Here is a 71,413-nt window from a genome sequence, read left to right as displayed (position 1 = left end):
GGCTCCATATGGCTGCTTTCCACTTCCAGTTCATCCCTACGATGCGACAGGAACCGTCAGTGAAAAGAGTGTAGCGTGCTTCCTCTGCTGTTAGATGGTTGTTATGGTGAAGCTCCTTCAGCACATGTCACTGGTTCTTGTTCTCCATCTGTGAGACCAAAATTTTCACCTTCAGGCCAATTTGCAATTAATTCCAGAATCCCAGGGCGATTCAGTTTACCTATACAAGCATGCTGTGTGATAAGAGCAATCCACTTGCTCCATGTGGCACTGGTGGCATGGAGCCACCAGTGGAAGGAACCTTGTCTTTGAACATCCACCCCAGCACCGGTAGTCAGGGTGCCAAGAGGAGTTGTGCTTCTGTACCAATCACCTCTGAGGCGGCTTGGACTCTTTCATAGGTAGCCAAGATTTCTTTCTCTGTTGGAGTATAGTTGGCTTCACACCCTCTGTAGCTTCGACTCCAAAATCCCAGTGGTCGGCCTCGAGTCTCCTCAGGCACCTTCTGCCAAAGGCTCCAGGACAAGCCATGGTTCCTGGCTGCAGAGTACAGCACATTCTTCACCTCTGGTCCTGTCCTGACTGGGCCAAGGGCTACTGCATGAGCAATCTCCTGCTTGATCTGTGCAAAGGCTTGTTGCTGCTCAGGGCCCCAGTGGAAAGTGTTCTTCTTACGGGTGACCAGGTAGAGAGGGCTCACGATCTGACTGTGTTGGGGAATGTGCATCCTCCAAAAACCTATGGCGCCTAGGAAAGCTTGTGTTTCTTTCTTGCTGGATGGTGGAGACATTGCTGTTATCTTGTTGATGACATCGGTGGGAATCTGACACCGTCTGTCTTGCCACTTCACTCCCAGAAACTGGATCTCTTGAGCAGGTCCCTTGACTTTGCTCTTCTTGATGGCGAAGCCAGCTTTTAGGAGAATCTGAATGATTTTCTCCCCTTTCTCGAACACTTCTGCTGCTGTCTTCCCCCACACAAGGATGTCATCAATATATTGTAGATGTTCTGGAGCCTCACCCTTTTCCAGTGCAGCCTGGATCAGTCCATGGCAGATGGTGGCGCTGTGCTTCCACCCCTGGGGCAGTCGGTTCCAGGTGTACTGCATGCCCCTCCAGGTGAAAGCAAACTGAGGCTTCATTCTGCTGCCAGAGGAAAGGAGACAAACGTGTTAGCAATGTCATCAGTGGAGTACCACTTTGCTGCCTTGGACTCCAGCTCATACTGGAGTTCCAGCATGTCCGGCACAGCAGTGCTCAGCAGTGGAGTCACTTCATTCAAGGCACAATAGTCCACAGTCAATCTCCATTCTTTGTCAGATTTGTGCAGAGGCCAGATGGGACTGTTGAAGGGTGAGTGAGTCTTGCTGACCACTCCTTGGCTCTCCAGTTCATGGATCATTTTGTAGATGGGGATCACGGCATCTGGATTCATCCAACACTGCCGGCGGTGCACTGTTGAGGTGGCAATTGGCCGGCATTGCTCTTCCACCTTCAAGAGTCCTACTGTAGATGGGTTTTCTGATAGTCCAGGCAAAATATTTAACTGTTTAATGTTTTCTGCCTCCACAGCAGCTATGCCAAAAGCCCATCTGAGCCCCTTTGGGTTTTTGTAATAGCTGTTCTGGAGGAAGCCTATGCCCAGAATACACGGGGCCTCTGGGCCAGTCACAATAGGATGTTTCTGCCACTCTTTCTCAGTCAGGCTCATCTCAGCTCCCAACAGGGTCAATTGCTGTGATCCCCCCGTCACCCCAGCAATGGAAACAGGTTCAGCCTCCACATGTCCTGATGGTATTAGGGTACACTGCACACCAGTATCAACTAAGGTGTCGTACTTTTGTGGTTCCAATGTGCCAGGACATTGAATCCACACTCTGCAGAAAACTGGCTTTCCGGTGCCTCTTCCTGGCTAGAGGCAGGGCCCCTTCAACCCTTTTTATTATTTCTTTCCTAGGCATACGTGGTAGAGGTACCTTCAAGGGGATCTGACAGATCATACTCAGCAGCTCGGTCATGGGAGGCTGAGGCTACCTTCACTTTACTGGAGTTCCCTTGATTAGTGTTTCCCTCCTTGAGCTGACACACCCGTGCTGCCAGGACAGAAGTGGGTTTTCCATCCCACCTTCCCATGTCTTCCGCATGGTCATGCAAAAAAAACCACAGGTCAGCCCATGGGGTGTACCCCCCCCTCTCTCTGTAGCTGGGGAACATCGGGCTCTGATTCTGGGGCCTGTGACTCGCACTGGTGCAGTGTGGGGACTGTTCCTCCTCACCTCCTCCTCATCATCTCCGTCATCTCCTCTCTGAGTTCTTGGACCATGGCTGAGACATGAGCCTGCATCGGGCCATTGATCACACTCTCATAAATTCTAAGTTTGTTGGCAATAGATCCACTGTCTCTCAGTTGGTATCAGCATTAATCGTTGCAATAAAGGTGGTGTATTGAGATGGCCCCAGATTTGCCAGACTCCACAGCATTTGCCCTGTGCACCTGACCTTGTCGGGGTCATTATCATGCTGTCCATCCCTCCCCAAAGAGTACCTCCAATACTGCCACTTCTCTCAGCTGTTGGATCCCTTCCTCAAAAGCCTTCCAGCACATTCTATGGTGCTGGTCCTGCATTCTCTACCGGTAAAGAAACCTCTCTCTGACACTTATTAAAAGCCGCTCCCAGAGGGAAAGGGACCCTGGCTCCCTTAAAAAACCTGAATGATACCTAAGTCCTGAGTCAAGGACCCCAGATTCCTTGCCTCACCACCATCAAGCTGGATGCCTGTACCCATAAGATCCCAGACACGAAGTAGCCAGGTTGTATAAGCCTCACGTCCCCATCGTACAATGTCTTTGTGCAGATTTCAGAGACTTTCATTCATCAGGACTTGGTGATAATTGGAATCTCTGACTCCCCTATGGGTTGTAAGGGCACTTCCCTATCTGGGTGCTCTGCTTTAGTCTTAGATCTCCTTGTTTCTACAGGGGCAACTGCTGCTGGCTGTGATTGCCTTTGCAATTCAGCTGGAACCTGGACAGTTGTAACATCTGTGGGTTCCGCTGCTGCACTATTAGACTCTCCCTCTTCGAGGCAGGGGGAGGGTTTCTCACCAGCTAGGGAAGTGTATTCCTTCAGTATCTGGCCGGCCCATTTCATGTATCTCCTTCACCAGACCCTCTACCGAATCTGGGTAGTTCGTATCTGAGGTGGGCTGTGGGGCAGGGTCAGGCTCTGGGGCAGCAGCATCCCTAGGCTCTGGTGGCGTGTTAGGTTTTGGGGTAGGTGTCAGGGTGGTTATCCGGGTTAGTCTCCCCTTCTCTCTAAATGCTAAATACAACAGGCCTATCAGCAACACCAGCCACTGTATGATATCATTAATATTTAGAGTGGATGTTAACCCTTCAAAAACTGGTGGGGTGGACCCAAAGAGATGGTTAAAGGGTTGGGAGAAGATTTTGCCCAGTGTCATTTCCTTACAGCAGGTGCCATTATTAAAGTAACCCTAAAAACATACAGTTAGTGTGTGATAGCTGTGAATCCATGTGCCTGCTTTCCAGAGGAAGTTAAAAATCTATGAATTCCTCACCTTATTCATCCATAAAACAAGCTGGATAACAGACAGAGTAGCCTTGGTTATAGGACCCATGTTTAGATAAGGGCCTACAAATGGGAGAAATGAAGTCGTGATCATGTGCCACCAAAAGCAGGGCAAGCTGGACCACATGGTGTCACTTAATGAGGTTTTTATAGCAGCAGACACACAAAAAATTAGATTACTCAAGAACTGTTATTCCCTTTTTGTTTCTGTGCCCTCAAGCTGCACTTTGGGTGCCAAAATCTTTCTTGGTTTGGAAAGACTGGAGTCTGCTAAGGAAGGCAGGAGCCTCCCCTGAAAACGGAGAATGTAAACCCTCCCCACCCCTCCAAATTGCTATAAATTTTAAATTAAGGGGCTCTCAAGCAAAAATATGGGAGCAGGAAATAACAGTTCTTTAATAGGGGAAGGAAAAAAATAAAATGATAAAATAAACAATGCAGTGCACTAGAACAACACTGACAGAGTCAGAACCCAATCTGGCACTCTGTGGGTCAGGGTGTTGGTAGCAGTCCTATTGGAAATGTGGCTGCAGCCCTCCTGAAGTGTCAGGTGTAGTTCTGTTGGAGCAAGGGGGATCTTTATAGAAGGATGTATTCCTCCTCTGAAGATCCAGTGGAAGAAGAGGCAACTGCTGTTCTTCTGGGAAATCCTGTGGAGAAAGCTGTGCTGGTGTCTCAGAACCTCTGGATTTATCTGGATAGCAATGCTTGGCTCCTCCCTCTTGGTGGAGCATCTCACAATGAGATGCTGTAGTTCTTATCAGTCATGCAGTGACATTCAATAGTCTGTTATCAGCAGATGTCCCCTCCAGAGGGAGGTGTGAATGTGGTCACTCATAGAGACAGACAGGGAAAACTGCCCACTTGACAAAAGACAAAGGCCATACAGATGGTAATAGAATACATACTGTCTTGCAATCTGGAACAACCCCAGAGCCATCAACCTGTCCCTCCTGGTTATGTGAAGAGGCCTCCAAATCCCATCTGGGAAAATATTTGGTTCCTCCCCAAAGTCTGTAAAAATGGATAAAGTGATCAAAGGCATTTTCTCCCAAAACTTGCAGGGACAGAACAAAGGTCAATATCTCTAAATTGAATGAGGGTGGATTTACATTTGTTAGAAAGAGGAAATATTTTACAGTTCGGAGAGTGGCACAAAATGACAACTGTTTTTCCAGAGAAGTTGATTCCCCATCCCAGGAATTGTCCATGAGCAGGAGTTTTCTGCAACCTGACCCAGTGAAACCCTCTCATCCCCAGGGACAGAATTCCTGTTGTGTGGGTTCTCTGATGTGCTGGGTGCCCTCACAACACTTCTGGCCAGAATGTCTGCTGAGGGCAGCCAGGCTGCTGCAGGGGCAGTGACCTCACAGCCATCACAATGGCAGACCTTTCCCCTGGGCCTGGCTCTGCCCTTTCCTCTGCCCCTGCCTTGGCTCTGCTGCCATGAAGAGTTTTGTCATTAATATCTTGTCCCCAAGGTGCTGGGGCCAGTGGCTTCCCAGTCAGGCTCCTGGAGCAGAAGTGGCTTTTCAGAGCCCAGCCAGGAATGAGCCCTGGGGCAGCAGCTCTGCAGTGGTGGCCACCAGGTCGGGCTGCCAAGGGAGGCTTCTGGCCATGGTCTGCAAGCAGCTGCTGCTGCCAAGGTGCCTTTGGTGCCTCAGGCTCTCCCTGGCCCAGCTCCCAGCATGGCACTCTGCCCTTGTGCCCAAGCCCTTCCCTGTGCTGGGGCTGGCCTGGGGCTTTTCCTGCAGTGGGACCTGTCCTGCTCATGGCCCAGGAAAGGCAGTTCCTGCTGGAGCAGGAGGCTCTGCCTGCAATGGGCTCCAACAACTCCAGACAGGCCCTGTTGCCTTCAAAATTGCTTCCTAGAGCAGAATATTCTAATGGTTAGAGCTCCAATGCTGTGGACTCTGATCAGGATTTTTCTGTCTAATCATGATCAGATCAATTATAGCTGTATTTCTAGAAATCTGTCTGTTCTTCCATCATTAATCCTGTGGGACAAGTTGCATTAAAGTCGAATTCCACCTGTCCAATCTTTTGCACCTTTGTCAAAGTCTTTAGCTGGGATTGGATCCAGCCACTCCCAGTCTCCTCTCTAAAATGGAATTTTAGGAGTCTAGAGGTCCTGCAGGGCTTTTGGGGTTCTGTGGTGGCTGCTGTCTGTCATTTCTCCACCTCATGTCTCAGCAGGAATTTCTCAAATAAAGAAATAAAGCTTTTGCCTGAAGCTCCCACTGTGCCCATGACAGGAACCCCTGTGAGTGTCTGGGACATCCTGGCCCTTTGCCAGCCTGGGGACTCCTGGGATGTCACTGTGGAGCACCCGTGAGTGCCTGTGACAGATCGGCGCCTTTTCAGCCCAAGGTCCCCTGGGATGTCACCATGGAATGGCTGTGACTGCCTCTGACCACAGGGCTCATTACCATCCCCAGAAAGCCCTGGGAGGTCTCCATGGAGCCCCTGTCTCTGCGTGTGACATTCCAGCTCTGGAACAGCCTGGAGACTCTTGGAAAGTCTCCATGTGTTGCTGTAGGACGCGAAAGAACAGAAGGGAACACCACTGTTCTCAAGGTTAAAGAAAAAGGAAGTTTATTTTCTGACTCCAACATTTATAGTTTTCCAAGAGTGACAGTGGATTGCAGGGTGACAGTGCCACCTCTCCAATAACACTGGAAAAACCAAGATTCCATCAACTCTCTCATCCTCCATAAAGGAATGCAAAACAATGAGTTATTTACAACAAGTGTGTGAGAAAGTTCGCTATAAGAATGTCAACATCTTAGAAAATCTTAAAAAATCAGTGCGACTCCCATGGAACCCCTCTGAGTGCCTGTGGCAACTCAGTTCCTTAGCAGGCAAAAAACACCAGAACCCATTGCTCTGGAAAGTTTCCATGGCAACCATCACTAGGGCCCTGTTGCTATGGTCAGTTTTCATTGCAACCATCACCAGCCCCCTGTTGCTATGGTCAGTTTCCATGGTAACAATCCCCAGCCCCCTGTTGCTATCATCAGTCCCTTGGCAGCTCCATGGAGACCCCATGCCTGGGGTGGTTGCCATAGACACCAGCTCAGGCCTGCAGTCAGAACCCGTTGCCATGGCAACCATTGGCAGCCCCATCCCCGGGCTCATGGGATCCCAGAACCACAGAATTGGCTGAGCTGGGAGGGACCCATCAGGATCCTCCAGTCCAACTGCTGGCCCTGCACAGGACACCCCAACAATGCCAGCCTGGGCCTGGCAGCGCTGTCCAAACGCTGCTGCAGCTCAGAGAGCCCTGGAGCTGGGACCCTTCCCTGGGGAGCCTGGGCAGGGCCCCAGCAGCCTCTGGGCAAAAACCTTTTCCTGACATCCAACCTGAGCCTGCCCCGACTCAGCTGCAGCCGTTCCCTCCTCTGCTGTCCCTGGGTACCAGAGGGAAGAGGTTCCCACAGGCCCAGCCAGGGACCCGCTCCCAAGGCTGTTGCCATGGCCACCAGGGCTGGGACCAGCTGGGATGCTTGGTTCCATGGGCCGGGCTTCAGGAATGGGATTCACCAATTTCCTGCTCCTGCTAAAACTGTGCTGCCCTCACTGCCCTCCCACGTCCCATGGAAAGCACAAAATGCAAAGATTCCAGCCTGGGATAAGAGCAATTTATTTGGAACAGCAATGAGATAAGGAACGAATGGAACAGAAACAATATTGATAACAGAAGGGAAAAATAAGTTATCTACAGGGAAAACTACAACTCACTGGGTCTCCCCGGCCACAATCTCCACTTCCTGGAAAGGACACCCTTCTCCTTAGGGAGTGAGGGAGAGAGTCCCTTTCCTGCCCCTGGCAATGATCAGAAGTGGGAGTGAATGGATTGACACATCCATGGCCAGACCCTCATGTACCTCAACCCCACATGACGTCATCGGCAGGAAAAGGGACAGGTGTCTTCCCAGCATGGATCATGGGGAACATGGATCCCCAGGACTCTTCCCAATGTGGGACCTCCAAAGGGGATGAAGCTGGAGTGGTGCCTGAAGCTGTTCCTGCAGCTTCGGCATTTTCAGTGCTTCCCTTACTGGTTCCTCTATTGGTGTCTGGTCAAGTGACAGCTACTGCTGAAGCTCTTCCCACACTGGGGACACTTGTAGGGCTTCTCCCCAGTGTGGATGCGCCAGTGTCTGATGAGGGTGAAGTTGTACTTGAATCCCTTCCCACAGTCAAGGCAGCAGAAGTGTGAATCCGCTCATGTAGGAGGAGATGTGAGCTGATCTGAAACTTCTTCTGACACTCGAGACACTTGTAGGGCCTCTCCCCACATTGGTGGATGGCGAGGGCGGATCTGCAGCTGAAGCCCTTCCCACATTCCCCACACTCGTAGGGCCATTCCCCAGTGTGCATCATCTGGTAGCTGATCAGGGTGCTGCTCTGCCTGAAGGCCTTCCCACACTCCAAGCACTTGTAGGGTTTTTCCCCATCATGAAGCTGCCGATGAGCCACCAGTTCCGAGCTCTGGCTGAAGGTCTTTCCACCTTCCTGGCTCAGGGTGGGCCTTTCCTCCTCAGAGCACCCTGGGCTGGGTTTGCAGCCCCTCCTCTGTGGAATCTCTGGGGATTTTCCTCCCTGTTGGATTTCTGCACTGTGGAGTCACTCAAAATGGCCTCTTCCATGAGGTTCTGCTGTGGGGATTTGTCCTCCCTGGTCCCAATCCTCAGCTTCTTGTCTAGGGGAGGAAGGACAAGGAGAAGATGGGATTTGCCTCCACGCCAGAGGGAAGGGGAAGGAGATCCCCCGAGTGCATCCCCGGCAGGACGGCGTTGGCACCAGGGTTGTCCTGCAGCGGGGGGGCCATGCTGGGCTGGGAGATGGAGCAGGAGAGAGGGTAAAGGGGCACTGACTTCTTTCTCACCTGCCTGGGGTTCCTGGGGCATCTTCCTTTTCCTTGCAGCCACCTCCTCCATCTGGCAAAGGTTTGGGGATGGGAAATCCTATTTTCGGAGGAAAACAACAGATGAGCACATTGTTTTTGTACTGGTTTGAAGGCAAACCTGGGGAGGGTCTAAGCCAGAATTACAATTTAATAAGAAAATGAAGATCAAGGCAATGATACAGAAATAATGCCTTAAACTGACAGAGTCAGGATATAACCTGCTGGTCAGGATGGTGGCAGCAGTCGCATTAAATGGTGGCTGCAGTCTTGTTGGAGTGGTGAACGTGATTCTGTCAAAGCTGAGATCCTGTAGAAGGGTCTGGTCTTTCTCTGAAGGTCCAGTGGTGGTTATGGAGCTCTTGTCCTCTGGCAATCCAGTACGCAAGCTGCTCCTGGTATTGCAAGGCTCAGCTTATATCCAGGTAGGAATGCTTAGATCCTCCCCCTGAGCGGAGCTTCCCACAATGGGATGATGGAATTTTATCAGTCCTGCAGTGACACTCAATGGCCCATTCACAGAAGATACCTCCCCTGGAGGGCATTATCAGGGGTGAGTGGTGGAAGAGATAAAGAACCCTGCCCAACCTGTTTATAGCAGTTGATGAAGATGGGGATTGAAAACATGCATTTGGTTACATCTTGGATTGCAACCTGAAACAGTGGGGTAATCCCTGCTCAGGGGGTGAACACCACCCCCCTTACCCAAACTGGCTCAGGTGTAAAACCCCCACCCTGGGAATGCCACGCATACAGGAGACAATGTCACACTTGCCCTGCTCAGGGGAGGTCTCTGTCCCTTGTCACTCCATTGCTCTCTCCTCTTTTCTCTTTCTTTCCACCTCTCTCTCTACTTCACATTTACTGTTTAATACAATCCATTTTGGATTTGGTATCATTAGCAGCTTATTGGGGCTGGGGCATCTCTCTAACAATTTTCTTAACCATATTGCAATATTATTTTGTCACAGTGAGTTCAGGGCACGTTTGTCTGACTCCAAGTGCCTTTGACAACAGCATGGTTCCCTCCCCTGAGGACGTTTTGGTTCTTCCAGGAAGAACTCTTGGAACTTGGATGCAGTCTTTCTTCTTCCTGGGGAACTTATGGTAGAGCTGATGAGGAAAATGGCTGTTGTGGGTGGCCACTGAAAAAAAAAAAAATTGTTGTTCTTCCTTGAAAAGTTGGTTAAAATCACTGGAGGAAAGGAAACAAATGATATCTGATTGTCTGATCAAGTCCATTTACTCCAAGGTGAGGAACACAAGGCTGCTAAAAGTCCTACAAGAAGCCCAGCTCAAGTAGCTGAATTCCCAAATAACTCCAGCCAGGGGTCTCCTGGAGGATTTTTTGGAGAGTGTTCGGAGCCGGCAGATCCCGGACTTGAGCCCCAGATATCTCCAGGCTCCCTAAGAGGAGCTTTTTCGGGGGGAGAGGAGCTGCGATCGCCCCTCAGGAGGGTCCCGGGGGTCCACGTGGGGTTGGCCCGGTACCGACGGGGCGGGACATTGGTTTTGGGGATCCCCGTGAGAGCCGGGGCTGTGGAATGGGGAACCCCCGGGGCGGGGAGAGGGGAAGGGGAGATACCAGAGCTGGGGGACCCCCGGCATTCCGGAGATGAGGCGGGGACGGGACCCCCTGACCCTGACAGGGGTGTCCTGGGGTGACTTCATGATGCTCGTACCCCATTGTTCTGTTTAGCCCAGAAATGAGTTCTACACCTTTAAGGCTGGTTCTGAGAGAAAAGGGGAGGAGGAAGAAGCTGCAGTTTGTTTTCAGAAACTGCACTCACTCTGCCACATTCCGGCTCCTGGACTGTTGTGATGTCTTAGTATTGCAGCGACTTGTGAGGGTTCCTTAGGGGGAGTGAGATGGACGAGAATCTTGCTTCATGATCAGAAGGCTGGATTTATTGATTTATGATATATAATACATTATGACCATACTAAAAGGAATAGAGAGAAAAGTTGCAGAAGCTTGCTAAGCTAAGAATGGATAGGAATCTAAAAACAAGAGAGTTCTCTGTGACTCTGTTCCAGAGAGCTTGGCCCTGTGATTGGCCCTCAATTGTACACATGGAACATGAGCCAATTACAGGTGCATCTATTGCATTCCACATCAGCTGATAATTATTGTTTACATTCTCTTTCTGGGGCCTCAGCTTCCCAGAAGATGAAAAAATCCCAAACAAAGGATTTCTATGGAAAAATGTCTGTAACATCTCACCTTTCCAAATTGTATAAATTAAAAAGAAAAATGCTGATGTGAAATGAACAGGAAATTTCTTCACCTGTGTAACATACAATACTAACATATCACTAAAACTGTCTTACAATCTAAGAAAATGCAAAAATCAACCCAAAGAAAATTCAAGTCCAAGCAGCTGAGTTTCAGGAAACATTCCATGGGCTGAAAACATTCCTCTTGGACATATCTGAAAATCCTTTTTTGTTCTGAAACAGGCTTGCTGCAGAAAAAGTCCATCAATAGTTATCAAAAACCATTGACAGTCATAAAACAATTTCAAACAATTTCAACAATTTTTGGAATGTCCTTTTCTGGCTCTTCAATGCTTCAATGCTTCAGAGCTGCTGCCAGCTATCTCAATATTTTTTTATTATTTTTGGTTTTTTTTTTTTTAATCAAAAAGGGCAGCAGCAGCAGAGCAGTGCCAGAGAAGGAAAGGCCCTGGGGGCCCTGGTCCATGACGGACTAGGAACCCCAAAATTGGCTCACAAAAGGACGAACCAGGACCGGTAGGAGAAATCACAACCCCCAAAGACATCAGGAGGCCAGGTGATGGCCCTGGCCCGGGAACTTCTTGAGCCCAACGACCCAGGCTAAACCCATGAGGCAGGCTCTGCATTCCCACAGGCCTGCACCCTGCTGCCAGTACAATGGCAGCACGGGTGGTGACACGCCTCCTTTCCCCAAAACCACTGAGGCATGCCAGCAGCAGGAAAATAGAAGCCTTCCCCAGAAATCCTTTCTTGGGTCTAGGAATCCTTGTTTCCCACAGCAAACAAGCCATCAGCTCCTTCAGCTGTGCCCTCTCCCTCTGCAATGCAAATGCATCAGGTGTATCTCCCGTCGGCCCCATGGCATCATCCCCAGTGGGCTGGGGACAAAAGGCAGAGCTTTCGGGACCCACCTGCCCCCTGCCGCTAGGGCGCAAGAGAGGAGGCAGGGATGGCAACCTCCACGGGGCAATCCCTGAAAAACCACTCCCCAACCTGCCGAGAATGCTGATCTTGAAAGCAGGGAGATGCGCTGCTCCTGCCCCCAGCTGTCGGGCTGCCCCGGCTCCACGGAAGGAGCGGCTGACGCCTTCTTCCCCTATCCCAGCTCGTCCCACAGGGGCTGCAGGGGCAGCCCCAGGACAACCTGAAACACTCGGGGCGGGGAAATCATGCTGAGTGTAGGAGCGGCCACGGGCTGCTCCAAGGGTCCCACGGGTTCGGCACCATGTTCAGCACCATCCAGAACAGGGACCGTCTCCGCTTGAGGCGGCAGGAAGGCCGGTGGAAGCGGCGGGGGGGCTGAGGGGGCTGGAGAGAATCCCTCCTCCACTGAGCCGGAAGCTGCAGACGTGTCTTCGTTGCCTAGCAACCGTGGCTCAGCATGCAGCAAAGCTGCAGGAAATGACGGGGACGCGAGGGAACATGGCGCTGCCATTCCACCTGGTTCTGAAAGCGGCTACAGGCAAGGCGCGGGGTCGACGCCGTCTTCTGCCACTGACTCTGGGCTCATCCGCGAAGATGCAGTCACAGGCGGAACGCACACGGACAGCGGCGAAACAGTCGGGAGGGGTGGCGCCGAGTCACTGCTGTCGCCGAAGGCGTCTCCTAACAACATGGGCGCAGGCACAGGAAGCGCTGTTTCTGCATTCTCAGACGCAGGCAGGGAAGACAGTGAAGCCACGGGCAGGACCGCCTGGAGAGGAGGAGACGGGAACACCCGGAGTGGCGGCTGCGCCAGTGGGGCGGGTCTTGGAGGCGGCTGCGGTGCTGGCAGGGGCAGAGGCAGTGCAGGTCTTGGAGGCGGCCGTGGGGGCCCGGCAAGCGGGGGAGTCTCGGGTACCGGTACCACCCCCATCGCTATGTGGGGCGGGGTCCGGGAGGCCGACTGGGAAGGGGCCTGCTGGACTTCCAGTGCTGGCTTGAGCTGCACTGCCCCCTTCCATCCCCCCGGCGGGGGAGAAGGGGGAGAGAAGGACTGCTCCGGAGAAAGAGTAAAAAAAACTTCTTCGCGCGGTGAAGTTTCACCCCCCCCCCCAGCCGGGAAGCAGGGGTGGCTGGAAAGCAGCAACCCATCCCCCTCCAAAGGCTCTCCTCCCACTGGGGACGGGGGGAACGGGGCAAGCCCATTGCAGTTAGAAATCCATGGAAAAACAGCTGCTCTCCACTTCAAAACTGGAAAGAGCTTTCTAAATGCTGGGTAGACGGGAGGGAAGTCACACCCCTGACCCCAAACGAATCAGAAAATGGAGTCTATGCATTCACACATGAAAACATCCAAGGCGTATAGCACATCAGTAAAGAACCCAAAAAGCTTTGCCCATTGAAAGAACTCATAGAGATCTGTTTTTGACAGGAAAAGTGTGTCCTCTTCATCCCATTTTTGCCAGAGTTTCTCCTCTAAAGGAGAGAAATTAACCTCTTTCTCCAAGGGGTGTGTCCCCCATATGAACAGCCACAAACCTCTCAGGGCTGGTTCATCAGGAAGGGAAAAGCCAGCAGTACCTTTTGAAAGACTCCAACATGCTCTGGCCTGCTCCACAGTTCTGCTGCTCTTTCCGAACATCTCCCGGAGGATTTTCAGGTTCACTTTGTGGTCAGCCTTGGCTGTGAACTCTGTCCAAATCAGGACCTTCAGTTCTTCAGCTCCTGGCTTGAAACCACTCTGTGGTCACTTCTAAAGAAACCATCAAATGCTACACATATAGGATTTTACCCAGTGCAGCAGCAATTTGCTCCTCTGATCTTATCAAATTAATTTTTGCTCTGACACGAGGGGTCACCAGATATTGCAGCGACTTGTGAGGGTTCCTTAGGGGGAGAGAGATGGATGAGAATCTTGCTTCATGATCAGAAGGCTGGATTTATTGATTTATGATATATAATACATTATGACCATACTAAAAGGAATAGAGAGAAAAGTTGCAGAAGCTTGCTAAGCTAAGAATGGATAGGAATCTAAAAACAAGAGAGTTCTCTGTGACTCTGTTCCAGAGAGCTTGGCCCTGTGATTGGCCCTTAATTGTACACATGGAACATGAGCCAATTACAGGTGTACCTATTGCATTCCACATCAGCTGATAATTATTGTTTACATTCTCTTTCTGCGGCCTCAGCTTCCCAGAAGATGAAAAAATCCCGAACAAAGGATTTCTATGGAAAAATGTCTGTGACACCTTAAGGAGCTGGAACAGAGGCCAGACGGAGTTAAGAGGAGTAAAGTGGATTTTTACTGAAGTGCCTTCAAAGGCCACACCCTGGCAGTACCGAAGCCACAGATGTGGCTCTGCCTGGATGGCTCCAAGATGGGAGCAAAAGAGGGCTTGGTCACGAGATCCCACATTTTTATAAGTTTTAATCCATTTGCATATGGGAGTAAACTGCCCAATTAATAGCTTCAAATTTTGAAGTTTAAGTCTCCTTGCTTGCTTGGCTGCTCTCCTCTTTTCACGTTGTTTGTACTTTGGGCCTGAAGTTTGAAGAAATTGTCCTTGAGTCTCCAGCTAGAACAGAATTGTTTTGTCTTCACCACCCTGAGAACAGATCCCAGTAACACTTAATATAAAGCTAAAAGCTGTACAACAAAGCAAAATAGAAAAACTTAAAACCTAAGGTATCAGTTGTCTGCTGACAGACAGCAGGACAGAGCTCTCCTTTGGTTTTAGTTAGTTTTTAGCTCTCTGAGGCAAAGAAGTTCCCTAGACTGTGATTTTTCTTTTTCTTTGGAGCTGTTTAAACCTGCTCTGGAGTGAACACCCAGAGAGCACCGGCACCTCCCACCTGTGGCCCACCTGGCATTTCCAGTGCTGGAGGGACTGTTAATAGACTGATAATAGACTAAAAATAGACTGATAAGACACTGATAAGACACTGATAAGACACTGATAAGACACTGAGTGTGAGGAGCTACAACCCACAGAGGGACTTTCCAAGTTTGTCATCTATTTTGGAGCAGCAGGAGGTTTTATTGCTAATATTGTTCAAATTTTGTGCTGGTGAATGCTTTGCCTGTTAAATAAACTTTTTTTCCACTTTTCTCCAAGGAAATATTTTCCCAAACTGGCTAACTGGCTGAGGGTGGGGCTGCTGAATCTGCATTCTAGAGGAAACTCCTTTTGGAGGGTTTATCCCAAATTTGCCCTAAACCAGGACAGGGTGGTGGAAAGGAGACGGAACCCCAAGTGGCTGGATTGAGGGGAGGCTGGAGAGGGGGACCTTGGGACCTCAGAACCTCCCAGAATCCAAAAGCAGGACCCTGGAGAAGGGGGATCCCCAGGACCCATGGGATCCCCAGCAGCCCTGAGATGGGGGACCAACCATAACCCAGGAGGGATGAGACTGGAAATGGAAAACTCCTGGAGGCTTTTTAAATTTAACTCTTGATTTTTGGACATCAGATGACTTCTAGAAGTGGACGTGGGTGGGAGGAATCCCCAACCCAAAGGATTCACGCCTTGTTTTTCCCCATGTTGCCCAATTGATAAATGACACAAAACTCAGATAAGTTTTGTGGGTGCTTTATTAAGGGCCCAGGGAGCTTGGGGGACTCACGTCCCTAAAACCCGAGCCCCCCAAATTCACGTATGGGTGCTTCCCTCTTATACATGCAATTCACAACAAAGTCTCCAAGAAACAGTTCCCCGTTCCCCTTGCCTGGTCACAGACCCCTTGTGATACATTCCTTGGTTCACAAACAAGATCATTAATCTTCTGCTTATCTTATTCTAAGAGCATTGTATGCTGCCTCCAGAGGGGTTAGCATTCTTACTTTCCTGCACTAGTTTAATTATTTATAAAATCCCTAAGACTACCTGCTAGGTTACACACAAAACCCAACACAATTTCAACGGCTACAAAACTACTTTTAACAAACCAGTTCACACACAACTCACTATAATTAAATATTTTGCTAAATTTCATTTCTTTTCCAGCACCCAAACCAGGATTTTCCCCAAACCTTCCCACCGTGACATCCCCCCTGTCCTGCTCTGGGTGAGCTCAGTCCCAAACCTGACTCTGATCCTGGTCTCAGTCTCACTCCATGTTTAGACACACTCACAGTTCTGTATTTAATCACATCCCAGTCCCAGACTTGTCTGTCCCCAGACGAAATCCCAACCCCAGCCCTAAAGTTAATCCCATGTCCAGCCTTAACCCCAATCCCAGCTCTAATCCAAATCTCAGCCCCAACACAAACCCCAGACCCAATTCCAGCCCCTTCCTAAATCCTCAGCCCCAAACCAAATCCCATGCTCTTCTGGGGGTTTGGGGGTATCTCTGTCCCTCTGACCCCAATGATGTTTGGGTGGGGTCACACCAGGGCTGAGAGGGACAGAGACCCCCCCCAGCCTCCCCAGGTGTGAGAAGGCCGGAGAGCCCCCCCAGCCCCGAGCACCCTCAGCGGTGAGAGGGACGCAGAGCCCCTGGTCCCCAGCCCTGCATAGGCATTCCCTGAGGCCAGAGGGATGGAGACCCCCCGACCATCCCCCAGGGCGGGGGGACAGAGACCCCCTGAGCACCCCCTGGCACAGGGGTGAGAGGGAGGGAGACCCCCCAGGCATTGCCTGGGGTGAGAATGATGGAGACCCCCTGGGAAATGGCCTGGGGTCACAGGGGCAGGGACAGCCCCTGGGGAATGGGCTAGGGTTACAGGGACAGAGACAACTCTCCCAAGCCCCTCCCAAGCATCCCCAGGGCGAGAGGCACAGAGACCCCTTGAGCATCCCCTCAATACTGGCCAAAATAACCTTGGTAGAAATCAGACTTTGCATAAAATACTTTGATGAATATTTGATTTCCCACAAGTCACATGTGATGAAAACACAAACAAATGCCAAATATTAATTACCCAATAACAGAAGCAATTCTGTGGCAATTCCAAGTTTCATCGGTTTCTGCACAGCTCCAGCTCAGCTGCTGGCAGATTCCAATCAAATAAACAGAAAATTTGGCCCAATACAGATTATTAAAAGGAAGGGGAAGCTCTCTGTAGCTTTCAAAAAGCTAAAGGGACAAAGAGAATAATGAATCTCACATTTGGCAAAGAACCCAAGCCTGGGAATTCAAGAGTTTTTAAGGAATATGGCTACTTGACCTGGGCTTCCTGTAAGACTTTTAGCAACCTTTTCTTCCTCACCATGGGGTGAATGAACCTTGTCAGTCTTGCTGGTAACATTTGCTCCCTTTCCTCCAGTGATTTGAACAAACTTTTCAAGGAAGGACAACAAAATATTTTCTTTACATTCCAGGCCCACAAAAGCCATTTTCCTCATCACTTCTCCCGTAAGTTGCTCAGAGGAAGCTGCGTTCAAGTTTCCAAGAGTTCCTCCAGAGAGAACCCCAACCTCCTCAGAGGAGGGAACGATGTTGTTGTCAAAGGCACTTGGGGTCAGACAAACGTGCCCTGAACTCACTGTGACAAAATAATGTCACAATCTGGTAAAGAAAATTGTTGGAGAGATGCCTCTGCCCCAGTTAAAGTGCTAACGATACCAAATCCAAGGTGAATTTTATTGAACTGTAAATGTGAGGTAGAGAAAGAGTTGGAAAGAAAGAGAAAAGGAAGGACAGCAAGGGAGTAACAAAGGACAGAGACCTCCCCTGGAGCAGGGCAAGTGTGACATTGTCTCCTGTATGCGTGGCATTCCCAGGGTGGGGGTTTTACACCTGAGCCAGTTTGGGTAAGGGGGATGGTGTTCACCCCCTGAGCAGGGATTACCCCACTGTTTCAGGTTGCAGTCCAAGATGTAACCAAATGCATGTTTTCAATCCCCACCTTCATCAACTCTTATAAACAGGTGAGGCAGTGTTCTTTATCTCTTCCACCACTCACCCCTGATAATGCCCTCCAAGGGAGATATCTTCTGTGAATGGGCCATTGAGTGTCACTACAGGACTGATAAAATTCCATCATCCCATTGCGGGAAGCTCCGCCCAGGGGGAGGATCCAAGCATTCCTACCTGGATATAAGCTGAGCCTTGCAACACCAGGAGCAGCTTGCGTACTGGATTGCCAGAGGACAAGAGCTCCATAACCACCACTGGACCTTCAGAGAAAGACCAGACCCTTCTACAGGATCTCAGCTCTGGCAGAATCACATTGATCACTCCAATAGGACTGCAGGCACCATTTAATGCGACTGCTGCCACCACCCTGACCAACAGGGTGTAAGGTTATATCCTGACCCTGTCAATTTAAGGCAGTGTTTCTGTATCATTGCCTTGATCTTCATTTTCTTATTAAATCATAATTCTGGCTTAGACTCTCCCCCAGGTTTGCCTTCATACCAGTACAAAAGACAATGTGCTCACCCTTTGTTTTCCTCTCAAAACAGAATTTCCAATTTCAAATACTGGGCCGGATGGAGGAAGAGACTGTGAGGAAGACAAAAATGCCCCGGTACACCCAGGCAGGTGAGAAAGAAGTCAGTGCCCCTTTCCCCCTCTCTCCTGCTCCATCTCCCAGCCCAGCATGGCCCCCCCGCTGCAGGACAACCCTGGTGCCAACGCCATCCTGCCGGGGATGCACTCGGGGGATCTCCTTCCCCTTCCCTCTGGCGTGGAGGCAAATCCCATCCTCTCCTTGTCCTTCCTCCCCCAGACAAGAAGCTGAGGATTGGGACCAGGGAGGACAAATCCCCACAGCAGAACCTCATGGAAGAGGCCATTTTGAGTGACTCCACAGGGTAGCATTCCAACAGGGAGGAAAATCCCCAGAGATTCCACAGGAAGCGGGGCTCCGAAGCCAGCCAAGGGTGCTCTGAAGAAGAAATACCCACCCTAAACCAGGAAAGTGGACAGAGCTTCAGCCAGAGCTCAGAGCTGGTGGCCCCTGAGCAACTTCATGATGGGGAGAAGCCCCACAATTGCCTGGAGTGTGGGAAGGGCTTCAGGAAGAGCTCTCACCTTTTCTGCCACCAGAGGATCCACACCTGGGAATGGCCCTATGAGTGTGGGGAATGTGGGAAGGGCTTCAGCTACAGATCCCCCCTCGTCATCCACCAACGCATCCACACTGGGGAGAGGCCCTACGAGTGTCCCAAGTACCAGAAGAGGTTTCAGAGCAGCTCCAGTCTTCTCTGCCACCAGCGGATTCACACCGATGAGAGGCCCTTCCACTGTTCCTGACTGTGGGAAGGGCTTCAACTGCAGCTCCCAACTCATCAGGCACCAGCGCATCCACACTGGCGAAAGGCCGTACGAGTGCTCTGAGTGTGGGAAGAGCTTTGCCCGGAGCTCTCACTTGACCAGACATCAACGGAGGCACCGCTAAGGAAAGCCCTGCCAATGCCCTAAGTGCAGGAGGAGCTTGTTGCACTGCTCCAACTTCATCCCCCATTGGAGAAGCCACATTGGAAAGATCCCTGGTGATCCATGTTCCCTGTAATCCATGGTGGGAAGACACCTGCTGCTTTTCCTGACCCTGCCACTGACGTGATTTGGGATTGAAGAACATGAGGGTCTGGCCATGGCCCTGTAATTACATTCACTCCCACCTCCGGTCATTGCCAGGGGCAGGAAAGGGACTCTCTCCCTCTCTCTCTCTCCTTGAGGAGAAGGGTGTCCATTCCAGGCAGGAGGAAATACATTGCTGGAAAGAGCCAGGCAGTTTTGTTGTAGTTTTCCCTGTAGATAGTTTTTCTTATCCCTTCTGTTATCAATATTTTTGTGCACCTGTTTGTTTCTTATCTCGTTGTAGTTCCCAATAAACTGTTCTTATCCCAGCCTGAATCTTTGCATTTCCTGCTTTCCATGGGAGGTGGGAGAGCAGCAAGGGCAGCGCGATTTTAGTGAGAGCAGGAAATTGGGGAATCCCATTCCTGAAGCCCGGCCCATGGAAACCGAGCATCCCAGCTGGTGGCAGCCCTGGTGGCCATGGCAACAGCCTTCCGAGCGGGTCCCTGGCTGGGCCTGTGGGAACCTCTTCCCTCTGGTGCCCAGGGACAGGAGGGGAGGGAACGGCTGCAGCTGAGTCGGGGCAGGCTCAGGTTGGATGTCAGGAAAAGGTTTTTGCCCAGAGGCTGCTGGGGCCCTGCCCAGGCTCCCCAGGGAAGGGTCCCAGCTCCAGGGCTCTTGGAGCTCCAGCAGCGTTTGGACAGCGCTGCCAGGCCCAGGCTGGCATTGTTGGGGTGTCCTGTGCAGGGCCAGCAGTTGGACTGGAGGATCCTGATGGGTCCCTCCCAGCTCAGCCAATTCTGTGGTTCTGGGATCCCATGAGCCTGGGGATGGGACTGCCAATGGTTGCCATGGCAACAGGCTCTGGATGCAGGCCTGAGCTGGTGTCTATGGCAACCACCCCAGGCATGGGGTCTCCATGTAGCTGCCAAGGGACTGAGCATAGCAACAGGGGACTGGTGATGGTTACCATGGAAACTGACCATAGCAACTGGGGCCTGGTGATGGTTGCCATGGAAACTGACCATAGCAACAGGGTCCTGGTTATAGTTACAAAGGAAACTGACCATAGCAACACAAGGCTGGTGATGGTTGCCTACTAAGGATCAGATTAGTCGAAGGCCCTCAAAGAAGTTCCATGGGGACTTTCCAAGAGTCTCCAGGCTGTTCCAGAGCTGGAATGTCACACGCAGAGACAGGGGCTCCATGGAGACCTCCCAGGGCTTTCTGGGGATGGTAATGAGCCCTGTGGTCAGAGGCAGTCACAGCCATTCCATGGTGACATCCCAGGGCACCTTGTGCTGCAAAGGCACCGATTTGTCACAGGCACTCATGGGGGCTCCACGGTGACATCCCAGGAGTCCCCAGGCTGGCAAAGAGCCGGGATGTCCCAGACACTCACAGAGGTTCCTGTCATGGGCACAGTGGGAGCTTCAGGCAAAAGCTTTATTTCTTTATTGGAAAAACTCCTGCTAAATCATGAGGTGGAGAAATGACACTGAACAGTCACCATGAATCCTCAAACCCCTGCAGGGCCTGTAGACTTCTAAAATTCCTTCAGAGAGAGGAGACTGGTAGTAGCTGGATCCAATCCCAGCCCCAGACTTCGTCAAAGGTGTAAAGGATTGGAGAGGTGGAATTGAACCTTTAACCCAATTTGTCCCACAGAATTAATGATGGGATACCGGATAGATTTATATAAATATTCCTCTAATTGATTCTAATCATGATTAGAAGAAAGAACTTAACCACATTCATTTACTCCACAGTTCAGGAGCTATAACAATTATTATAATATAGTGCTCTAGGAAGCAGTTTTGAAGTCAACAGGGCCTGTCTGGAGTTGTTGGAGCCCATGGCAGGCAGCAGGATCTACCTTTCCTGGGCCATGAGCAGGGCAGGTCCCACTGCAGGAGAAGCCCCAGGCCAGCCCCGGCACAGGGAAGGGCTCGGGCACAAGGGCAGAGTGCCGTGCTGGGAGCTGTGCCAGGGAGAGCCTGAGGCACCAAAGGCACCTTGGCAGCAGCAGCTGCTTGCAGGCCATGGCCAGAAGCCTCCCTTGGCAGCCCGGCCTGGTGGCCACCACTGCAGAGCTGCTGCCCCAGGGCTCATTCCTGGCTGGGCTCTGAAAAGCCACTTCTGCTCCAGGAGCCTGACTGGGAAGCCATTGGCCCCAGCACCTTGGGGACAAGATATTAATGACAAAATTCTTCATGGCAGCAGAGCCAGGCCCAGGGGACAGGGCTGCCATTGTGATGGCTGTGAGGTCACAGCCCCTGCAACAGCCTGGCTCCTCTCAGCAGACATTCTGGCCAGAAGCGTTGTGAGGGCACCCAGCACATCAGAGAACCCACACAACAGGAATTCTGTCCTTGGGGAGGACAGGGTTTCACTGGGTCAGGCTGCGCAATGCTCCTGATCTTGGACAATTCCTGTGATGGGGAATCCACTTCTCTGGAAAAAGAGCTGTGGTTTTGTGCCCCTCTCATAGCTGTAAAATATTTCCTACTTCTAACAAATGTAAATCCACCCTTGTTTAGTTTAGAGATATTGACCCTTGTACTGTCAAGGCAACATTTGGGAGAAAATACCTTTGACCACTATTTTTCCATTTTCAGAGACCTTGGAGAAAACACAAAAGTCTCCCAAGATGGGGTTTGGAGGCCTCATCACAAAACCAGCAGGTAGAGGCTAATGGCTCTGGGGTCAGTGGTGTGGAGACTGGGGAGAGAACAGGAGTAACCATGGAGGGATGACAGGGTGGTTTTAGAGTGGCTGGAACTTTTCTTCATCGTAGGAATGAGCCTGAAGAAGACACAATAGCACCAAGTGCAGCTGGGGAGGTCCAGACTGGACACCAGGAGAAAGGAGTTTCCCTGGCAGGGCAGGGCTGTGGTGCAGCACGTCCCCAGCAGGAGCCTGGGTCAGCCCAAGGCTTTGTGTGGGCAGGTAGAGGCAGGCAGGAGGCAGAGCTGTCAGCAAAGGAAGGGCCCAGCCAGGTGGGGCAGCCGGGGGATGCCGACAGCCTGCAGGGACAGAGACACAGGTTTGCTCAGGATCAGAGACACCTTTCCCTTGCTTGTCCCCATCTGCCATCACTGCCACCAGTGTTCTGCTCTACCTGGAATTTGGGGACATTTTCTCAGTCCTGTCCCTCAGAAAGATCTATTTAAAGTATGAGAAACTTCAGTGTTTCACCCTCTTTTTGAGTCCCTGCGAAGTTCTTTGAGCACACTCGGAGGGACTGAGTCTGATGCAAAGAGCACCAAAGCCCCAGAGGGTCAATAAAGTCCCTGTGCTGTGTCTGTGCTGCTGAGCTGGGCCGGGCTCCTGGCCCAGAGGCAGTTCCTGGCAAGGGCAGCGCTGCAGAGAGACAGCTCTGGCCAGGAGCAGCACCTGTGCACAGCCCAGCAGGGCTGGGGCACTGCCAGGGCCCCTCAGGGACGCCAGCAGGGCACAGACAGAGCTCACAGGGGCTCAGCACTGGCAAGGGCTGTGGCATGTCCCCGAGGGGGCTGTGACACAGCAGCACCTCTGGGGCTGTGTCATGGAGGCACAGAGCAGCTGTGATGTCAGCAAGGGGCTGTGTGACAGCACAGAGTGGGCTGTGTGAGGCCACAGGTTGGATGGTGACATCACAGAGTTTATTGAGTGACGTCACTGAGCAGCTACAGCAACATAGAGGGGACTGTGTGACATCACAGAACAAACTGTGACAATGCAGTGTGACTCTTTGACATCACAGCACCTTCTGTGACATCCCAGAGCGACTGTGTAACAGCACAGGGGACTGTGGGAACTCACAGGGGCTGTGTGACATCACAGAGGTGTTGTGACATCACAAGATGCTGTGTGACATCACAGGGGCTGTGTGATATCACAGGGGCAGTGTGACATCACGGGGCCTGTGTGAGGTCACTGGGGAGGTCACTCTGCCCTGGCCCCGCTCACAGTTCCCCCCAGAGCAGTCCAACCCAACCCTGTTCGTGCACAGCTGGGTCCCCTGTCCCCCCGGGTCCCCCCGGCCCCCAGCCCCGCAGCCTCCCCCAGAGGATGTTCCACGAGATCGACCCCAGAGTCTGACACGGGGCCGGGGGGCCGGGGCCCTGGGGGTAGCACAGGGGGACAGGGACCCCCCGGCAGCGTCCCCATGTCCCCCAGGGACAGAGCCTGGGCCAGGGCTCCTTCACCCTGTTACCTGTTGATGGAAGGAGACCAGGACATCAATTTGATCATCACAGGCCCAATTTTATTGATCAGTACGGCGGGTTAAATACAGTTAATAATGAACTTCATACATATTGCAAAAGTTGAGCTCAGGATTGGTCAGCTTACATATCAGCACCTACGCCTACTTCTACATTCCTATGGTTCTACTTTTGATACTTTCTACATATTCTTAGGATATATTCAGGAATAATCTCTACTCCCTATCCTCATGTTGCAGCAAGGTCACTGCTGACCTTTCCTTTCAGCTTGCTGACTGCTGACTAACTTCCTTCAGCTTAACCAGCGGCATTATGTCAGTATGGCCTTTCTCAGCTAACCAATTATGAATAAATCTCTCCACATTTCCCCCGTTTTCTTCTTGAGCAAGGAGATTAGTTTGCCAGGTTTTTGCTATTGTACAGCTGACCATGTTTTGGATACAGTTAAAGATACAAGGCAAAATAAGCAAAAACAGTAAAATTACACCCAGAAGTCCTATAGCATAGATCACAAGGTTCCTCAGCCACGGTCCAAGTCCTAAGCCTTTAAGCCATTCGTCAATTCCTAAACCGTCTTCTTCCTTAAGTTTGTGAAGTCCCTGTTGCAGTTCTTTCACCTTAGTGTGAATGGACACCGAATGATCAGACAGATTCATGCAACACATTCCCTCAAACTCTTCACATCCATGCCCTTGTGCCAAGAGCAAAAAATCTACAGCAGCTCTATTTTGCAAAACAGCATGGTTAACACTTTGCACATCTGCAGTTAACATGTCTAGAATTTGTGACGTCTTGTTCAGCTCATCCCTTGCCCATCATCCTAATTGTTTTGCTAAATTCATGGCTTTATTGGCAGATCCTCCTGGCAAGATAGTTGAAACCACCACCTGTTTGAATGTGCCCAACACCGTGGATCTCCTATCTTGCTGCAGTCTAAGTCATGTATGCTACGTTTTCTCCTGTTTGAATTTTGACTCAGCTGCATTAGCAAGGACACATTAGGATAAAACAGTGACAATTTTCCCAAAAAACAGGGTCCACCCTGTGGTTTAGCTGGTATACCATTCCATGCCGTCTCCACAAATCAAGAATATTCCTGTGGGTAATTTCATTGGTGCTGTGATATTTGTGCCATTACATTGATGTAATGCTGTGGAGAGAATTCACTCACATTCAGGGATGAATCTAGGGTAGCCCATGTTTCTTTAGGTTTGTTTAAATTCTGAGCATCTGAAAGTTTGAAGCTAAACCATCCGCCAGCTGTAGTGTTAGATATACTGGCATTTGTACTTCCAAAAAGATCCAATTCTTCAGGAGGAGAATGCAAAGAGGTGTTAAGTGATTGGATTAGTAAGCATTGACGATAGCCATCACTCTGACCTGCAGTATACCCTTGTTGCACCAGCAATGTGATGTTTGACATGTTAGACATACATAAGGTTTGATTGTTTATCAAACTGCAAAATTCTTCAGGAGACCACAACGGAAGTCCCACCAGGCATGTTTGAAATGGGTTAGTGACTCCTCCAAGACTAAGACAAAGTGATGATTGGTTAGTTTCATTAGCAAGAGTCACCCATAAATTTTCCCTTGGTTGACTAAAGTGTGTTATTCCTACCGCTTCACTTGCTACAGCATTGAGCAGTATAACAAGAACAAACCTCATTTTTCTTTCTGCTTGCTTTGCTTCTCCTTTCCTTCCTTCTGCTTGCTTTCTTTTTCTTTTCTTCGCTGTCTTTTCCCTGGTTTGCTAGATTGTCTCTTGTAGGGCTGAGTCAATTCTTGAATATACTGATCTAATTCTAAATCAGCATCCTTGCTCACAAGTATAGCACGAGGTAAGTTTGAAGGCAAATCAGCTTTACAGCGAGCTGCTATGATGCGTGAGACTTTATTAATTTCAAATATTCTAAGGTTTTCCTGCAACTTCCACCTAAGATATGCTATAATCACTTGTTCTGCACTCTCAAAAAGCTGTAATCCTGTCCGTCCTGGCAGGCCAGTACTTTGTTCAAGAGCTCTAACCCAGATAAAATTTCAAATCCACTTTCCAAAACAAGGTGCACACCATAAATATCCTAGTGACCTCTGTGAATACCAATAAACCTGATTATAATCTGCACAATGCAAAGCTACCCATGCATAGCATTTATCTTTATCCTTTTTGCAAACATAACAAGGAAGCGAATGTAAGTAAGGACCAGTATAAAAGTCTGGTTCTTCAATCCAAAGCAACCAATTCAATGGTGGTGATTGCAAAGCCTCTTCGGCCTTTTTACTATATGAGGCTAACAGCTCAAGGTCTTTCTTTAACACAAGGCGTATCTTATTTCATAATCGTAGTTCTTGTTCATTATCCTCCTCAACAACTATATCCTCCTGAGGGTCCCACAACTGTAAAATTGTTCTAATCATAGAAAATTAATTAGCAATCACTGATATCCTTATTCAAATGAGACCGTTCCCTTTTTGCCTTCCTTTTCTTATCTGTCTTCAATCTTGCTGCTCCTGATTTCACTGGTCCTGCCACTTGCAAACTCAATTTTTGCAACTTGTCAATGCAGCAATCTAATGCTCTATCAGGATCCCCATTGAAGGGTCCTACAACTGAATGCTGTGTTAAAGGCACTAATTTCCTACACCTTATAGAAACTATACGTGATTTACTTTGAACATTAATTCTATTCACAATACATTGTACTTCCCATCGATAATAAGCAAGAATTTTCTGTTCAGGAGACTCATAAAGATTTAAAGCTATATATGCGTTTTGCCCTGTTTGTCTCCTTAATTCATCTTGCCAGCTTTTTCCCCACGTATGCTCGTGTTCACAAGTATGACACCACAAATCCCACAATAATGATTGTTCTATCCAAAAAGTCCTATCACAACCCCCACAACGTAGGGCTATCCAGGCAGCACAATGTGGATTGTGACAGTCAAGGCAATATTATTTCGCTGGATTTGTTAAGCGAAAAGTTGATAATGAGTCAATAAAACAAATCAACTCCTGGGCTGTCCGGTAGTGACGTGTCAGTGCTCTGTCCACCGCTTCCGAGTACCCCTTCAATTGTAACAGTAGTGGTTGTAGGACTAGAAGCAGTTTCTTCCCCAGTCGCTCCTTGTCCTCCTCTGTAAGGCGATCCACCAGAGGCTGCATCAAAAACAGGTTTAGTCCACTTAGCAGGCACCCACAAAGGCCCTGTAGGTGAGGAAACACAAAGATACCCCCAACCCCAATATAATACTTTTGCAGGTTTTTCCCATAATCCTGAACTTGGGTTCTTATACTTAACCCAGACCTCTGTTTCCTTAGTATTTTCCTGACCTGACCTTGGATGATGTTTCATTGCAGGAGGGGTATCATCTTCCCCAAGAATGCATAAATGGTTAATCACATACAAAACCTTAGCCAAACATGCTTGTGGATCTGCCAAATCTTGATGTTTTTCAATATACTGCTTAAGGGTACCGTTTGCTCTTTCCACTATTGCTTGTCCAGTAGGAGAGTGTGGAATACCTGTCACGTGCTTAACAGACCACTGATTCAAAAATTTCCGAACTCTAGCACTTACATAAGCTGGACCATTATCGGTTTTGATACACTTTGGAACTCCCATAACAGCGAAACAACTTAACAGGTGTCTGATAACATGTATAGCTTTTTCTCCTGTCTAAGCCGTAGCCCATATGTAATGACTATATGTATCTATGGTGACGTGCACATGCTTGACTTTACCAAATCTATGTGTGTAACATCCATTTGCCATTTCTCATTTATTTCTAAACCTCGAGGATTAACCCTGATGCCTAGACCTATTCCACCATTATGATAACTACATGTTGGACATGCTCTGACAATGGCCTTGGCTTCTGACAAACTCAGCTCAAAGTGTTTTGCTAAACCTCTTGCATTTTGATGATATCTACTATGTGCTTCTCTGACCAATGTGTGCTTGTCAATAGGACAAGAATTATCAATGGGTAGGGTAACCAATTTGTCTGCACGTTCATTCCCTTCTCCTAAACCTTCAGACCACTTATGACTCCTAATATGAATCACAGAATATGCTACATTTCTTTCTCGTAAAACCTTCCTTAACTGTATCAGTAACTCATACAATCGTTTATTATTCACTTCCTTAATTGCTGCTTCCTCTATTCGTTTGACTACTCCTGCAACATACATAGAGTCTGTGACCACATTTAAAGGCTCCTGTAAGTTGGACACCGCCCATACTACTGCTAACAATTCCAAAGTTTGTAAGCTATCTGCAGGGTCTGCTGTGAGGAGTTGATGCTTCCATTGTCCTTTTTCTTGCCAGGTAACAGCAGCACGCCTTGATTTCTTTCCTGCATCTGTAAAAGCTGTAATAGCTCCTTCTATGGGGCGTTCTTCTCTCAAAGGTCGAGTGATCCAGTTCCATTCTGTCATCCATTGCAAAACTCTAGGCACTAATTTACTAGTCTCTACTTTAGCAGGTGACATCAATAATGCTTCTTGTAAATTCTTTGAATTTATCAAGTACCAGTCCAAGGTTTCTTTTTCCATAGGAAATCTAATAGTAGCAGGTTCTCTACCATCCACTTCAAGAATTCTGAGACGCCCCTTTTTGATTAATGCAGCCAATTGTTCAATTTTTGAAGATATTGTTTTCTTATGCTGTAGTGGTGGTGACAACCATTCCAACACCCGTATCTCCCCCGTTTTCTTTTGCAACTGAGAGAGAGCACCAAGCAAGTGGCAAGGGCTATTCCAGATAGTAAGGTCAATGGGGTGGTCGAGTTGTCGACGAGACACATACCCTTGCTGTACACAGTTACTAATTTGCTGCAAGGCAAGATGATGCTCCTTTGTCAGGTGTACAGGAGTAGTAGGGTCCACACCTTTTAACAAAGGCCGTAGGGCTTCTAATAAATGATTTGGTATTCCCACAATAGGCTTCAGCCACTGTAAGTCTCCCAGCAACTTCTGTGCATCATGTAGAGTTTTAATGTCCAATTGTAATTCCAATTTTTGTGGTATTACTATTTGATCCGTCAGAGTCCTTCCCAAATATTTCCAGGGCCTTGTAGTCTGAATTTTCTCTGTAGCAATAAGAAGTGAATATGCAGCAAGAGTATTTTTAATGGTGTTAATCTGTAAAGAGGAGAATGGCTGTTGCTGTGCAAACAAAATATCGTCCATGTAATGATATATTATAGTTGCTGGCCATTTGCGACGTAGTGGCTGTAATGCAGCATCAACATAAAGCTGACATAAAGTGGGGGAGTTGCGCATGCCCTGCGGAAGAGACGTCCATTCAAATCTTTTATCTGGTTCCCCACGATTTATTGCTGGTAAAGTAAAAGCAAATCTCTTCATGTCATCAGGATGCAGGCCAATAGTGAAAAAACAATCCTTTAGGTCAAAAATTAAAAGTGGCCAGTGTTCTGGAATCATAGCTGGATTTGGAAGACCAGGCTGTAAGGCCCCCATTGGTTCCATTTGGTCATTTACAGCCCTCAAATCATGTATCAAACGATATTTCCCTGATTTCTTTTTGATTACAAAAATAGGTGTATTCCAAGGGCTTGTGGATAGTCGTAGGTGCCCTTTTGTATATTGTTCCTGTACCAATTCATGGGCATGCATAAGACTCTCCCCTTTTAATGGCCATTGCTTAACCATCACCAGTGTATCCGTTTTCCAGGTGAGTGGAATGGGGAAAGTCCAAGCAATGGCAATTACCCCAAAGGGTGCTGATTAGTTAACACCACTCCCAATTGTGTTAAAATGTCCCTTCCAATTAAGCAGGAAACTGTAGGAGGCAGTTGAACAATTGAAAACACAGCAGATATTTGTTGATTCTCAATGCACACAGACAAAGACGGCGACCTGCTTGCCAATGTAAATCCTCCCACTCCTGTCAGCATGTTTGATGATGGGAATAGGGGCCAATGTTGTGGCCACGCTTCTGGAGAAATGATGCTAGTATCTGCTCCTGTATCCAATAATCCATAAAGGGTTATGCTTTGATGCCCATAAGTAATTTCAACTTTTTGTTTTGGTCTATTTTGTAAATCCACAGTCAAAAGTGTAACACCAGTAGAATCAAAACCTTTTTCATCCCGTGCTTGCCCAGTAAATGATTGTATTCCCGATGTCATTTGTGATAGTGGTATCAATTGTGTGATGCGTTGTCCTTTTGTAATTTTAATCGGAGGATAAAGGGTGTAAACCATGATTTGTATTTCCCCTGTATAATCCGCATCAATAACACCAGTCAAAACACATAATCCCAACATAGTTGTAGAAGAGCGTCCCAGCAATAATGCTCCACATGTTTGTCCATTTAATATAAGAGGGCCCTTTACTCCAGTGGGTATCCTCTCAGGCCGATTTGTCATTAGTGTGACGTCTACTGCTGCTGATAAGTCCAAACTGAGGCTCCTGATTGTTGTGGGTTGCAGACTGGAGATAGCACCGATGTTACGGCAGCAGCTGGTGTCTCCGATGTCACGGCGGCAACTTGTGTCTGTCCTTCATTGCCGCATCGGTAACACTTGATGAATGGTGTCGAAACTCCTTGCATGACTGCCAGTGAGCCGCTTCGGAGAGGAGCAAGAGCAGCTAACACCTAATTCTGAGTAGACTCTGCTTGGTTTTGAAACCCTAATCCTAATTCCTTTAAGGCTTCTGTTATAAATGCCTGTGAAGCTGTTGGCATTAATGCCATTCGCTCTAATGCTTCCTCAATAGTCCAATTTGCCCCTAAAGTAGCTAACACTCTCTGGGTTGCTGGATTGCTATTTTGCAAGGCACACCTGCTTCAATAGCGCCCCCTTCATGTAGTCTGCAACACCAGCCCGATCTATGGCAGTAGCTGCTCTATCAATAAAATTTCCAAATGATTCTTCCCTTCCTTGCTTAATACCCATATAAGCCGGTAACCATCCTGGCTCTTTAACCATATCTATTGCAGCACGCACTAACCGCATAGACTCTCTAAGTTTATCTGCTCCTGATATCATCTGTGCCTCTGTACGCAAATATGCCCCTAAACCCATCAGCTCCTCTACTGTCACTCCATGTAATGGGTCTCCCTGGGCTCATTGTACAGCATCTGACTCATTCACCAACGCTTGCCAATGTGCGTTAAACAATAACTGCTGATGCTGAGTGAATACCAACCGAACTATTCCTCTTAAATCATTAGGACATAAAACCTGAGTATTAAAAAGATAATCTAGCATTTGCCTAACAGGTTCACTTTTTACTCCAAACTGACTAACCGTAGAACGTAGCTGAGTTAACAGCTTCCAATCTAAGGGAGTATATTCTGCTATATTATGCATAAGGTTCCCCTGTGCATCATACTGTGGTGTGTATGTGACTGGACATGCAAGACTAGAAGCTATTTCCACCGCCTCACCATCCCCCATTTGCATTACTTCTTTCGCCAAAGCAGCCCAAGCTTCCCTCCTCTGTTTAGCCATCTCCCCCCATGGATCACGGTGTGCCCCGGGGATGGGATCTGACTCTTTAAGGGTGCTATGCTGCTGGCGCTTCGGTACAGACACCGAGGTTTCGCATGGGGAAGGCAGTGAAGCAGAGGCTGGCTCGCACGGGGAAAGCAGCCCCCCCGCTGGAGCTGACAGTGAAACCGGAGCCGGCTTGAGCGAAGTCGGCTCGCGCGGGGGAATCGGCCCCCCCCGCCGAAGCTGTAACTGAAGCCGGCTCATTCGGAGGAAGCGGCGGAAGTGAAGCTGGCTTGCTCCCACCCCCACCATCCGACCCGCCTGAAGCTGGTGGGGCAAAGCTGGTTTGCTCTTACTCCCACCATCCGACTCGCCCTCCCCCTCTGACAGGAAAGGTGCAGACGGTTCCACTGCGCCTATAGGAAAATCCTCCACACCACTTTGCTGGGGACCCTTAGGCATAAGTATCTTAGTTACAGAAGGTGCCAGGGGATCATCCTCACGACCATACCCTATATTCCTCTTATGAGCTTCTGTCGCCCTTTCTGCTGCCTTTCTCTCAGAGACCTGCTGAAGTAACGTGTTATACACCACCCGCCATAACTTTCCTAATTTCTTTGCTGACTTATCATCGTCTAACACTGTATCCCACAGTATTTCCCCAAACTTCTTCCACTCTGCTAGCTCATGAATTGTATGAGGGTTAGAAAAGATACCCTTAGCATGGCCATAGGCTAATAACCCTAATAACTCCTTTTTTAAATCTATCCCTTTTATCCCTCGCCGCTCTAAATACATGGCGAATAAATCATATGCCGCTTGCCTATCCATACCTATTAATCAGCGCGCGCTGTTGCAGCTCTCCAGGCTCCGGCGGACACGTATTGGCTTGAGTCACCGTTGTGAACCTCAAGGGTGCTTCAAATTCCGGCACCGTCCCAGCTGCAAAGACCCAAACCCAACTTCCTCGACCGTGGCATAATCCCCTTTTTCTTTTAATCCGAGAAAAAAAGGCAGAGATTCGAGTTGACCGCATTCTCCACCATTTGTCGACGGAAGGAGACCAGGACATCAATTTGATCATCACAGGCCCAATTTTATTGATAAGTACGGCGGGTTAAGTACAGTTAATAATGAGCTTCATACATATTGCAAAAGTTGAGCTCAGGATTGGTCAGTTACATATCAGCACCTACGCCTACTTTTACATTCCTATGGTTCTACTTTGATACTTTCTACATTTTCTTAGGATATATTCAGGAATAATCTCTACTCCCTATCCTCATGTTGCAGCAAGGTCACTGCTGACCTTTCCTTTCAGCTTGCTGACTGCTGACTAACTTCAGCTTAACCAGCGGCATTATGTCAGTATGGCCTTTCTCAGCTAACCAATTATGAATAAATCTCTCCACAGTTACCAAGGAGGGCTTGAGAGCGCTGAAAAAATCCCCAGCAAGGGATCAGCGAAAACCAGATTTAATATTAAGGGACAGCAGCACAAAGTTCATTGGCAAGAGTCACTCTGCTCCTGACTGGACACTTCAGGCACAGCACGGAAACAAAGCAACAACAAAACCAAACAAAATCCAGGCAACCAAACCAGAAAAGAATCAAGAACTGTCCCTGTGTGTGTATGTGACACAAGGACATTTACCAGAGCCCAAACTTAACAGAACTGAACTCAGTCCTTAACCTTAACTGATACCTTCAACTTCACAAATTAGTAAATAATAGCACTTATTGGTATTTAATCTAACTTAAGACCTATGACTTAATGATTTAACAGTGATATAACACTTAACAGTACTTAACTTAGCCAATAACTTTTATTAAACATAACAGCTTAGCAAAGGAACAACTGTTATCAGCATTTAACTTTGCTTAGGCCTCATGACTTAACCTCACTTACAGGCCTGACTGACTCAGCTATCCAAGGCACTCCAACCCCTCAGAGAGGAGCATTTCTGCCACATTTCTCGAGCACAGGCACTCCTGTGTGCACACAGACACAAAGAGTCAGTGCAAGGCATCTGTGAGAAATTTCCCTGAGGGCAGGGAATGCTCCCTATGGATCCTTTGGCATCTCCCCAGCAGGTGAAGGTTTGAGCTTGGAGGAGTGGGGGGATCGGCCCAGGCTCCATGGCTGTTCAGGATCCCCAAGTGCATCAAACGGGAGAGTTCCCGTCTGGGAGAGGCCCCACTCAGAGGGAGTCGCTGGCCCAGGAGAGCTCCAAGGGCTCCTTTTGGAGTGCAGTTTGCGGGGCCCCAAGAGAGGGGCTTCAGTCCCAGCAGTGGTTCATCCCGGCTGCACTTGGTATCAGCATCTTTCTTTGGCATTGTGTGAACAGGGATGTTGTGCCACTGAGGGAACAAAAACAGATCCCAGGGCTGCTCCTACAGAAAGCAGGAGCTGGTTGGGCAGCAGCAGTGCCTGGAGCAGACAGTGTTTTTGATGAGCTGCAGAGGAGCTGAGCCCAGGGGCTGTTGGCCAAGGCCGAGGCCCAAGGAGCATTTCTCAGCTGGCAGGATGGCCTGAGAAGGGGAGGGGGGAATGCAGCAGCACAGGGCCCATGGAGCCAAGAGACCATTGTGACACTCTGGGGCTCTGTGACACCAAGGGACCATTGTGACACTGTGGAGCCTCATGTAATCATGGAGAGCACTGTGACATTGCTGGGCCTCATGGAACCAAGGGGAGTGTACTGACGCTGTGCGGCTCCATGGAATGCAGGGATCATTGTGACACTGAGAGGCCGCATCAGACCAAGGGACCATTGTGACACTGTGGAGCTTCATGGAACTGTGGAGACCATTGTGAAACTTTGGGGTGTCATGAGACCAAGGGGCCATTGTGACACTGTGAGATGCCATGGAGCCAAAGGTCCAGTGTGACATTGCAGGACCTCATGGAATCATGGAGACCATTGTGACAGTATGAGGCCCCATGGAACCAGTGAGGCCGTTGTGACCCTGGAGGTCCCCACAGAACCAAGAGGACCATTGTGATGCAGTGAGGGCTTGTGAAACCAAGAGGCCTTTGTGACACTGCAGGGCTGCATGGAACCAACCATTGTGACATTGCAGGGCCTCGTGTCATCAGTGGTCCATTGTGACACTGTGGAGCCAAAGGAGACCATTGTGACACTTCTGGGCTGCATGGGACCAAAGCTCTAGGGTGACAGAAAGGGGCCTCCTGTCATCAGTGGTCCATTGTGACGCTGTGGAGCCAAAAGAGACCATTGTGATACAGCAAACCCCCAGGGTCCAAAGGTCCACTGTGATATTGCAGAGCTCATGGAACAGAGGAGTCACGTGACATTGTGGGGCCTGTGGAACAATGGAGATCACTGTGACACTACAAGGCCTCATGGAATTGTTGGGACCATTGTGACACTCTGGGACCCCATTGAACCTGGGCACCATTGTGACACTGCTGGACTCCATGGAATCAAAGCACCATTGTGACGCTGCAGGGCCCCATGGAACCAAGGGGACCATGGTGATACTGCAAGGCCTCATAAAAGCAAGGGAACATGAAACAGATCTGGCTGGTTTGGCCTCTCGTTGGCTGCCTGACTTGTCCAGATGACCTTGGCATGTTGAGGGTCTCTTCTCATCTGCAATTGAAACACTGGGGCTCTGTGCTTTCCTTCCCAATGGAAAAGAATTGTCCTTCTCCTCCAGGCACCCATGTCCAGAATTGGGATTTCACTTCCAAATTTCCTTATATACAGAGATTGTTCTGATAGGAATATTGCCAGGACAAGTCTGGCTGGCAATGGTTTCACAAGAATCACCCTCATCTGTCCCCAAAACCCTGGGTTAGGCTCTGTGTTCTTCTTCCTATGGGAAAGAACTGTCCTGCTTCTCCAGGTGCCCATGGTTGAAATTGGATTCCACCTCAAAAATTCTCTATATCCAAAGACTGGTCCTAGACAAAATCTGCCATTACTGGCAAGTCTACCAGGCTTTGGCCTAGTGAGGCTCTCCAAACACTGGGGCTCTGTGCTTTCCTTCCTATGGAAAAGAACTGTCCTCCTCATCCAGGTGCCCATGGCCAGAATTGGGGTTTCACCTCCAACATTCCCTATTGTGACAGTCTCAAGGAGATTGTTAGCTCAAAACATTTTGTGTGTGGGGGAAGAAGGGGCAGGTCCAGCCTTGCCCTGCCCTGTAACCCCAATCCCCCCAGAGCCTCTATCCCAGCCCAGCAGTGGCTGCCAGTCCCTGGCAAAGCACAGGCAATGCTCCACAGCCACCTCTGCAGCCCCCAGCCCAGCTCCTGAGGGACCAAGTGACCTGAAGTCCCATCTGGGGGAAGGGCCCAGGAAGACCAAGGGGTAGTTAAAGCTGACTCCAAGGCAAGCACACATCTTGACCCTGCCTCCTCTTGGAATTTCCATCTGAACAGTGCTGGAATCCAGGAGTTGGTAGCTGTGTGTGTGCTTCTCTGTATCTTTTTTGCCTCTCTCACTTTCTGTCCTTTTCTTGTATTTTGGTCCTTTTGCAAATTTGAGTAATGTAAAATTCAAATAGCTTAGAGTTTGTGACATTGAATGGGCCAAGTCAATGCTTTGAGAAGCGATTTTTGTTGATTGAATGTCATATTAAATCTTTTGCCAAAGTTTCTCTGATTTTCTAAAGTTACCAGTAAAGGCCGTTTTGTGTTTTGAGCCCCTGAGGATCTCTTGGTGGTATTTTTCCAGGGAGTCCAACTCAGAATACATAAACAATTGTAACTCCTTTTAAATATCTCCTTGACAGAGTTTTCTACTGGATGGAAGTCAGGTCTTGTCTGTCCTGCTTGGCACAGCCCTGGCAGGGCTTTCCCAGCCACATTCCACACTCCATTTCCCAGCTGGAGCCGCTGGTGCGTCTGAGTTGTGCTGCCCCAGCCCCAGGGACGCTCTCCTTTTCTGCCCATTCCCCCACGGTCTCTGGGCAGGGATGGCCTCAGTGGCGGCTGCTGACATTCTCAGCACCTTGGAGGCTGCTGCTGAATTTTCCTGCTGCAGAGGCTTGTTCAGCCTTCAGCTCTTCCGTGCAGGAATTCAGTGTCCCAAGACTCATTGATATTCAGAAAACCTTAACAAGCCAAGCCTCTGGGGATAGTTTGATTTAAGTGTTCAAATATTTTGTGGTTGATTAGTCAGATTTCAGAAGCCGATTCAATATGCATACCCTGAATTTAATAAAACAGCAAGAAATTTTTTTTTAGGTCCTGTAATTTTTTTTTTTTTACTAGTAATTCATTGACATGTGCAATCTCCAATTGACATTGAATCCAAGTACCTCCTCATGCAGTTTGACTGGGCATGAAAATCAAACCCTTCATGGCTGACAATCAATCAGACTCTGTCCCTACCCCCACCCCACCATTTCCCCCATCCAAGCCCTGGCACTCAGAGCAGCCTTGTGCAAATCTGAGCTCCCTCCAGCCCACACTGGACCTACCCAACAGACCACAGTTGAACAGGATAAAACTTAATAAAAATTATGCAATTAAAATAACAATCACACAATTACTAACTCTTCCTTGAGCCATGTGGAATGTCCCAGCAGTGTCTGATGAGTCCAACATTCACAACTGATTTGCATACTACAATTAATTTTTGACAAACATGGTTCTGTGATAGATATAAACACAATTAAGGTATTGTATCAGGATTCTTGTCCTGGACTGAAGACAGAACAGCTCCAACAAATCCTGATTTGCAAAGCTGTCGGTGGTGGATGGAGAAGGGAGTCAGGCTGCTCTTGGTGTTGAGGAAATGCTGAAGCCAGCCTGATTCATTTCATCTCCTCCTGTCCTGGCTGATCTCCCCTCTTTGGCTTTTGTCTCCCACCAGCCCCGGGTGAAGAGCCTGGCTCTGTGTTCTCCATCCCTTCCTCGCTGGCACTGCCAGGCTGGGATGAGGAGCCCCTCAGCCTTCCCTGCTCCAGGCTGGACAAGTCCAGCTCCCTCAGCCTCTGCTCACAGCCCAAGGGCTCCAGCCCCACCTTGGAGGCCCTTCCCAGACCCTGCTCCAGCTGCCAGACATCTTTCCTGCCCTGGGCAACCCAACCCAGGCCACAGTGACCTGGATAATCCATGTCCTTCATGTCCTGGTCACACAGTCCTGGCCCCTTGTTCCCTGTCAGTCTCTGGGGTGGATCCTGGGGAACATCCTTTGGTGGAGGCTGTGGCTCCAGGTGGGCCAGGGGGATCCTGGGGAACAGGGACCCTGCTGGGCATGAACAGCATTGGACTTGCTGGGAGAAACAGTGAGGGGGAGCTGGGGCAGAGTGACCAACCCAGTGACCTCACACAGCCCTGCTGGGATGTCACACAGCCCCTCTGTGATGTCACAGCTGCTCTGTGAGGTCACAGCCCATTCTCTAATGTCACGGAGCTGGACTCTAACGTCACTACCAAATCTCTGATGTCATCATCTTCTCCGTGATGTCAGATCTCTGCCCTGTGATGTCATATCTGGCTCTGTGATGTCACAGAGAAAGTCTGTGATGTCATAGATTCTCAATGACCTCATATAACCCACTCTGTGATGTCCTAACCCACTCTGTGACCTCATGTTATCAGATGATAAATTGTCTCCACCATGTGAGCTCACACCTGGAGCTTGTTCTCCAAACCCCAGGCCTATGGAGACAACAAAATGCCCATTGTGTGAGAAGGGGAACTGGAAGTTCAGCAGCCTCAGTGTCCTGCCATCTCAGCCAGGCCCACAGGAACATTGGGGTCCATGACCACCAGGGACCATTCAGAGAGACCCCAGGACAGAAGAACTCATGGGTAAATAGCGGGGGAAATATGTTAATGATTTTTGGATAATTATTATCATATTTGTGTTTAGTTCAGAATAGTCAATGAATATGTGTGCTAAATAAGAAAATAAACAGAAACTTTCCTGTTCTCAGTACACACAGCTTTGGGAGGAGCTATGCCCCCATAAATCCACTTGAATAAAAAATGCTACTTCTTAATGCTACATTGGGGTTAGGGAGTTTTTTGTTTTACCAAAATTTTGGTAACACTCCCACTGCCAAGGAAAGCTCTTTCTCCTGCTGTTCACAAACGGAGAAGGGCTGGTGGTAGATGTGGGGCTCGGAGGCTGCCTCGGGCACAGTGACCATGAAATAATCAAGTTTTCAATGTTCTGTGAAAGAAGAAGGGGCAGCAACAAAACTTCTACACTGGAATTAGGAAGGGCAGACTTTGGCTTATTTAGGATGAAGATTTGGGGAGTACCAATTCAGGTACTGATTCTTTAAAGGGAAACAGCCCTTAAAAAACAAAGGGGTCCAGGGAGGATGGACACACTTCATGAAAGTAATCTTAAGGGGATGGAGGAGCCTCTTCCAGTGTGGCAAAATATGATCTAGTGAGGAAAATGACTGTCCTGGCTGCCCATGGAGCCTTTGTGGGAACTCAGGGGTAAAAAGAGGGTGCATCACTTTTAGAGAGAAGAACAGGCAACTCAGAAAGTGTTTAAGAATGTTGTTAAGTTATGCAAAAAGAAAAGGAAGGAGGTGAAAGCTCAACTAGAGCTTAACCTGGCCACTTCTGTGAAAAATAACAGGAAATGTTTCTATAAATAAAATTATAGCAAAACACCAGACAAACAGAACCTCTACTATTTATTGGATGCAGTAGGAAATACAGTAACTAAAGATAAAGACAAGGTTGAGCTACTTAACACCTTGTTTGCCACAAATTTCAATATTAGGACAGGTTGCCCTCAGGAGTAGTGTTCTCCTGAGCTGGTGGATGGGCACAGGGAGCAGAACAGCCCCCTGGAATCCAGGAGGAAGCAGTTGCTGACCTGGTGAGCCACTCAGATGCCCACAGGTGTGTGGGATCAGATGGGATCCATCCCAGGGGGATGAGGGAGCTGTGGATGAGCTCCCCAAGCTGCTCTCCATCATTTACCATCAGTGCTGGCTCAGCAGGGAGGTCCCAGAGGACTGGAGGTGCCAATGTGAGCCCATCCCCAAGCAGGGCTGGAAGGAGGAGCTGGGGAACTCCAGGCCTGTCAGCCTGACCTGGGTGCCCAGCAAGGTTATGGAACAGATCACCCTGAGTGCCATCCCAGGGCACCCACAGGATGGCCGAAGGATCAGAGACAGCCAGCGTGGATGTAGGGGTGGCAGGTCCTGCCTGACCAACCTAGTCTCCTTTTATGACCAGGTGACCCACCTGTGGATGCAGGAAAGGCTGTGGGTGTTGAGTGCCTGGAATTCAAAGTATTTAAAACCATGAGCCACAGAATTCCCTGGAAAAGCTGCAGCCCATGGCTTGGACATGTTCACCCTTCCCAGGGTAAAGAGCTGGCTGGAGGCTGGGCCCAGAGAGTGGTGGGGATGGTGCTGCACCCACCTGGTGTCCAGGCACTGGTGGTGTCCCCCAGAGATCTGTGTTGGGCCCAGTCCTGTTTAATATTTTCACTGGTGATCTGGCTGAGGGGATCGAGTCCACCATTCACAAACTGCAGATGGCACCAAGGTGGGTGTGAGTGTGGATCTGCTGGAGGGCAGGACAAGAAGACACAGCCTTAAGCTGCACCAGGGGAGGGTTAGGCTGGACAATAGGAAGAGGTTCTTCACAGAAAGGATGAGTGGGCATTGGAATGGGCTGGACAGGGCGGAGGTGGCAGAGTCACTGTCCCTCTCCAGTGGCACTTAGTGGCATGGTCTGTGTGACAAGGCACTATTAGGGCATTGGTTGGACTTGATGATCCCAAAGGTCTTTTCCAGCCTATTTGATTCTGTCATTCTGTGATAATTGGGACACTCTGGGGCCATTGTGACACTGCAGGGCCTCATGGAACTAAGAGGACCATGGTGACACCATGCAGCCCCAGAGAACCAGGGGTCCACTGTGGTGCTGTGGGGCCAAATGGAACCAGGGAGTGCACTGTGACACTCTGGGTCCTCGTGGAACCACAGAGGCCATTGTGACACTGCAGGGCCTCATGTAACCAAGGGGTTTCACCATTTTGACACTGCAAAACCAAGGAGACCATTGGGAGACTCCGGGGCCCAGAGGAGCCGAGGGGCCGTTCTGACACTGCGGGATGTCATAGAATCAAGAGTCCATTGTGATGCTGAAGTGACTTGTGGAACCCCAGAGACCATGGTGACAGTGTGGGACCTCATGTAACCATGGGGCCATTGTGACACTCTGGGGCCCCATGGAACCAAGGGGCCACTGTGAAACTGCAGCACCAACGAGAACATTGTGACACTGTGAAGCCCCATAGAACCGAGGGGTCAATTGTCACATTTTGGGGCCCAGTGGAACCAAGGACACCATTGTTGCTCTGCATGGTCTCATGGAACCAAGGAGACCAGTGTGACAGTGTAGGGCCTGGTGTAACAAGGAGGCCATTGTGACACTGAGGGGCCCCAACGAAACCAAGGACATCTTTGCAGATGACACCAAGCTGGATCTGAGTGTTGATTCTGTGGAAGCATAGGAGGGCTCTGCACAGTGACCTGAACAGGCTGGATCCACGGGATGAATCCAACAAGGTCAGGTTTAAAAAGTCCAAGGGCCGGGTCCTGCACTTTGGCCACAACAACCCCTGCAGTGCTACAGGCTGGGGACAGAGTGGCTGGACAGCAGCCAGGCAGAAAGGGACCTGCAGGGACTGATGAACAGCAGGCTGGGCATGAGGCAGCAGTGTGCCCAGGTGGCCAAGAAGGCCAATGGCTCCTGGCCTGGATCAGGAATGGTGTGGCCAGCAGGAGCAGAGCTGCTGTGCCAGCACTGATCTGCCCCCTGCTCTGCACACAGATATTGCTGCTGCAGCTCCAGGGAAGGCAACAAAAGGGCATCTCTGGAAAAAACTTTGCTGGGAGATCCTTTAGCTCCTTTAAAGCCACCAGGAGTGCAGCCCCTCATTGACACAGTCTCTGGCCACATGGAAGTTGGAGAGAAACAAAATGAGGAATGGCACAAACAGTGACATTTCTCTGTGGACAATATGAAAACTAATACAAAGGAAAAAAGAACAAACCACAACCAAAGCAACAAGAAGTATGAAAGATGTCTTTTAGTACAAGTGATTGGCAGAAATTGGCCAGCAGTTTAATGTTCCTGAAACCATCCAGTGATCAGTCTCCTCACTGCAGCCTTGAGCTCCTGGTTCCTCAGGCTGTAGATGAAGGGGTTCAGGGCTGGAGGCACCACTGAGTACAGAACTGACAGGGCCAGATCCAGGGATGGGGAGGACATGGAGGGGGGCTTCAGATGTGCAAATGCTGCAGTGCTGAGGAACAGAGAGACCACAGCCAGGTGAGGGAGGCAGGTGGAAAAGGCTTTGTGCCGCCCCTGCTCAGAGGGGATCCTCAGCACAACCCTGAAGATCTGCACATAGGAGAAAACAATGAACACAAAAAAGCCAAAACCAAAAAAGACACTAACTGCAATGAGCCCAAATTCCCTGAGATAGGATTTGTAGCAGGAAAGCTTGAGGATCTGGGAAATTTCACAGAAGAACTGGCCCAGGACATTGCCATGGCACAGGGGCAGAGAAAATGTATTAGCTGTGTGCAGCAGTGAATAGAGAAAGGCACTGGCCCAGGCAGCTGCTGCCATGTGGGCACAAGCTCTGCTGCCCAGGAGGGTCCCGTAGTGCAGGGGTTTGCAGATGGACACGTAGCGGTCACAGCACATGATGGTCAGGAGGAAAAGCTCTGCTGAGATGAAGAACAGAAAGAAAAAGAGCTGAGCAGCACATCCTGTGTAGATGTTCCTGGTGTCCCAGAGGGAATTGTGCATGGCTTTGGGGACAGTGGTGCAGATGGAGCCCAGGTCGCTGAGGGCCAGGTTGAGCAGGAAGAAGAACATGGGCGTGTGCAGGTGGTGGCCGCAGGCTACGGCGCTGATGATGAGGCCGTTGCCCAGGAGGGCAGCCAGGGTGATGCCCAGCAAGAGGCAGAAGTGCAGGATCTGCAGCTTCCACGTGTCTGCCAATGCCAGCAGGAGGAAGTGCCTGATGGAGCTGCTGTTGGACATTTGCTGGGGCTGCACTTGGGGACCTGATAATGGAGAAAGGACAGTGACAAGTCAGAAGGGGCTGCTTTGAGCCAAGCCTGGGCCATTCCCCGCAGACTGTCCCTGTAGCTTTGTTCCTGCTCTGGGAAAACCTTCACCCATGTTCCTGCCTGAGCTCCAGTTGTGCTGGCTGAGTGTGCCAGGAGCAGCCAGGCCTGTGCTTGGGGGCTCTCGAGGAGCCATCTCTGCCCCACTGCCCTGGGTTTGTGGCCATGTGGCAGAGGGACAAGGCTGGATGTTCAAGATTTGACAGGGGAATAGCTTCTAAAGCAGACAGGCTTGGTAGCATCTGCATTCACAGTCCTATAAGATATGAATAGCAGAAGGTTTTTTTAGGAATTGTTTTCCTCCCCACACATAATTTCTGGCTCTCTGAGGTCAGAAATCCCCAGCATTCCTGCTGCACTCAGAGTTTGCCACTGAGAGATGGGAGAGGCAAAGGATTTCCTGTGGCTGAGGGAAGGTGAGGGGCTGCATGGGCTTGTTCCCAACTGCCCTGGCTTTGCACCTTTGGCTGCAATCAGAGCACAATCACACTCCTGGATCACCCTGGGATGAACCAGACCCTGCCCAGAGCAGAGGGATCCCTGAATGTCTCACCATCTCTAAAGGTCTCTGGGCAAGGTCTCAGCACCCCCTCGTGCCAACGACATTCTCGGCTCCCTTGGGAAACCCAGCAGTATTTCCTCAGCTCTGGCAGCTCTGCAGTTCCCCATGGGACATTCAGGGAACTCCCAGAGGCTCTGGCACAGATTTGCATCCAGGAGGGCAGCTCAGAGCTTGGAAGGGCACAGCAAGGAGATCCCTGGCTGTGCCCATGGTGGGATCTCAGGGAGGGGGCTCAGCTCATTCCCCTTTCCCATGGACTGCTTTGCCCACAGCCCCACAGGTGCCAGGGAAGCTCGGACACCCCATTCCCATGGACAGCCCTGCCTAGCAGGAATGCCAAGGGCAGTGCCTGACTCAGCTGCTGCAAATGCCAGAGCCTCCCTGAGAGCAGCAGATAACAGTGACAATAGCAGGGCAGGGCAGAACCAAGAGAAGATGTTGTGGTGCTGTGCCTGAGAGGGCAGGACAGAGACAGCCGGGCACTCAGGACAATGTTCCTGTGCCCACCTGTGCCTGGCACCTCCCACACATCAACTGTGCCCTCCTGCCCCCAGCACTGCTCTCTTCAGCCCCCTCTCCTTCCCTGAGCATCTCCCTGGGCCTGGACATTCCCTCCTGAGAGCAGCCTTGTCCCTGCCAGTGCTCACAGAGCCCATCCCAGCCTGTGTGCCCTGGCTGGGCCCTACAGAAACCTGCGTGTGTGCAGGGCCCTGGCTGGGGAGGGCTTTGTGTGCAGCTGGGCAAGGGCAGCTCAGGAGAGCCCTGCTGGGCCCTGCAGAGGTGATGCTGCTGCTGTCCAGGACTGAGGAGTGGCTGAGGGCCCTTTGGGAAGCTCCCAGCAGAGACTGACCACCCAAAGTTACAGTTCTGGAGTCTCTGTAAATGTTCAGACACTCCTTGGATGATCCAGTGTGTCCCTTTCAACTCAAAATGTTCTGTGAATCTGGGATTATAATTCCTATTCTGCTTCTCTCATCACTCTGTTGTCCATAACCCAAAGAGAAAAAAAACCCACTTGCAACAGTGTTAGAACAGCAAAGTAAAAACCACACATTTATTGGAAGCTTCCAGGCGTCCCAGTGGGGATGGGGCACATCCAGGCCCTGATTTACACAATTTATTAAGGTTGATTGATAAAGAAAATTTAACAGGAATATCTAATAGGAGATTCAGTTTCCCTAGTTACACACCCCTGGTACAACCTGTTGGATTAAGTCCAAAGGCTTCATTGCCAAAAATATTTGTTGTGACTGCTCACATTCTGGTCAATTAAAAAAATGCTCCTATAGGTCCTCTTCCTGATAATAAGACTACACAGTATTTCAGGAATATATTTAGACAGTCTAAAATGTCTATTTTTCTAAAATCTAAGAGAAAGATTAGGAAACATACTAATGGTAATTAAGGATTATGGTTATATGAGTATATAATAGTGATTTAACAGAGTTGGTTAAGAGTTTACTAGAGTAAGGATTATAGTTTTATAACTATATAATAGTAATTTACAGAACTATGAATACATTCAAAATGTATAAAAAGCAAAAATCTTTTTGTCATCACCCCAAATTTCCCATCCTTCTCCAAGAAGAAAATTGAAACACTCTCAGGAAAGCTCCTGATCTTTACAGCAATCCCTGGCTTACCTTCTTTGGGAAATGCCCTCTGGAGCTGTGCCCAGGCTGGTCTGGAGCTGGGAGCAGCCCTGCCCCACCCAGCCCCTCTCAGCAGCAGCCCCTGCCCTGCTCAGGGTGGCTCCTTCCCCCCACAGCTTCTCCCCAGCGCTGGGAGCAGCTGCCAGGGCCGGCTGAGAGCTGTCCCTGGCAGGCAGCAGAGTCCCTGCCCCAGCACAGCGCCCTGGGCTGCAGGACCCTGCTCTGCAGGACAGCCCCGGGCACCCCTGGCTGCAGCCCCGGCTGCTCAGCCCTGCAGCAGAGCCGGGCAACAGGAGCCGCCTTGGGCTGTGCCTGGGCTGGGGCAGCAGGGAAAGCCAGCCCTGCCCTAGGGCCACAGCCCTGCCCTGGAGCAGCTCTGAGAGTCCTCCTGAAAAGTCCTAAAAGCTGTGGGATGTGCCAGCTCCAGGAGATCCCTGCAGGAACTGCAGCTTCTCTTTCCACAGCCAGGGAATGACTGTTTCAAACCTAGGATGCTTCCTGCTCTGGTGAGCCCTGAGTGAGCTCTGCTCGGTGCTCCCATCCCAGGCTGAGTTTAACCCCTCTGTGCCCCTGTGCTGTGCCCAGGGTGGCTGCAGGCAGTGCCCCAGCCCTGCTGGGCTGTGCACAGGAGCTGCTTGCTCCTGGCCAGAGCTGTCTCTCTGCAGCGCTGCCCTTGCCAGGAGCTGCCTCTGGGCCAGGAGCCTCTGTGCAGGTTTTTCAAAGGACTTTGCGTTTTGCTTTTGTCTTGGAGTCTCTGAGAGGTTTGTGCAGTTACAGCCTCCAATTATCTGCTGTAATTAGTCCATGGAGAGGCTTTGTCAGTAACAAAACTCAGTGGGGCTCATTAATACTTCAGGGTACTTCAGATTTTTTAAGGTACTTGGTGTTTCCCTTTTGATACAAACTCTGTGAGAGTTTTGTGCAATCATGGCCCCAATTTTCTTCTTTAATGAGTCCCTTGAGAGCTTTGTACTGACACCCAGTAGTGCTCATTAATACTTTGAGATACTCAAGGTTTTTAAGTACTTTGGATTTTCCTTTCTGCACTGAGTCTCTTAGAGGATTTCATGCAATCCTGGCCTCCAATTCTCTTCTCCAAGGAGTCCATGAGGAGCCTGTGTTGGGGATGGACCTCAGAGGGACCCATTCATGCCTCAAGAAACTTTGGGATTTTTGTCCATCTTTGACTCCTGGAAAGGTTTGTGCAATCTCCTCTCAGGCCCTGAGGTTCCAGGGCTCAGCTCCTAATGCACCATGGGGCTCATTATGATCAAGCACTCCTGGCAAACCATGGTTTTGCTTTGATTTCCTCCACTGTAGTGCAGTTCACTAGGAAGTTCTTTTTCTATTGTTACAGAGAAATATTTCAAATAGCTTCTAATAAATCCACATTCCTGTTTTAAGGGTGTATGTTCTCTTTAGAGAAGAAATGATAGCAGCATTCTGTGACTTATAGACCCAGGGGCTTTCCTAAGGAGGTCTGGCCTGCTCTGAGAAGCTGTGTCTTGAGATCTGACCTAGTGTGGAGAGCCTTGCTCCACATTTCCAAACCCCATCCTGTCTCTCCTCACTCACCTGGGGTCAGCTTAGCTTGGAGAACTGGCTGCAGTCAGGCAAAGAGGGGGTTTTCTTTATTTATTTTAGTAATCTGAAACTCCTAATCTCCCTGTTGAAAACAGACACCCTCCTCAAGTTTGTGACAAGTCCAAGCTGCCACCAATACCACTCCAGACCTGCCCTGGGCCAGCTGTGAGGATGTGTGGAGGCCCAGAGCCCTGCCATCAGAGTCTCAATCTCCCAGACATGGAGGACTGGTTCCAGATAAGAGGAATAGGCTTTCAGGTTAGGGTGAGACACTTTCTTCTCCCATAGATCTTTGCAGACATATGATTTATGTCATGTTATGTTACCCCATTGGCCCATTGGCCTAATTACCCTAGTTCAACTCCTATTGCCTACATTTGTTTAGCCCTAGAATGCTCTTCTCTCTCTGTCCTTCCATCGGCCCTAGTTTGCTGTGTTCCTTCACCCTTGTATCCCTATTGGTTGACCTGACCTCTGACCTCTCCTCTGCACCATTTCCCCCCATATCCATTGTGCCCTGACCCTCCGCTTCACCCTCACTACCCCATATAAGGCCCTTTTCCCTCAGCCTACATTCTGTCTTCGTCCCTGGGGCCTGTTCAGCTGTGTAGCCTGTTCCTGTACCAATAAACCCACTTTGCAGGAGATCATATGAAGACCCATCCTGCCTATTCTCTCGGCTTTCTAAGGTAGCAGTGAGCTTTGGGCTCATGAGTGCTGGACACTCCAAGGGCCTCAGTAGTGCCACAACGCTACACCTGGCACCCAAACAGGGACCACCTGATTCATTGAGGTCCCTGGGAGTTTCTCCAGTGGTGATCCTGCCAGTCAGACATCACTGGAAGCTGTACCCCTGTGGGTCAGCCGCAACACTGAAGTTAGACTCGAGTTTTATCAAATCTCACTGAAGAAGAAGTTCACAATCCCTTCAACATCTGTGGGACCAACTTCACTGACAGGCCCACAGGACCACTTTGGCTGAAGATTGTGCCTGTGAGACTGAGAGTGAGTGACTGAGTGGCAGAGAGCTCCCAGGGGTTTGGGCTTTTGATTTTCTGTTCCAGTGGGTGGGAATTCCCTCTTCCATTGGGGGCAACTCTGGGAAATAATCAGTCCCAAGCTGCAAAGGATGTTTTTGTTAAGTTTTGGAGAGTTTTAAATTTAGAGGGGAGTTCATTTTTTGAGGGGAGTTTAAAAGGCATTGTTCATGGTTATTTGAGGAGCTTCGTGATATCTCTGTTGATTCTATCTATCAGTTACCATTTGTGGATGCTGTTGGGAAAAAGCTTTATATTTTACAAACACAAGGGGTTTTAAAAGTTGGGAAATTTTATCTGTTGTTTCATTTAATTTATAGGATCATTTCACAAGTTCATGGTTCCAACCCTTTGTCCTGGTTTATTCAATCCTCCTCCCATGTTCCCGAACCCATGTTCCCTGAGAACAGGACGGGAGATGGAGCCTGGCCTTTGGAACAGACGAGCCATCTGCTTTCTGCCATCTCCCCTCCTTTTCTGTCCTCTCCTCAGGGTGGTAGTGGCCAGTCTACCCTGAGATATTCCCTCGCCCACATTCCTTCACCCTCTAGTCCTAATCCCCCTTCCTATTGAGACAGAGTAAAGATCCATTCTGAATAAGGTGAAGTGTCTAAGAGAGGTGATAAGTCTGTGAGGCCAAAGCTGAAGGAAGAACTCGCATGCCGAGACAGCAAGGAGACAGAGAAAGAAAAACAGAAAAGACCACAAGGTCGATTTGCCCCCGACTTAGAAATTCCTTTGATAAAGAAGAACTGGTGCTAAATGTCACACGGAATGAATATGTATGAACTTATTGTGAAACTGTATGCATATGCATTTGGAAGGGGGATAAAAGAATCACAGAATCACAGAATTTTCAAGACTGGAAGAGACCTATAAGATCATCTAGTCCAGCCGATGTTCTAACTGTTCAACTAGATCATGGCAGCAAGTGCCACATCCAGTCTTTTTTTGAATTCTTCAAGGGATGATGCCTCCACCACCTCACTGGGTAAATTATTCCAGTTTCTGACCACTCTTTCTGTGAAGTATTTCCTTCTTACTTCTAACTTACATCTAGCTTGACGCAACTTGAGACTATGTCCTCTTGTTCTATCCGTTGTCGCCCGGAGAAAGAGGCCGACCCCCAGCTCACTACAGCCACCCTTCAGGAAGTTGTAGAGAGTGATGAGGTCGCCCCTGAGTCTCCTTTTCTCCAGGCTGAACAACCCCAGCTCCCTCAGTCGCTCTTCATATGGCTTGTGTTCCAAGCCCTTTATTAGTTTCGTTGCTCTCCTCTGGACACGCTCAAGTAACTCGACGTCCTTCCTAAAGTGAGGGGCCCAGAACTGGATGCAATACTCCAAGTGAGGCCTCACCAGTGCCGAGTACAGGAGAAGAATGACCTCTCTGTTCCTGCTGGCCACTCCATTTCTGATACTGGCCAGGATGGCATTGGCCCTCTTGGCTACCTGGGCACACTGCTGGCTCATATTCAATCGACTGTCAACCAGCACCCCCAGGTCCCTTTCCACCTGGGCACTATCCAGCCACTCCATCCCCAGCTTGTATCGGTACAGGGGGTTATTGTGGCCGAAGTGCAATACTCGGCACTTGGACTTATTGAAGCTCATCCCGTTTGATTCTGTCCATATGTCCAGCCTTTCTAAGTCTCTCTGAAGAGCCCTACACCCCTCTAGTTGATCTACACTCATTCCCAATTTGGTATCATCAGCGAAACTACTAATAAAAGACTCTAAGCCCTCATCCATATCGTCAATAAAAATATTGAACAAAGCTGGTCCCAACACAGACCCCTGAGGGACACCACTGGTTACTGGTCGCCAGCTAGATGTGACACCATTCACCAGCACTCTCTGGGCCCGGCCATCCAGCCAGTTCTGAACCCAGCAAAGGGTATTCCTATCCAGACCACGGCCAGCTAGCTTGTGTAGGAGTATGCTATGGGATACAGTGTCGAAGGCCTTGCTGAAATCCAGAAAAACAACATCTACAGCCTTCCCTGCATCCACTAGCCGGGTTACCTGGTCATAAAAAGTGATCAGGTTAGTTAGACATGATCTACCCCTCCTAAATCCGTGCTGGCTGGGTCTGATACCCTGGCCATCCTGCAAACCCTAAGTCTTCAGAAGTACGCATGCCTTGTTGGGGGACTTGCGTCCGGCGCGCGTCGTAAATAAACATACCGGGCTTTACAACTTTTATAAAGTTTTTATAAAGCTTTTACAACTTTTATAAAGTTGTGAGGTTTCTTCTTTTCTCCGCAAAACACTATAAATCACAAGATGGCAATAGTCCTGTGAGAGAGACCGCCATTTTAGATACTTTCCCGCCCTCATCCCCATTTCCCGCCTTTGCTCTGGGTGCTTCCCCTGTGATGGGTCCCACCTTGACGTCAAGTTTTGCCCCCATGTTGGGTCCCTCCCCTGTCATGGGAAAGCTCCTCCCCAATGCGGGCTCCACCTCTCCACTTCCAGGCCCCTTCTCCAGTCCAGCCTCTTCCAGTTCCCACATCACCGGAACTGGATGTGGGGCCAACCGCAAAGAAGCCATTTCGGCTACCAAAGGCTTTTAACACCAGGCATTTCCAATCAGCAGAAAGGCCCGCACCTCTGCCAGCAGACCTGCTTCCTCCACAGAGGAAGAGAGCGATAGCTTATCTGAGAGTGAGGATGAGCCTGAGGATTCTTGGCAGAGGATGCGGAGAAAAGCTGCAAAGGAGGGGGACTGGGAGGTGGCATCCAAGATTCAGGTGGCACCTGTGCAGTATAAGCAGAGGCCAAAATTTAAATTGGAATCTATTCCCCACAGAGAAATGAAGGACTTAGTAAAGGCTACAAAGGATTATGGGAGGGCTTCTCCCTATTTTAACAATTTGCTGGTTGTGCCATTTACTGCCCACACAATGATGCTATAAAATTTAAAACAGTGCATGAAATTCATATTGTCACCTGACAAATTTATTTTGTGGAAAGGAGTTTGGATAAATAAAGTTAACGAGTTACCAAAAGGCTATGTTAAGGAAGAAGGGCAACAACACCTCACAATGGACCGCATTACCAGGGAAGGAGACTGTACTAGACTGCAATATCAGGCTGAAGTCCTCCCCCAGTCAATACTGTAAGATCTCAAACATGCTGCATGGTCTACCTCCCTCCAAACATCTGAGGCTTCTGCATCCCACACTGACTTCACTGACTATTGCCAATGCCTGGACAGGAGCTATATCAAGTTTTTAAAGCACCTTATGAAAGCACTGGAAAAACAGGCAAACAATCAAAAGGTCTGGGACTATCTTATTAAAAAATTAGTTTTCTGTAATGCCAGTATTGACTTCAGAAAGGTTCTGCACACGCTCCCCCTTGACTCTGAGCTGACCATCGCTCAGATGATTGATGCTTGCGCCCACCAAGCGGTCTCAGACTGTGACTCCAGCCTAGCCAAGGCCACAGGCCAGGGTGCAATGGAAGCGCTGGTTGCAGTAAACGTGCTTCCCCACAATACAGAATGTAATAAAGGCAGTGAAAACTGTTATAACTGCAGGAAAACTAGACATGTAGCAAAAGACTGTAAATACAAGAATAACAACAGTTCTCATTTCCCACCAAGCCCTCAGTCCTACAGCTATTGCCCAAACTGTTCCTGAAGCCAACAGCACTACGAGCCCTGGGGAAACTCTGAGCAGAGCAGAAAATGACACCAAAGATTTCGTCCCACCCTTCCATCGGTGATAGATGTCCTAGGTTAAAATATAAAGATGTATTCTATTTCCATCCTCAAGAGCAGTTGAAAGCAGGAGGGGCATTGTTTTATTCCTTATCTCCTGGTAATGGGCCCATCAATGCCTTGCCACATGACTCAGAGAGACCTTCCTTTGGGAGCCATTTCTGTTTCATGGACCCACCTTATGACTCATAGAATGATATCAGCCCATTGTGAGATGCTCTGCCCAGAGGGGAGGAGCTAAGCATCCCAACATGGATATTATCTGGGGTTTCAGATAGAACAAGCTGCCTTTTCACTGGATTTCCCAGAGGAACAACTACCTTTTCCACTGGATCTTCAGAGGAAGGCTACACCCTACTACAGGATCACTATTCCAACATAACCAGATCTGCCACTCTAGGAGGACTGCAGCCACCATTCCAATTGGACTGCTACCAACACCCTGACCAACAGGGTGTCCGGTTGTATTCTGACTTTGTCAGTGGTTTCTCTTTTGTCTTATTGCATGCATTTTGTTTTATTATTTTTTTCTTTTCCTAATAAATTGTATTTCTGACTTGGAGTCTCTCACCGGTTTTGCTTTCAAAACAGAACAAATGGAAAAGCCTGAATGGGTTTCCTGAAGAACAAACCCCACTAAGGAACCACCTGCTCCATCCAGGCTGCCTTGAATGGTGTCACCTTTCTACAAGAGACAGGGTGAGCAGAAATGATCTCTGGGAGCAGAATTCTCTGAGTCTTGCAGCTGAATTCTCTGTCCCAGTCCTTTCCCTGGATCTCTATTGCAGATAGAACCTGCTGGTTCCACCCTCACCATTAAGATCTCTCTTGAATGCAAGCAGATGTTCCCAGGTGTATTAAGCAGGATTTTTCCATGTTTCTGCAAAACTTTTGTGTTCCTCATGGAATGAAGGGACCATTTTGGCACTGAGGGAGTGACTTGGAACCAAGGAGCCAATTGTGACCCTGGGGTGCCATGGAACCCAGGGGCCATGGTGACCCAGCGGGGCTGCATGGAGCCAATGGTCCATGGTGACACTGCCCATCCAAGGAGTTCATTTTGATACTGTGGAAGCTCATGGAGCGAGGGAGGCCATTGTGACACTGAAGAATTTCATGACACCAAATATCCATGGTGACACAGCAGGGCATCATGGGAACCAAGGAACTGCTGCTGTCAATAGGGAAACTCATGGAACCAGGGGCCCTTGTGGCACTGCAGAACCCACAGAGCTGCTGGACCTTGTCCCCTGGCCCTGCACAGGTCCTTGGGAGGCACGGCAGGAGCGGCACCCTGGGAGCCTCAGGAATGCCCCTCTGGGATCCATGGCACACACTCCCATGTGCTGGAATTCCAGTTCCCAGCCAGGAAAAGATGTTCCTGGCCTGGAAGGCAAAGCTCTTAAGAAGGGACCTAAAGCCAAGTGGAGCAAGATCTTACAGTGACATTTCACTGCCAGCCTTCCTAACTTCACCCATGGTTGTTGTAGCTCGTGGATTGGGAATGAAATCATGTCAGGGTCTTTGGTGGGTGCTGCCCTGGGTCAAGGGAGACCCTGAGAGAGAAACAGAGCAGGGAAAGAGAGGCAGGAGAGAAAGGAGGACAGAAACACAATCAGCTGAGAAGGTGGCACTCTGAAAAACAAACCAGAACTGATGGAAAATGAATGGGACAGAAATCAATAATTCTGAAAGTTTATTTACTATGAAATAAACACCCAGCCCCACACAATCCTGATTCCACTTGGAGAATTTGGATGCCCCTTCTGCCAATCTCCTTCCAACTCCATCTCACCCTGAAGGCTTTGGAATTAAATAGTCTTGATGTGGGACTGATTTTTTTTTATGTTGAAACAAGCATATTTGAGGTGGGATTGATCCATTTGGGGTAGGATTGTGATATTTTCAGGGGGACTGAGTGGTTTTGAGGTGACAGATCAATCTATATTGAGTTTTGGACTGCAAAGACATGGAGAACACTTCCTGAAACCTCCCAAGAACCCACAAATCTTCCAGAATATGTCCCAAAACCATAAATTCCTGCTCAAGTATCTGTTACGTGATGGAACTTTAGACATCTCTGATCAATTTCCTTCATTTTAGTCCTATTACAGGTGTTTTTAAGTGATAATGACAAATGAAGAGGAAATTCGGGCCAAACCAAAAGGATAACCAGCCAGGTGTCCTCCCAGCACAGATCACTGAATGTGGGTCACCAGGGCTCTGCCCAACGTCGATCCTCCCATGGGGGATGGAGCTGGAGTGGTGCACGAATCTCTTCCAGCAGTTGGGGCACTTGCAGGGCTTCCCTTACCCGTGCATCTGTTGGTGTTTTGTCAACTGAGACCTCATGGAGAAGCTTTTCCCACACTGCAGACACTCGTAGGGCCTCTCCCCAGTGTGGATGCGCCAGTAGGTAATTAGGTGAGACTGGTGCTTGAAGCCCTTCCTGCAGTCAGGGGAGTGGAAGAGCCTCTCCTCAGTGTGAATCCACTGGTGCTTGAGGAGATTGGAGCTGGTCTGAAGCCTCTTCTGACACTCGGGACACCTGTAGGGCCTCTCCCTAGTGTGGATGCATTGGTAGATGATCACCTGCGACCTCCAACTGAAGGTCATCCCACATTCCCCACATCTGTATGGCCTTTCCCCATTGTGGATTCCCTGGTGGTGGAGCAGGCTGGAGCTGCAGCTGAAGCTCTTGCCACATTCCAGACACTCATAAAGGGCCTATCCCCACTGTGGATCCGCTGGTGGGTGATGAGGTGGGAGATTTGCTTGAAGCCCAACCCACACTCAGGGCAGCGGAAGGGCCTCTCCTCTGTGTGAATCCGCTCATGCAGGAGGAGATGGGAGCTGGTCTGAAACCTCTTCTGGCACTCAGAACACTCGTAGGCCCATTCCCTGGAGTGGATCATCTGGCGCTGGATCAGGGTGCTGCTCTACCTGAAGCTCTTCCCTTACTCCAAGCACTTGTAGGGCTTCTCCCCATCATGAAGCTTCTTATGGACTGCCAGCTCTGAGCTCTGGCAGAAGCTCTGCCCACCTTCCTGGCACAGGGTGGGTCTTTCCTCCTCGGTGCACCCTTGCCTGGGTTTGCACCCCTCTTCCTATGGGATCTCTCCAATTTTCCTCCCTGTTGGATTCCTGTGCCATGGAGTCACTCAAAACAGCCTCTTCTACGAGGTTCTGCCCTGGGGGTTTGTCCTCCCTCGTCTCCATCCTCAGCTCCTTCCCTGGAGGAGGAAGGACAAGGAGAGGATGGGATTTGCCTCCTTGCCAGAGGGAAGGGAAGGAGATCCCACCAGTGCATCCCCCGCAGGATGAGATTGGCAGCAGGGTTATCCTGCAGTTGGGGTCCATGCTGAGCTGGGAGATGGAGCAGGAGAGAGGGGGAAAGGGGCACTGACTTCCTCCTCACCTGCCTGAGTATCCCGGGGCATCTTCTTCTTCCTCGCAGCCTCCTCCTCCGTCTGGTGAAGGTTTGGGGATGGGAAGTTCTGTTTTGGGGGGAAAAAAAGGGATGACCACATTGAGTTTTCTACTGGTTTGAAGACTATCCTGGGGGAGAGTCTAAGCCAGAACTACAATTTAAGAAGAAAATTTAGATCAAGGCAATGATACAGAAACACTGCCTTAAACTGACAGAGTCAGGATATAACCTGACACCCTGTTGGTCAGGGTGGTGGCAGCAGTCACATTAAATGGTGGCTTCAGTCCTGTTGGAGTGATGAACATGATTCTGTCAGAGCAGTGATCCTGTAGAAGGGTCTGGTCTTCCTCTGAAGGTCCAGTGGTGGTTATGGAGCTCTTGTCCTCTGGGAATCCAGTAGGCAAGCTGCTCCTGGTGTTGAAAACCTCAGCTTATATCCAGGTAGGAATGCTTGGATCCTCCCTGGGCGGAGCATCCCACAATGGGATGATGGAATTTTATCAGTCCTGCAGTGACACTCAATGGCCCATTCACAGAAGATATCTCCCCTGGAGGGCGTTATCAGGGTTGAGTCATGGAAGAGATAAAGAACACTGCCCCGCCTTTTTATAGCAGTTGATGAAGATGGGGATTGAAAACATGCATTTGGTTACATCTTGCATGGCAACCTGAAAGAGTGGGGTAATCCCTGCTCAGGGGGTGAACACCACCCCCCTTACCCAAACTGGCTCAGGTGTAAAACCCCCACTCTAGGAAGGACACACACACAGGGGACAATGTCACACTTGCCCTGCCCCAGGGGAGGGCTCTGTCCCTGTCACTCCCTTCTCCAGCCGCATTTTCTCTTTCACAGATTGGGGGGCTTTGCCAAATATAAGAATACTTTGTCTCTTTGTCTCTGTGTCCTTTGTGAACACCTACACTGAGCTTTACCTTCCTTTTCATAACCTGAATTTGGCCGAATTTCCACATTTCTTTTATCAGAATGTGCCAGCAACTGAGCTGGAGCTGTGCAGGACTGATGAAACTTGGAATTACCACAGAATTGCTTTTTTGTCCGTTTATTAAAGTTTGGGGTTTTTTTGCATTTCCATCAAAAGCATCTTGTTGGAAGAGCAAATTCAAGGCATTTTATGTAGGGTTAAGTTTGATTTCTGACCAGAAATTACTTTACTTTTTTCAGTTCCCAGAGGATGCTCAAGGGGTCTCTGTGCCTCTCGCCCTGGGTGATGCTTGGGAAGGTTGTCCCTGTCCCTGTCACCCCAAGCCATTCCCCAGGGGGTCTCCATCATTCTCACCCCAGGCAATGCCTGGGGGGGTCTCCCTCCCTCTCACCCCTGTGCCAGGGGGTGCTCAGGGGGTCTCTGTCCCCTCGCCCTGGGGGATGCTCGGGGGGTCTCCATCCCTCTGGCCTCAGGGAATGCCTGTGCAGGGCTGGGGACCAGGGGCTCTGCATCCCTCTCACCGCTGAGGGTGCTTGGGACTGTGGGGGCTCTCCGACCTTCTCACACCTGGGGAGGCCGGGGGGTCTCTGTCCCTCTCAGCCCTGGTGTGACCCCACCCAAACATCATCGGGGTCAGAGGGACAGAGACACTCCCAAACCCCCAGAAGGGCTGAACCTGGGATTTGGTTTGGGGCTGAGGATTTAGGAGGGGGCTGGAATTGGGGCTGGGCTTGGAGTTGGGGCAGAGATTTGGATTAGAGCTGGGATTGGGGTTAAGGCTAGACATGGGATTTTCTTTAGGGCTTGGGTTGGGATTGGGTCTGGGGCTAAAGAGTCTGGGATTGGGATGAGATAAAATACAGAACTGTGAGTGTGTCTAAACGTGGAGTGAGATTGAGACCAGGATCAAGGTCAGGTTTGGGACTGAGCTCACCCAGAGCGGGACAGAGGGGATGTCGCTGCAGGATGTCCCTGGCATCATCCCAGCCCTCTTCAGGCACCTCCAGACATGGGGAGCAGCTGGGTGCCCCAAGATCCAGGTGCTCCCACACTGCCCATCAATATCAGGCAAGCATTCCCTGAGGGCAGCCCTGACTGTTACCATTGGGGCTCTGGGATCAGCCCTCATATCTCTGTGGGAGCAGCTGCAGACAGGATGGGAGATTTCCCCTCCCTCTCTTTCCTGAGGAAGGTGAAGCCCAGCTGCCCTTTCCTTCTGGTGCCTCCTCCTCTCCTCAGCTGAGGATGTCAAACTCTCCTGGAGCAGGAAAATCCCCATTCCCTGTTTACTTGTGCCTGCAGCCTGGAACATTGACAGAGAACAAAGAACTTTCTGACAGCCCTGCTGAATGACATGGGGAGGAGGTTTGTGAGAAGATGAAGAAACTGTATTTTGATAGGAAATAAAAGGTGCAAAATTATTACTTTCTGTCCCATTCATTTTCCATCAGTTCTGGTTTGTTTTCTGAGTGCCACCTTCTCATCTGATTGTGTTTGTGCCCTCCTTTCTCTCCTTCCTCTCTTTCCCAGCTCTGTTTCTCTCTCAGTGTCTCCCTTGACCCAGGGCAGCTCACACCAAAGATCCTGACATGATTTCATTCCCAATCCACGAGCTACAACAACCATGGGTGAAGTTAGGAAGGCTGGCAGTGAAATGTCACTGTAAGATCTTGCTCCACTTGGCTTTCAGTCCCTTCTTAAGAGCTTTGCCTTCCAGGCCAGGAACATCTTTTCCTGGCTGGGAACTGGAATTCCAGCACATGGGAGTGTGTGCCATCGATGCCAGAGGGGCATTCCTGAGGCTCCCAGGGTGCTGCTCCTGCCGTGCCTCCCAAGGACCTGTGCAGGGCCAGGGGACAAGGTCCAGCAGCTCTGTGGGCTCCCAGAGCACATATCAAAGGTGGCTTTGCCGGGCATTTTCCAGCACCTTCTCCGCTGGAAGCAGAGAGAGATAGGAAATGGGAGCGAGTCCCCAACAAAATCCTGGAAGGATTGGGCTGCGAAAGGACCCTGCCCATGGGTTACGATTTCGCGAGGGAGAGACGCCTCTGTCCCAGGGAAGGAGCGAATGAGACCATGGGAACGCAACATGCGGATCTGCTCGAACTTGGATTGAACTGAATAAGAAATGGGGTAGAGAGAAGGAGAGAAAGAAATCGGGAAGAGGTCTCAGAGAGAGAAAGAAAAAGGAAAGAGGTCTCAGAGAACAGACAGAAATAGGAAAAGGCTCTGGGCCGGACTCCGCAGCTCCCAGGGACACCCGCAGGGCGCAGCGTCTGTCATAATTCCAGCCAATCAGAAGAGGCGCTAAACAATGTTCAGCCAACCAGAGCTTTTCTCGCCGATGACTCACCGGTTGCCAGGCGGGCCCGCAGAGCCCGGCGGCCCCCGAGCGGAATTTGGGGCTCGGGCCGGGGGACGGATCCGCCCCGGGGGGGTCCCCGAGCCCCTGCCCAGCCCTGGGGCCGATCGGGGGCTCCCCCACCCAGCAGCCGGTGCTGCGGGGCCGCGGGGCAGAGCGGTGGGAAAGGGGTTCCGGGCTGGCAGCGGAGGAAATGCGGGAGGAAGAGGAGGGAGAGGAGGAGCAGGAGCGGGAGCGGGAGAATCGCGGCGCTCGCAGCGCCCGCACGCCGAGCCTGCAGCACCCCCTGCCCCGGGAGCATCGCCCCCAGCCCCGAGCCGCAGGTGAGGGCGGAGGCCGAGCTCGCCCCGGCTCCAGCCAGGGGTCTCCGGGAGGATTTTTTGGAGAGTGTTCGGAGCCGGCAGATCCCGGACTCGAGCCCCGGGTATCCCCGGGCTCCCCAAGAGGAGCTTTTTCGGGGGGGGAGAGCAGCCGCGATCGCCCCTCGGAGGGTCCCGGGGGTCCATGTGGGGATGGCCCGGTACCGACAGGGCGGGACATTGGTTTGGGGATCCCCGTGAGAGCCGGGGCTGTGGAAGGGGGGATCCCCGGGGCGTGGAGAGGGGAAGGGGCGATACCGGAGCTGGGGGACCCCCGGCAGCCCGGAGATGAGGCGGGGACGGGACCCCCTGACCCTGACAGGGGTGTCCTGGGGTGACTTCATGATGCTCGTACCCCATCGGTCTGTTTAGCCCAGAAATGAGTTCTACACCTTTAAGGCTGGTTCGGAGAGCGAAGGGGAGGAGGAAGAAGCTGCAGTTTGTTTTCAGAAACTGCACTCACTCCTCCACATTCCAGCTCCTGGACTGTTGTGATGCCTTAAGGAACTGGAACAGAGACCAGATGGAGCTAAGAGGAATAAAGTGGATTTTTACTGAAATGCCTTCAAAGGCCACACCATGTCAGCACAGGAGCCACAGCTGTGGCTCTGCCTGGATGGCTCCAAGATGGGAGCAAAAGAGGGCTTGGTCATGAGATCTCACGTTTTTATAAGTTTTAGTCCATTTGTATATAGAAGTTAACTGCTCAATTAATAGTTTCAAATTATGAAGTTACATCTTCCTTGCTTGCTTGCCTGCTATCTTCTTTCCATGTTGTTTATGCTTTGGGCCTGAAGTTTGAAGAAATTGTCCTTGAGTCTCCAGCTAGACCAGGATTGTTTTGTCTTCACCACCCTGAGAAAAGATCCCAGTAACACTTAATATAAAGCTAAAAGCTGAACAACAAAGCAAAACAGAAAAACTTAAAACCTAAGGTATCTGTTGTCTGTGGACAGACAGACAGCAGGACAGAGCTCTCCTTTGCTTTTAGTTCGTTTTTAGCTCTCTGAGGCAGAGAAGTTCCCTGGACTGTGATTTTTCTTTTTCTTTGGAGCTGTTTAATCCTGCTCTGGACTGAACACCCTGAACACCACCGGCAGCTCCCACTGTGGCCCACCTGGCTGGGCCTGGGCTGCCGCATTTCCAGTGCTGGAGGGACTGATAAGAGACTGATATGAGACTGAGTGAGCTGAGTTACAGCCCACAGAGGGACTTTTTGAGTTTGTCATCTATTTTGGAGCAGCAAGAGGTTTTTTTTTTTTAATATTGTTAATTTTTTTTGTGCTGGTGAATGCTTTGCCTGTTAAATAAACAGGTTTTTTCTCTGAGAAAATATTTTCTTAATCTGGTTGGGAGAGGGGCCACTTGAATTTGCTTTCTAGAGGAAAATCTTTTGGAGATTTTCTCCCAAATTTGCCCTAAACCAGGACAGGGTGGTGGGAAGAGAGGGGAGCCCCAAGTAGCTGGACCAGAGGGAGGCTGGAGAGGGGAACCCCAAAACCCCTCAGCATCCCTAAGCAGGACCCTGGAGAGGGGGGATCCTCAGCAGCCCTGAGACAGGGGACCACCAGAACTCCAGAGGGATAAGACTGGAAATGGGACACTCCTGATGGCTTTTTTTTATTCACTCTTGATTTTTGGAGGTTTTTATGGACACCAGATGACTTCTAGAGATAGACTTGGGCGAGAGGAATCCCCAACCCAAGGCATTCACACCTTGTTTTTCCCCATGCCAGGATTTCCCATTCCCAAACCTTGGCTGGATGGAAGAGGAGAAGGCTGCAAGGAAGAGGAAGATGCCCCGGGACAGCCAGGCAGGTGAGGAGGAAGTCAGTGCCCCTTTCCCCCTCTCTGCTGCTCCATCTCCCAGCCCAGCACGGCCCCCAGCTGCAGGACAGCCCTTCTGCCAACACCGTCCTGCCGGGGATGCACTGGGGGGATCTCCTTCCCCTTCCCTCTGGCGTGGAGGCAAATCCCATCCTCTCCTTGTCCTTCCTATGCCAGGGAAGGAGCTGAGGATGGAGAGCAGGGAGGACAAATCCCCACAGCAGAACCTCGTGGAAGAGGCCATTTTGGATGGCTTCACAGTGCAGGAATCCAACAGGGAGGAAAATCCCCAGAGATTCCACAGGAAGAGGGGCTGCAAACCCAGCCTGGGGTGCTCTGAGGAGGAAAGACCCACCCTGTGCCCGGAAGGTGGACAGAGCTTCAGCCAGAACTCAGAGCTGGTGGCCCATGAGCAGCTTTATGACAGCAAGAGGCCCTATGAGTGCTTGGAGTGTGGGAAGAACTTCAGGAAGAGATTCAACCTGATCTGCCACCAGAGGATCCACACTGGGGAACGGCCCTACGAGTGCTTGGAATGTGGGATGAGCTTCAGCCACAGATCTGACCTGGTTGTCCACCAGAGGTTCCACACTGGGGAGAGGCCCTACGAGTGTCCCAAGTGTCAGAAGAGGTTTCACACCAGCACCCACCTCCTCGTACATGAGCGGATTCACACAGATGAGAGGCCCTTCCGCTGCCCCAACTGCGGGATGGGCTTCAGGCACAACTCCAGCCTCGTCACCCACCAGCGCATCCACACCGGGGAGAGGCGCTGTGAGTGTCCCCAGTGTGGGAAGAGCTTCTCAGACCGCTCGTTCTTTACCTGACACCAACGGAGGCACCGGTAAGGGCAGCCCTGTGAGTGCCCCGAGTGCAGGAGGAGCTTCATGCACTGCTCCAGTTTCATTCCCCATGGGAGGACCCATGTTGGTCAGAGCCCTGGTGACCCACATTCCCGGTGATCTGCATTGGGAAGATGGCTGGGTATTCTTTTGTTTTGACCCTAATTTTCTTTGGATTCATCTTCATCCCTTTAAAACAGAGAAAATTGGGGTAAAAATCAATAAATTCATCAACACTTTTTACATGTGCTTCAGAGGAATCTGGGATTCAGGGAAATTATTGGGGGAGTTTGGAGGTTTTCGGGGTGTTTGGTTTAGTTGTCTCCCTTTCTTGGCACTCAAAGAGACAATAGGGTTTTATCTGTCACCTCAATAGCACTGAAACTACTCACTCCCAACCCAAAATTCCTTGATTCCACAGCCCCTTGGTGTGGAATGGGGTTGGAAAGGGATTGGGAGAAGTGGGTTGCAAATCCTGAGGGGTGAGATGGGCATTGGGTGGGGCAGAATGGGTGGGATGGTGTTTGGGAGGTGGGAAATTGGGGAAGTACAGCTTGGGGGCGGGGGGGTCATGATGTCCAGAAGGGGTGGGATGGGTTGGGGTTGGGACTAGGGAGGTGGGCTGGGGTCTGGAATGAGACAGCCAAAGTTTGGGGATGATGAAGGGAGGGAGAGCCCATTACTGAGTGAGTTTTTTAATAATCTACATTCCTGAAGAGATTCTGGGGTATCTTATGTTTCTGAGGCAGTTTTTGGGCACTCCCCAGCTCTTGGGGGTTTCCTGAGAGCAGCTCCATGGAGCCCCATTGCCAGGGGTGGTTGCCTTGGGCATGATCTCAGAGCTGTATCCAGAGTCCATTGCCTCGGTGCTGGAGAGCAGAGAAATGATGAACGGCCCCAGACATCTCCAGTGTGTGTTTGGGGCAGGGAGAGTTCTGCATAGATGGGGTGGTCACCGCCCCACCCCAGCCACTGCAGCCTCTGGTGCAGCCCCAAAGTGGCTGCCAAGCCCCTGGCACCCCAAAAACCCCACCTGAGAGAGGGACCAGAGCAGGTCAGGCTGTGACACAGGTGTGACACTGACACGTCCCATGGCCCTGGAGCTCACAGCAGCTGAGATCCAAGACTGACTGTGGATCTCTCTCTCCTTCTCTCTCTTCTCCTGACTTCCTCTTCTCAAAATCTGCATAACTTGAAGTTGGGCAGGTTAGAGTTTGCGAAGTCAGTGCTATATGAGGTGCTTTACTGTAATTCAATGCTGTTTAAGATTTCCCAAGTACCTCATTCTCTGAAGTTTGCAACTAAAAGTTTGTTCTCCACCCTCCTGAGCAGTTTGTTGTTTTCTCCCCCTGGCCATCCGTCCTGCAGGCTGTGCCCCCTGTGCGTGCTGCTCCTCTGCCCTGGCCGGCTGCACTCGCCCATCTCGCTGTGCCCCAGCATTTCTCACCCAGGGTTTCTGTGCCCTCCCTGGGCTCCCTGCACCCAGCGCTGCCGGCTCCTGGCACACAGAGCCAGGGCAGGAGCCCACCCTGCCAAGGGGCTCTGGAGCAGGGCGGGGGCTGCGATGGCTTCTGAGCTCAGCAGCTTCTCCTGGCATGGTTCCATGGAGACCGAGCACAGCAACGCTGCTGAGCATTGTCCCTGCTGAGGGTCACACACTGCCAGGGCACATTCCCTGCCTGCAGGATTGCTGAGCATTGTCCCTGCTGAGGGTCACACACTGCCGGGGCACATTCCCTGCCTGCAGGATTGCTGAGCATTGTCCCTGCTGAGGGTCAGAAACTGCCGGGGCACATTCCCTGCCTGCAGGATTGCTGAGCACTGTCCCTGCTGAGGGTCACACACTGCCGGGGCACATTCCCTGCCTGCAGGATTCGTGCCCGACCCAAGCACTGCACTGATGGCTCCAGCACTGCTTTCCAACAGAACCAGGGGAAGGCAAACTGTGTGCAGCTCATGGTATTTTAGAGTGTCTAAAACTCGCTACGTCATTGATCTTAGACGTGAGATCCATTTGGAACTCATGGCATGGAGAAGTAGTGCAAGATGAAAAAGGGGAGCATAGAAATAAAGAGAGGAAAACATTTCAGATGGTTTCTTTCCATTTCACTTTCACAAGCTGATTCAGTTTTACAGAAATATTCTCTGTGACCCCGTCTGCTCTTTTCAAAAACCTTTCCTGGAGAATGAGGTCGAGCTCCTGTCACAAGATGTGCCACCAACTGCAGCTTCTCTGGCCTTTCCACACTGTGCATGCAGCAGGACTCCTGCAGCAAAGCACGACAAAGGTTTTGAGGACTTGACAACTTGTCCTTTCTTTTCCTGGTGGACTGGGGTGTAGTGCCTTTGGTGAGGTTTTCATTGGTACTGTTCTAGGTTAAGAAAACAGGAGGTACCAATACCAGGAATTGCTAGGGAATACAAGCCTGGCTGCATGCATAGAAAGCATCTCCAGAGCCTGCAGCCACAAGTGGAGAGTTGTGTGATAATCATTCCAACCTGTCACTGGACATCTTGAAAATTATCTGGAATGTGAAAATGCTCTGACAGGGGAAGTTTGTTTCTGAGTTCAGTGTAGATGATTCCACATCTGGTGCCTTGGTGCATAAATCAAGAGCACAATCAGTTCATGAGAAGCACCAGAACAAGCTGGACCTCCCAGAGCAGCCAACTGAAAGAATCTGAAAAGGAGAAGTGCAGGGAATGACCTGGTGAACCTTGCCAGAATGAAGGATTTTTTCCAGTAATTCCTAATCCATTCCCTTGGCTTTTGGCTTTCTTTGCAAGGCCAATTGCATCCCAGGTTCAACATGAAGTGAGAAGTCTGAGCTTGTGCAAGTGCCTGAAAGATGCCCTGTTCCTCTGCAGGGACACTCAGGCTGGAACAGGAGCCCTAGCCCTGTCTGGGGCAGCCTCCTCCAAGCTGGAATTTGTGCCGTGCTGGGAGAGGAGGAGGAGGGGGAGAGCGCTGGTGCTGTGTGGCAGGAGCAGGAGGTTTGGGCCGCAGGACATTCTGTCTGCGCCGCTGCCCCACAATGGGCGGCTGTGCCCGGGGCTCTGGGCCTGGCCCCGCATGCGCTGAACTCCCTGGGTTGGGCTCAGGTTCCCGCTGAGACTGGGCAGAGCCTGGGCTCAAAATGGGGGCAGCAGCAGTGCAAAACATCTCTGGGCATCTGTGTTTCCTGCTGCTGGGAAGGAGCCATGAAGTGAGTCAAGTAGTTCTGGTTTCTGTTTCTCCTGGTGGATTTTTTAATTTAATTCCACACTATGGAGGCAATTTCTGTGGTGGCCTCTGTCAGCTTATTCTATATCAACAGCTTCAGCAACAGGGCTGTGTTTGAGCACTGTAAATGTGGCCTGTGTGGCTTTAATTCCCTTCGCCTTAGGGCTCAGAGGCTGGAGGGCATTCCAGTATCTGCTGATCTCTACGTCTGCGACAAAAATACTGACTTCATTGTCATGAAAGCACCGTGCGTAGCACCAACTGAAAGAGGCACTTGCAGTTTTATGTATAAAATTCAGGTTGCAAGCAGAAGAGGGCCAAGAGCAGCCATGATCCCCAATTCCCAAGGCAAAGGCACAAGCACCTCTGGCTGTCAGCTCAGGGTGAGTAAAAGAGCATTGAAAACAGTGCTGGAACCTGATCCTTTCTTCCTCTGAGGGCTGGCTCGGGGCAGCACAGGCGGGCCCTGAGCAGTCAGGGCTGTGTGTGGGTGCTGGCTGCTCTGCTCCAGAATTGAGCTGAATAAAGCCCTTGGGAGCCGAGGCAGGAGCAGGCGGGAAGGGGCCGGCGCTGCTGCTGCTCCTGGCCGGGAGCCCCGGCTGGGCCGGGCCGGTGTCCCCTGCGCTGCGGCTGCTGCTGCTGCCAGAGCCGGGCGGGACTTGGGGACAGGGAACGGACATGGACACGGGGGACAGCAAAGGCCTGGCGGCTGCAGGGATGGTGGCGCTGGGGCCGGGGCCAGCACAGAGCTTCAGCCCGCAGTTAACCCCGAGGGAAGCGCTGGGGAAAGGCTCCATTTCAGCCTTTCTTTACTTGTCGCTGTAATGAAGGGACTGAAATGAAAGGAAAACAAGCAGGGCCCGACTCCTCCTCTGGGAGGCGCCCCGCGTCTGGGGCTGTGAGGGGGCGTGAGGGGCCGTGAGGGGCTGTGAGGTGTCACTCTTGAGTCGAGAATGACACAGAAACAGGCGGGAGGCAGTTTGTAGAGAGAGTGAAAGAAGGTTTTATTCAAGAGAACCTTGTGGTTTTTATAGCGTGAGATGATTTATTCTATTTGATTGGCTGGTTAACAAAAATACATTACACTGTCCTTGAGAAGAACAGAAAGACAAAGTAGAAGAATACCACCTGCAGATTGTTTATACTTAACAAGTTATCACATCCCTACAACACCCTAAAAATTCTCACATGCTGCTGTGAGAAACACTTGCTGTTTCTCTCTCTCTCTTCCAGAGCATCCACAGTGAGGGTCTGTGAGGGGTCTTGGGGAACTGTGAGGGAGCCATGAGCTGTGGGAGGCTGTGAGGGGCCATGAGGGGCCATGGGGAGCTGTGAGGGGCCATGGGGAACTGTGAGGGAGTCATGAGGGGCTGTGAAGGGCCATGAGGGGCTGTAAGGAGCTGAGAGGGTCTGTAAGAGTCTGTGAGGGGCCATGGGGAACTGTGAGTGAGCCATGAGGGGCTGTGAGGGGCCATGGGGAGCTGTGAGGGAGCCATGAGGGGCTGTGAGGGGCCATGAGGGGCCATGGGGAGCTGTGAGGGGCTGTGGGAGGCCAGGCTCCTCATGGGACCAAGGGTCCATTGTGACACTGCGGAACCAAGGAGATCATTGTTGACAGTACAGAACCTCATGGAACCAAGGGGCCATTGTGGCATAGCAAGGCCTTGTGGAACCAAAGGGACCATGGTGACACTATGGAACCTCATGGTACCACAGGTCTATTGTTACACAGCAGCCACAGCAGGGCCCCAGAACCAAGGAGATCATTGTGACACTACACAACCTCAGGGAATCAAGGCGTCCATGTTACACCAATGAACCTCATGGAGCAAAGGGTCCATTGCGACACTGTGGAACCAAGGAGACTGTTGTTGACAGTACGAAAGCTCATGGAACCAAAAGTCCATTGTGACATTGTGGGGCCTCATGGAACCATGGAGACCATTAGGACACTTCAGGACCACTGGAACCAAGGGGCCATTGTGACACTGCAGGGCCTTGTATAACCAAGGGGTCCTTGTAGCACAGCAGGGCCTCATGGACTCAAGGGGATCAAAGTGACACTGTGGGGCTCCATAGAGGGCTGTGGAGCTCCATAAGGGGCTGTGGGGGCTCCATGAGACCACAGGGCCATTCTGACGGTGGAACCAAGGATACCATTGTTACACTACAGAACAAAGGAGGCCATTGTGAACCAGCGGGGGAATCCACTGGGACTATTGTGACACTTCAAGGGCCATTGTGGAACAGCAGGGCCTCATGGAAGCGATGAGACCATTGTGACATCCCAGGGCCTCATGGGAGCAGGGGGCCATTGGGACACTGTGAGTCCCCATGGAAACAAGGGGCCAGTGTAACACATCCAGGCCTGCTGGAGCCAAGGGGCCACTGTGATCCCAGGAAACCCAATAGAACCAAGGGGCCATTTGGAGACACTGTGACCTCATGGAAGCAAGGGGCCATTGTGGCCTTGTACAGTCCCATGGCAAGAAGGAAACCATTTGGACACTGCAAGGCCTCATGGAAAGCAAGGGGCCATTGTGCCACTGCAGAGCCAAGGAGACCATTGTTATATCACTGGGCCTCATGGAAACAAAGATCTGTGGTGATCCTACAGGGCCTCATGGAACCAAGGGGCAATTTTGATGCTGCAGGGCCCCAAGGATCCAGGAACATGGAACAGGTCTGGGTGGCTGGGCCTCCTGGGGGCTGCTTGACTGGTCCCGCTGGCCTTGGCATGTTGAGAGTTGCTTCTTACCATCCCCTGAAACCCTGGAGTTCTTTGCATTCCTTCCTGTGGGAAAGAACTGTCCTTCTCCTCCAGGGGTTCAAGACTGAAATTGGGATTCCTCCCCCAAATCTGATTATATCCGAGGATTATTCCCATATGAAACCTGCCAGGACAGACAGCTCTGGCTGGCCTTGGCCTCTTGGGGGCCACCCCTCATGTGCCTTCAAAACACTGGGGGCCTGTTCTTTTCTTCCCATTGAAAAAAACACTTTCAAGTCCAGCCATCCATGGCCAAAATTGAGAATCCGCCTCCAAAATTCTTTATATGGTTTTCCAATGGTACCTCCCAGACAAAAGCTGCCAGGGCTATCTAGATTCCCTTGGCTGCCCTGGTAGCCCTGGTGTTGCTGCAGGGCCTGAGTGCTCTCAGGACCGGGCACAGCCCTGGGGGTGGCAGTGCCAGGGCTGCAGCAGGTACAGGCCATGGGCACTGCTGGGGCAGCACTGACGCCTCAGACCAGGCCCTGGGGGCTCCAGGCTCCTTGCCCAGGCTCTCCCAAGAACACACCCAGGCCGCTGCTCAGCACAGAAAACCCCCGTGAGCAGCCCAGGCTGGCTGTGGGCAGGCTGGGGGCAAACAGCATGGCTGCGACTCTGCAAGGGCCCTGGGGGAGATGGGAATGAGCAGCAGAGGGCTGATCCATCCCCAGTGCACTGCACAGCCCAGGGCAGCGTCCCAGAGCGTCCTCATGGAGCTGCCAACAACATCCCCCCTCTGCAGCCCTGGCCTCTCCTCCAGCTCACACAGGTGCCCCATCCTTGCAGGCACAGACACGGCAGCACTGGCTCAGCAGCCCCTGTTTGCATTGCACAGAGCAGGGGGAGCACCCCCATGCTGTTTGTGTGGGGACATGAACCTGAGGCAGCACAAATGCAATCAGCCCCTGGGGCCAGCAAGGGCTGGGGAACACCAGGGAAACCACTCAGCTTTGTCCTGGCCTCTGCACTCAGCCAGAAAGTTTGTTCCCATCAGCTGGGAGTTTCCTGTCCCACTGCAGACGCCGTTGCTCAGAGCCAGGGCTGCGTGGCAGCCACCCCCAAACTGCCCTGAGCATTTCCTTGGCTTCACCTTTTCTTTCTTTACTCTTCCTGATACAAATGTCTTCCCATTGCCCACCCCTGTTCCCTCCCCTGCAAACAGCCCATTCCTTCCTGCCCTTTTCTCTCTGGCCCCACTCCCCATTGAAGTTCCTGACTTGGCACCATGGGGACGTCCCTTGGGCAGCAGGATCATCCTGCAAGTGCTGCAGGAATTGTCTGCAGGCTCCTGCAGTGCCTAATTCTGCTCCCTTGCCAGAGACACCCCAGGCCAGGGGGGCACATCTGGGCTGCTGTGTCTGGCTCTGGGGCTCCCTGTTCTGGGCAGTGAGGAGGAGCTGCAGAGGCTCTGCAGGACTGACAGGATGGGCTTTGGGGCTGCCAGGAGAACCTGGGCTGCTGGAGCTTCTGAAGAGGAGGCCCAGGGCTCCTCCTGCAACTGCTCCAAGGGTTCTTTCAAAGAATCCCAGAATCAGCAAGGGTGGAACAGGCCATGGAGATCATCAAGTCCAGCCTGTGCCCTGACACTGCCTTGTCTCCCCTGAACCTCCTCTTCTCCAGGATAAACAACCTCAGCTCCCTCAGCCACTCCTCACTGGACTTCTGCTCCAGACCCATCACCAGCCTTGTTGCCCTTCTCTGGACACGCTCCAGCTCCTCCATGTCCTAAATTGGGGGTACCAGAACTGCAAACAGCACTTGAGGTTGTTTTGCGGAGAAAAGAAGAAACCTCACAACTTTATAGAAGTTGTAAAGCCCGGTATGTTTATTTACGGCGCGCGCTGGACGCAAGTCCCCCAACAAGGCATGTGTACCTCTGAAGACCTCGAGTCTTCTTTTATCCCCCTTCCAAATGCATATGCATACAGTTTCACAATAAGTTCATACATATTCATTCCGTGTGACATTTAGCACCAGTTCTTCTTTATCAAAGGAATTTCTAAGTCGGGGGCAAATCGGCCTTGTGGTCTTTTCTGTTTTTCTTTCTCTGTCTCCTTGCTGTCTCGGCATGCGAGTTCTTCCTTCAGCTTTGGCCTCACAGACTTTTCACCTTTCTTAGACACTTCACCTAATTCAGAATGGATCTTTACTCTGTCTCATTCCCCCTTTCCTAGGAAATAAGTAAATTCTTTTACTTAATGAAAACCTTCACAACAGTAAGTGTCTTTTAGTGCTTCCCCATGTGCTTTTGACAAAGTTGTTAGTACAGCTATTCGTTGTAGCATACAGCAGCACAAGCAGTTCTCAAGCATACCCCCTTTTCCAGTATATACGAGCACAGTTTTCTGGTCAGTGACTGGATGAATTTCGAAGCGACAAATACTCTGCTCAGTGTCCAAACACACATCCTGAGCATTAATAGTATTGCTTTCACAAATGAATCCCATCTGTTCTCTAGCAGTGCAGGATTCTAAGTTTCATGGTTTAATCCTAGAGCAACGATGGGATGGATAACATAAACAGTGGCATTATGTATGGTAAGCACAAAGGCAGTTGCCACATTAGAAACAGGATCATAGGTGAAATTCACCATAGTCCGCCAGGTTTGAAACTTCCTTCCAACATCAATTGCATTATCCCACACAATTTCTTGAATTGGAAAATTACTTTCACCCCTTTCCCATATGATCAGAGCTGCTGTTGCTTGTATCCATAACTGTGCTTGTATACAACTGAAAGCTAAGGACACATTATCTTGTACTATACTAAGTGCTTCTACTATCAACTTGTGGTCTTGGTCCCCGGCCTTTTCATACTTCCTTACTTTGGCAGTACTTTTGAAATCTGTCACTGGCTAGTTCCTAATGCCAATAGAGATTACTATAAAGGCTGCTTCAATTTTGTTAGGCTACCTGCTGCAGTGGCCAGTTTATTCACCAGTATTTCTGAATCAATTCCATTTAAAACTCCTAATCTTGTCCCTAATATGCCAGTTAGATGTTTGTTATGGGGAACAGGAACTGCTTTCTGTTTATGACCATCCCTCCCTGCTAGAGGGATGTGCTGGGCTCACACTGCAAATTCAGACACACTTCACAAGTGTATCTGACAGAGGTTAATGTCATAATTGAGGCAGATGTTTGTTATGAAATGTAGAGACCTCAGGTATCTCCTTCCCCCTCCAAAGCACCTGATTTCCCAGATGTGTGGCAAGCAGGAATGTCTCTCCTGGTCTACGAAACCTCACCCACCTTGCCCCTAGCTTCAGGTCCAAGCCTCAAGTAAATAGTGAAGGGGAAATCTGAGAGAAGAGCCTAAATTCATTGCAGTGCCTCAGAAGAAACTGGGATCAGGTTTCTGCTGCTTGAAACACTCAGCACAAAAGTGATGCTCAAAATCCTACAGCCTGCTGCTGAGCTCTGAGGGGGGGTCTCTCTCTACCTCTTTTAAACAGAATCCAACCGCCTCAGAGGAAGGAGGAGCAGGCTGATTGGATTTTTGAGATGTTAATTTGCATTATCAACTCCACACGTTTGAGAGACCATTCTGGATTGAATAATAGCTGTTGTTCAGTCACATCCACTTTGAATTCAAATGAAAGTCTGATATTAATTCGAGCTCAAAGGCAGGTCACTTCTACAGGCTGTATCAAGGTGAAATTACACCAACAGTCTGATTCACTTAGGTTATCACAGATTTCCTGGTGTTCATATACACCAGGAGAGGTTCAGATACTAATTACATCTGGTCTCTCATAAGCTACCCTATTGATGACCTGGCACCCTCCTTTGATTTCTTCTCCTCTGATTCCTTGAAGAGTTCCTGTTCTTGCCATTCTTGCTCCTCACATATCTGATTCTCGTGGATTACTACAGTAGATATGTTTAAATCTTTTATCTCAGAAGTTTTTCCCATGGATCCAGTATACTGATTAAATGCCAGGGACCAAGGCCATTTAGCATTACTTTGAACAGAGGTACTCTCAAGTTCTGAAACTTCAGTTATGATTACACACAATACAATTCTACAAACTAAAATATGAGCTACTCCCGACCGCAATATACTCATTTTGCCCGAGTAAGTTTTAATCTCAGTTCATTGTCTCCTGGCGTCACTCCTTAAGGGGTTTCTGGGCCTTCTTCACCCGAGAGTGATGAATCCAGGCGTCCTGTTCCTTGATTTTGATTGCAGTGAAGGCGGTGAGAAGTACTTGCAGTGGTCTGTCCCACTGTGGTTCCGAAGTCTTCTCTGTAAGAGACTTAACATATACATCATCCCCAGGCTATCTAACTCCCTGCTCCGAGTTCCAGCCACATGTTTCTCAATTACTCTGAGCTGTTTGCTTAATGCCACCATGTAGGTGGACATTCTGGACATTCCCTTTGTATTCTATATGGTCTTCTATAAGGCATTCCAAAAGGACTCAGCATTCCTTTAGCTCGAGGTTTAGTTTGAATTTGCAATAGTGCTAGTGGAAGAGCTTGGGCTAGGGTAGATTAACTTCTTGCCCCAGTCTTATTCATTCTCTCCACCTGGTCGCTTGATTGGGGGTGGTATGGGGTGTGAAGTTCCTAATCTGTGCCCAGATGGCTACTAATCTGTTGCACTATTTTGGAAATGAAATGTGATTCTTTATCTGAGGATATTGTGACTGGAACTCTGAAGCGTGATATTATTTCTTGTAAAAATAATCTGGTCACCTCTTGAGCTTTGACAGTTCTGGTGGGGAATGTTTCTGGCCACACTGAAAATGTATCTGTCAATACCAGTAAATACTGATACCCCCCTTTCCTTGGGAGTTCTGAGAAGTTAATTTTCCACTGCTGTACAGGCCCATGGCCTCTCCCAGTCTGACCGAGTTTTGGTCGGGGGCGTATTTTGGGGTTAGTCTGGAGGCAAGGATCACATTGTCGGCTTACCTGAGTGATAGTGGCATATAAATTCCTGACAATGATACAACGATTGTTTCAATCAGATTTGTGTAATGCACTCTGTATCACTCGCAGCCTTGGTCATTTTGAGAAAGGAGCCACACTCTATAAAAGGCTTTTAAGTAGTTAGGCCCTAGTGTGTTTTCTAGTGCCCTTCCTTCACTAGTAACCATGAAAATGGGAAGGGATTGCTAGCTCTCTTTCAATGGTAGCCCATCCCTTACAGTTGTACGTCTCCTTTGATTAGTATTATTGTATT

At 50.2% G+C, this 71,413-nt stretch overlaps 1 protein-coding gene across 1 annotated transcript; it reads left to right on the top strand.

The window, feature by feature from the left end:
• The first annotated feature begins 57,382 nt into the window (after positions 1-57,382).
• On the top strand, positions 57,383-60,458 carry LOC134432907 (zinc finger protein 572-like). The gene is made up of 3 exons (XM_063181781.1): positions 57,383-57,525; positions 59,298-59,379; positions 59,566-60,458. The coding sequence occupies exons 2-3, from the start codon at positions 59,325-59,327 to the stop codon at positions 60,213-60,215; spliced, it is 705 nt and encodes a 234-aa protein (XP_063037851.1). The 5' UTR covers positions 57,383-57,525; positions 59,298-59,324; the 3' UTR covers positions 60,216-60,458.
• The last annotated feature ends 10,955 nt before the right edge of the window (positions 60,459-71,413 follow it).

Source organism: Melospiza melodia (genome assembly GCF_035770615.1).
Source record: "Melospiza melodia melodia isolate bMelMel2 chromosome 7 unlocalized genomic scaffold, bMelMel2.pri SUPER_7_unloc_2, whole genome shotgun sequence".
NCBI classification, from domain to species: Eukaryota; Metazoa; Chordata; class Aves; order Passeriformes; family Passerellidae; genus Melospiza; species Melospiza melodia.
Note: the sequence above shows the minus strand (reverse complement) of the source record. Positions and strands in the feature narration are given on the sequence as shown.

Coding starts and splice junctions, on each gene's coding strand:
- LOC134432907 (XM_063181781.1), top strand. CDS start 59,325: ATGGAAGAGGAGAAGGCTGCAAGGAAGAGGAAGATGCCCCGGGACAGC. Junction 59,380..59,565: donor GCCCCGGGACAGCCAGGCAG/GTGAGGAGGAAG, acceptor TTCCTATGCCAG/GGAAGGAGCTGAGGATGGAG.